Below are 60948 nucleotides of genomic sequence, written 5' to 3' on the forward strand. Positions count from 1 at the left end.
AACAAACAAAATGAGAAAGAAAGCCTCCCTAGGTCTTAAGGAGATGGGAAGGGTGATGGCTGTTAATCTGTCAGAGGGACCTCAGAGTCAAGCCTACAGAATATGCAGCCTTGGTGCTGCTGTCTGACTTGCTAATCTGTCACAGAGTAACCACAGCTTTATCCTCTGATAGCCACTCTGTAAAAGACAAATCCATAATGACAAATAAAAATAACACATACATGCAGGATGATGCTGAAGGTGAACTGTGCATGGTTGTTAATCAGGGGTAGTGGCACTTTGCCACAAGATGGATTAATGAGCCTGTCACTGCTATAAAGATCTTGCTTCCTTTTCATCCTCTTCCTTTCCCTGTGGGAATGAAGGTCTCACATTGCATTCCCACATTTCCCTAGACCCAGACTCTGTCAGACAATTCTATCCTCTTCTCTGTATTAGCTTTAGTACTCCTCAGCACATTCATGCTTTAAGCCAACTCCATATGTTATCACAAATGATTCACCTTTTTTCCAGTTAAATATTCTTCTTGATTCCAGAAAAATTGAATTGGCTTGGTACAGGGTCAGAAAACACAAGCCAGTGCATGTGAGGGGAGGAGGTGCAAGGCAGGAGAGCAGGGAGAAGGGCACAGAGCCTCTTCCTTTATGTGGAAATGAGCTGTTAGACCATCTCAAGCTCAAACACGTAACTTCACCTGTGGCAGCTTCACTGTAGACACTTTAATTCTTTGTAGACTTGTCTTAACATCCATCTGTAGTCTGTCAGTAATGATGGAGCCTGGCTCAGAGGATCAAGCAATACAGTGTACCTGGTGAACATGAACTCCAAGAGAAAACCGGCTTAGAGCCTAGACAATAAATGTGTTTAGAGACCTAAAATGTAAAGTAGCATCTACTGAGGTTATCCCTTAATAGCCGTGTCTGTCTTCCTAGTTGTAGCATCTTTGTCTTCAAGACACCTCCACACAGTCTGCTTGCTGATTTAGAACCATATCTTGCTTTCTACATACAACACAGTCTGAGAAACAAGTGTGGTAATGCTATCAAAGACCCTGTAGCTCAGAGCCCATGGCTACTTCTTCCACAAGCACTGTTTATGGAGTGTATGGAAGCAGCGTCATAAGACAGCAGCTGGCAAAGTTTTTTCCCTTACACAACGTGGTTTCTCACAGGGAGCAAGGCAGAGCTCAAATTCTACCCATTCATCATAGCCTGCAGATCTACTTAGAAATGCAAAGGAAAATGGGATATAAAATTGAGTACCTGAATTACTCAATGGAAGGCCACCATTTCCTTTTTTGACACAGTCTATCTGCAAGCTGGAATTTCAGCCTCAGGAATATTTGCTGAGCTAGCTAGAAGTGTGTTTTCAGATGCATCAAGCATGTTTAGGCTTATTAGTAAATTTAATCTTCTATTACATGTACTAATAAACAGGTTTCTACTTGGGATTTTGAACAATTACTTCATGATTTAGGCAAAGCCTTTACCTTGGTGGAGTGCCACAGAATTATACAACTCTCACAAAAAGGAAGATTAAACTGGTGGAACTGGAGTAATGGGAAATTTGAGAAGAACAAAGCCTTCTCATCAGATGATCCACATGACCAAAAGTTACACATATGCTTGCATTAAAGGGAGCTTATAAGATACCACAATCATGTACCAGAACCCAAGAAATAAATAACGAGCATTACAGTGAATTATTTGGAGCATGGAGTCTTTTGGCTGTATCTGCTCTTCTGCCTTCTAGCTCTACTGCTACAGGATTAGAAGACCCTGTGCTAAGTGAACCCTGCAGCCTTCTCTGACTTTTTGCACATGCATGGACCAGTGCAGGGCACAAACCCTGTCAGCAATCTTGCCTTGGCAGAGCTGCTCTACGACCCCAGTTTTGGAAAGAATCAGGTGGCAGCAGCTAAGCTGTAGGCAAATCCTGGGAATCTTGGTGTCAGTGCCATGAAGCGTGGGAGCACTGTGGGTTTGGCAAGCAGACAGTTGGTTTTTTACACAACTGTGCAAAGTACAGCTCTTGTGATAAAACATTACAGTAGATTACAGGTTATATGGGACAAGGGTTGTGTTTCCTCTAGTCTTATCTTAGCACCTGATACATTCTTTGGCAGAAGTGAGGATTTGGACAAAGATTAAAGACATGCATGTGAGCAACTGAGTTACCACATGGAGGCTGTATTACTGTTACTGGCAGTATTAGCAAGGGTTAGAAATGTAAGGCATATAATCATTTACAGGCATAGGAAAGAAATCAGGCAGTTCTTTTCTGTAAACCTCGAATACCAGAACAATGGAGCCTTGGGGGATTTGGTAATGGGAAACATAGTTCAGGCTCCAACTTTTACCTCACCTGCTCAGCTTAAACCATTACTTCATACTTTAAGTAAAAGCCTCCCGTAATGCCCCCTGAAAGGCATAGTAAAGAGCCTGAGATGAAACAGGGAACATAAACAACTGGAACAGGTACCTTGCACAAAGCAGAGTTACAAACCCTGACTCAGTTACAGAGAGATGTAGCACTGTAGCACTCTTTCAAAAGCTTTTTGCCTAACTTTTATTGGTTTATGACCAAGGTCTTAGTACCAGCTGTTGAATGCCCAGGAGAATATGGCCTGTCAACCCTCCCGAAGGAACCAGTCTGAGAAAGGGTAAGGATGCAGCACACACTTCACCCACTTGCCCCTCTGACTTTCTGCATAGGGAGATCAGCAGGTCACCAGCCCTCTCCAAGCTCCAGGTCCAAGGCCTTGCCAGGGACTATAAAACTTTGAGCAATGGTCACTCAGTGACTGGTTAGCTATGCACATGCAAGCAGAACCGACAGAATAGAACAGAGTGAGAAACTCTGTCTGCCCAACTGCTGCCCGCTTCATTGCCTGGGAGTCTGCTGGAAAAGAGGCATAGTGGCAGGACAGTGTGGAGGGAAGAGGACATCCCACAAGCTGCCTCTCCTCACAGGAAGGCTTGTCACACTTCCCTGTCGGTGCCCCTGGCAAGCTGTCACTTTCTTACAGTTATTTCATGGTATACTTCATGGGAAACTGAGGCTCTTACTTGACAATAACCAGATCAGACCCTAGAGCTGGGGAGTTACACTTCAAGTAAGCAATCACGATTCTAGGTACTTAAACACTATTGATGGCATCCAAAACAGCTTGTCATCTCTGCTCCTCAGCTTATCTACCTGTACAATAAACCACTTTCCAGTTCCTCAGATGTGCTAAACAATAACAACATATTTAAAAGTATGACAGTATCACAGTATCATCAGGGTTGGAAGAGACCTCACAGATCATCAAGTCCAACCCTTTACCACAGAGCTCAAGGCTAGACCATGGCACCAAGTGCCACGTCCAATCCTGCCTTGAACAGCTCCAGGGATGGCGACTCCACCACCTCCCCGGGCAGCCCATTCCAGTGTCCAATGACTCTCTCAGGGAAGAACTTTCTCCTCACCTCAAGCCTAAATTTCCCCTGGCGTAGCTTGAGGCTGTGTCCTCTTGTTCTGGCGCTGGCCACCTGAGAGAAGAGAGAAACCTCCTCCTGGCCACAACCACCCCTCAGGTAGTTGTAGACAGCAATAAGTGCTATAAATTCAACTACTAGGCCACATTTTAAAACAGTATCAATTAGTCCACTCAGGGAAATTCCACAGGAGATATTTTCAGTCTCTTCTGTTTGACTTCTCATGGAAGCAGAGCCTCCAAAACATTTCTAACATCCCTCTGGAAGAAAAACCCTAAGAGGTACTTGTCTGGTGGAAACAACTGGGAGCTAGGTATGGTGAGTGCAGTTACCTACAAGCAGAACACTCTGGCAAATACTGATTTTCTCTTTCAATCTTCTCCTTTTTCAAAGTTTCTTCTTACTGTTTTGATTTGGCACTCATCTCTGTCCTCACTTCCCTTTAGAAAATCACCAAACAACAAATCTAATCAAAGGGACAAGTAGAAAGTATTTCCAATAATTTTCAAGTTTGCAGCAGAGCTCTATACTCCATAGAAAGCAGATTATATTCAGCATGAAGTAGATGAGATGAAAAGACTTCATCATTTAATATTTTGAGATAAACATGTAACTGAGAATGGCAAAATTGATCTCTGGAGACTATTCACTGTGGGAGGTTAATTTCTCCATTCCTGCTACTTAATGTACCCTGTTTTTTTCCCACTATATTCCTGGGGAGAAGAAGATGTAGTATATTTGGTGTAATATTTTGTCTGCAATTATCAGTCTCCACTAGCTATCAAAACCCAGAGAAGCTAAGGTATGACAATAGAAGTTTGAGATTGTTTTTCCATAGTTCTATAATAGCCATTGCTAAGTGGGGCTGTTCTATAGAAGTCTGTAAGTGTGCCATGTGAAGAGTGGGCCAGTCTTTAAAGAAAATCATGTCCTGTCTACTAGAAAAACACCAAAGAATATTTGCTGCCCACCTTGGCAAATACCTCTTACTAACTAAATGCAGTTCTTGAAACTAAGCTATTGTCTGGAAATCAGTACTTCAGACAAAAATCAATAGAAGAAAACTTGTAGGTAATCTTTTTTTTGTGACCATCTCTGCTTCAAATTGACAAGATTAATCTTCAAATTGACAAGACTTACTTAAGAGTCATCATACTAGACTACTTTGAGACCTAGCAGGTCAGCAGGCTGCACACAAGAGTAACTCATATCCTACAACCATTGCTATTACTACCAGCAGAATTCATGACATGCTTAGATGTGCCAGAGTTGATCAAGGCACCATAATCATGTGTTGTGCACAGTCTCAATGAGAGAGTATGTGAGCTACTAAGAAACTAGAAAATGAAGCTCTCTGCAAAAGGAATATGATGATACAGAGCAAAGTGATGACAAAAATGCAATGATTTTGACTTTTGACATAAGCACACAAAACTTCACAGACTAAAATGCACAATTCATCCTCAATGAAGTAAGTAAAAAACTTCAATCCTCAAAACCAATCACATGAATAAGAAATCCCACAAACACCCCAAAACACCCCACTCAGACTCATGACAGAACCCCATCCTACCACAGCCATTTCCACACATCAGGTGACAGCAAGAAATTGTAAAGCAATACTGAGAAGTCAAACAGTGCCCTCAATACACAAATTGAGAAGTTAGCCTGGAGAGGAATGAACACTGCAACTTTGGCTGGAATAAATCTCTGGTAGTCATCTTCCTCACTGCAGACCAGTGAGACTTTTACTTGAAAATCCTTCAGAAGATCCATCACTTAAATCTTTTCAGAGTTGTGACTCCTGTCTCCCCCCAAACAGATGATTTAATCCAGCTTGCTAATCAGCAAGACTTTCTGCATCAAGAAATAACTGTCTGAGCATCAATCTCTCAGTGCCTCAGGAAATACCTGGAGGGCTCCTCACTCAAAACAAAGCAGTTATTACATCTGCTGCTCACCTGAGTGAATGTTACTGGATACAGGTACACATCATAAATTACAGAACTGAAAGCATATAAATTTCATTTTTTTTAAACAGCAATGATTTTTTTTTAACCACCATACCACTCCAAAACCTTGAAAGTAGATTGTTGCATTTGAAGCCTTTTTATTCTATCCAAAGAATAACACAACATTCAGCAGTCACTGTGAACAATGCTCTTTCAAAAAAGTTCACAGATGATTCATGAAGAAAAACAAACCTTTCTTAATTCCATATAATAACAATTTCACCACAAGACATCTACCTTCTACTTATTACTTCTTCTGACAGCCAGGAAAAGAAAAGATTCTGTAGGAGTGGCCTCACCCCTGAGTCTACACATCTTTCATCTTTCCCAGCAGGTATCTCTCAAAGTGCTAAGCTACACTTATTTTGATTTAGTGGCAGATGATTTGAATAGCTTTGCTGATACACAAAAGACAAAGCAAGTTATCCTCTGTGGACAAAGGCAGGAACATGTGAACCTTCAGGGCAGCACCTAGCTATTGCAGGTGCTATGTCATACATTCTCCTCTCACCAACTTACTGTCTCCAACTAAGAAGTACATGGGCCTTTTCTCTTGACTGTTCCAACTCTAAAACATTTCCAGATCCCTATCAATCTTTGTATAAATTCTACTAGCTGATGACTTTCAAATGGTTTTCAAAGCAAGGATTAGTGAGATTCCCTAAGACTTTGTAACCCCAGTGCATTTTTATTTCATAAAATATGCTTGCTTCCTAGCACAAACATTTCTGGTGTCATCATGCTGCATCAACACTATTGTAAACAAATAGCTGAATCTCACCTGGAAACAGTTTTGCCATCTCTGTAAAAAAATAAATGCTTCCTGTAGACAACTTGATGCAGAAATTTCTTTTTTGTACTAGGCAAGGCTTCTTCAGTAAGTTTCTGTTTTAAAAAAAGCAAGAAGGAGAATAAAAATGAATAGTTGGTATTTGGTTAAGTGGGCATACAATTTAATTAGAGTCATCAATCATTGCAACTGAACACAGTTTTGAAAAAGAAAGGGAAGAAAAAGGAAAAGAGGAAAGGAGAAAGAAAACACAAACACACAAAATAGAAGCCAAATCAAACACAAAAAAACCCCAAACCAACCAAACAAAAGCCAAAGCAAAACCAAACCCCCCCAATAAACACCCCCCCCCAAAAAAAAAAAAAAAAAAAAAACCACCACAACCCTCCTAAGCCAACAGATTGAAAATGTACTACAATCACACTTCCCAAATAGATACTCATTTGTTCTATGACTTCAGGAGTGGGGAACAGTCTCTTCCTGCAACTGAAAAGCAGCTACTCAAGAGATAAGGAAATAATAAAGCAGCCTAGTTATAAAACAGATCTGGTTTTAAGAGAAGGGAGAGTTTCAAGAGGATTTTGGGCTGAGTTTACTCTTACAAAATTTCCATGCTGCTAGTTTTAGGCAGAGAATGCTTTTCAGGAGGAGATATTTCTTCTTCACAAAATGCACTTCTAGCAAACTCCTTTCCTTTCCTTTCCTTTCCTTTCCTTTCCTTTCCTTTCCTTTCCTTTCCTTTCCTTTCCCTTTCCCTTTCCCTTTCCCTTTCCCTTTCCCTTTCCCTTTCCCTTTCCCTTTCCCTTTCTTTCCCTTTCTTTTTCCCTTTCCTTTCCTTTCCTTTCTCAAGCTGAATCCAGGAGGTTTTACTTTGGAATGCCCGGAGAAACTAGTGAAGTCTTGGGGCTGCAGACATTTGTATAGAGCTAAACTAGCAACATTGTTCAAAGAACTGCCTGCATGTTTTGAGAAGTTTCCTTTCATATTAAGTTTACTGGATGTAATTATATGTTATATTAAGTGTACTGTAGGCAGATACTATACAATGGTGATTTCTTTTGAAGTCATGTTTTATGTGATGTACAAATGAATGCTTCTGCATGCAACGCTGTCAGCCTTAGAATGGCTTATACTCTGCCTCCCTGCTAGTCTCCTGTGAAGGAAAAGACATTATAGATAGCCTCACACTGCCAGAGCACATCCATCAGAAAGCTGAAGGGAAAAATGCTTCATCTGAAGACAGCAAACACTTCATAAATGGAGCTGACTTGTCACAGTGTTATGCTAAAGATTACACTGTAGGTAAAACGAGTTTACAATCGAATCAGTTTTACCAGTGCAGAAGAAAAACATCTTGGTTTTGTTATAAACAATGGACTATCTCTAGAGTTGATAAAACTAAGCACACTGAACTGAAAATAGAGCACGTAATGGCACTGAATAGCACAAAAATGAGCTGAGTTTAAGCATGCAGGAAGACAGCCCCTGCAAAGGCACTCCTGAATTTCACGTCAAAGAGTAACACTAGCGGTCAGCTGCAGACTACTGACTGCTTATTAGCAGCCTGCATTATCATAAACCTGATCTTAGGTTGGAAATTTTGTGCATGCTGCTGGAAATGTTTGCAGTTCATTATACACAGCAGCACACTGAAAGCAGCTGGGATCATACCAAACATCCAATTCTTTCAAAAACATCTCTCAGCAATACAGTGTTCCCACTACAAGACAAATGAACTGGGAGCATGGATCCTAAGTAACTCAGACAGGTCTGCCCAGATTCATAAGCCAACAATGTTAAGTTTGATCTGATATAATGTTTGCTCCAAACTCAGGCCAAACTGCTCCAAGAGAAGGAAAAGAGCTAACATAGTTGGCAAAAAAAAACCCCAAAACCCTTTAGGTGCTACTTTGTCACATTTGTCATTGCTGGGAGACCTCAGGTGCTCCAGCTGTAACTAAAAGATATGGAAAACCTGAGGCTGGGTAGCAGCATGGTGCCACCAGTGTTGACTCCTGATCTTTTGAGACAACTGTCCTCAAATATGTAGGGCAATGCACTTAGTCTGTGTAGTGGTTTAGGTGTTCCCTGCCCCCCCCCCCCCCCCCCCCCCCACACACACACTTTGGAAATCACCCAGACTAGACTCAGCCAGCTCTGGAAATTGAATGAAGCTTATATTTACAGCTTAGCACAACATACAAGCAGATATTTACAGTATATACAGTTATAGACAGAAATAGACAAGGGAAAAGGGAATACAGAAACACAACAGCCCTCCCAGAAACCTGAGTCCCCAGGAGGGGCTCCCAACTGCCCTTCAACCTTTTCCCACCCCTCTCAACCTTACCCCAGTCCCAAGGAAGAATGGAGGTTCAGCCACGGGGGTTAGGAAGCAAAGTGGATTAATTGGAGAGATGGCAGAGAGGCTAGAGAGAAATGCAGCTCAGGCAATGCCCCAAGAAGAAGTGTGATTCCCTTATCTATGTTTGGATTCTTGTTCTTATGCCTCTCAGCAAGCCTATGAGTGAAGTAGCCATCACCCTTGTTTTCCTTTCACAGCCTGTAATCTAATCCTTCTCACCACAACATTCTAGCTAGCTTCAAACTAGCACAGTCTACCTGTCTTCTAAGATCTGAAAGAAAGCCCAACTTTGCTGCTGCATGAGGGATATGCCCCATCAGAATTTTGTTGCTGAGATTTTGTGACCTTCTGATTTTTCACAAGTGAAAAAGGATGTGGGTTTTTTTTTTTAACCTTAAAGATTATTTTCTTCTCCCTCAAACTAACCCAACAGGCCTTCCCCAGATCTCCAACAGTAGCAACAATAACCTTGCTTTCAGTGAGATCAGCCATTCCAATTTCAGCCTTGAACCTCTAAACCCAGTACATTCTAAATTAAATGTTTGTAATTTTAATTATAATGATCACTTCTCGTTCAGTCAATACTGCCCTTTCTGGCGGAACTTAGGTCATTAAAGAACTAATCTAGATATAAAATATTTTGCTGTTGAGCAGCTTTAATATTTGATATTTTCCATTAATGCATTTTAGATTTATTATTCTGAATGTGTTGGGAGCTTGTCCTAACCTTGAGGCCCCTCATATCCTGGAAGACAGACAATTAGGCAGTTCTTGTCAGCACAGTCACTGAGTTAATGAAACATCTAAAAATACAATTCATCCATTAGTGGGCTACACTACAATTTAAATGTTCTACTAATTCTCAAAGCCTTAGCTATGCAATCCCACTGCAAACCAGATGTGCTTGTCCCTGAAAGAGCTCTATGAATGTAATGAAAACAAGGGCCTAGCCATAAGGAATTCCAGCTTCTGAGGTGAAAGCCTTTCTCTTTATGATAATCATAGAATCAACCAGTTTGGAAGAGACCTCCAACATCATCCAGTCCAACCTAGCACCCAGCCCTAGCCAGTCAACTAGACCATGGCACTCAGTGCCTCAGCCAGGCTTTGCTTGAACACCTCCAGGGATGGCAACTCCACCACCTCCCTGGGCAGCCCATTCCAATGCCAATCACTCTCTCTGCCAACAACTTCCTCCTAACATCCAGCCTAGACCTCTCCCAGCACAACCAGAGACTGTGTCCTCCTGTTCTATCGCTGGTTGTCTGGGAGAATAGACCAACCCCACCTGGCTATCAAATGCTGCTGAGGTAAATGCTGCTCCCATTCCCTCAAGGGCAGTTTCCAGGTAACTAACTCAGTATAACATCGTCTTTAGTTAGGCTTTTTCTTCGCACACCAGGATGTGTGGTCTCCAGCCTGCATCGATGTGCATCTACTTTAAGATATGCATGTACTTTAAATGTTTAATGCTAAAACTTACAGAACCTTTTCTTTGAGACTGCTGGAGCACTGGAACAGGCTGCCAAGAGAAGGTGTGGAGTCCCCTCCTCAGGAGACTTTCAAAAGGCACCCAGAGGAGTGTCTGCGGGAGCTGTTCAGTCCAAAGGGGAGGCTGAGAGGAGATCTTATCGCCCTCTACAGCTACGAAGGCAGGCTGGAGCGAGTTGGCAGCCAGCCTCTTCTCCTTGGTATCAAGCAACAGGACTAGAGGAGATGGTCACAAGCTGCACCAGGGGAGGTGAGGGTTAGGGTTAGGGTTATCAAACGTTGGAATGCTCTGCCCAGTGCAGTCACCGTCCCTGGAGGCATTCGAGCGCTGTGTGCACCTGGCGCTTAGGGTTTAGTGCTGACCCTTCCGTGCTACGTTGAGGGCCAGACTGGATCATCCTTGAAGTCTCTTCCAAACAGATGTATCCTGTGATCTTGTGAAATTTGATCTAGGCAAAGCTCCTCTAGCAGGTGAGGTGGACTGGATGATCTCTAGGGTCCCTTCCAGCCCCTAGGGGTCTGTGATTCTGTGCTTCTCTGAGGAAGGTGAGCTCTATCTCTCTGGAGTCACTCTTCACCCACTCTTAAGCATCTGTAGGCACCTAATTCCTTTGCTTGCTCTGATCTATAATAAATACACAACTTCCAGTGCACCATCCACATTCTTGCACCTTTCGATTCTGCACTTAATTTAGGTGCTGTTAGCCACACCTTTGTCACAGGCCCCTTTCCACCAGCGACGCCAACTCGGCCAGATCAGCGAACGGAATGCCAGCGGACGCCCCCTCCTGTGCTGGCCAGCCCCTCTGCGCCCACACCGAGGGGAGCGACGAGGCCTGGACGGGCCGTTTCCCCGCCGCCATTTCAGCAGCAGGAAGGGGCTGCCTCCTGGCCGCCCTGCAGGCCCTGTTCCGGCAACGGGGCAGCGGCGCCCGCTCACACAGGCGCTGACAGAACAGCGGGCTCTCTGGCGTTGGCTTTCCCAGAGCCGCTTCTTTCCCTGCCAGCTCCTAGAAGCTCTAGAAGCTCCAGCCGCACTGAAGCAACCCCTCGGCAGCCGCCGCCGCCTCCGCGGCCGCCCAAGCTCCCCGCTTCCTGCCCGGGCGGAGGGCCGCCCCGCCGCTAGGGGGCGCTTCAGCTGGCCGGCGGCGGCGCGGGGCGGGGCCTGCCAGCGGAAAGTGCTGAGTCACGGCCTGACGCGGGGCTGACGTCAGAGGGGAACCGGTCTCGGCGCTGTGGCCGTCTCGGTGGCACTGCTCAGCAGAGTAGAGCGGAACAGAGCGGGACAGAGCAGTGCGCACAGCACACCGCCGCACCGCACCGCACCGCAGCGTACCCCGCGTCGCGCAGGCTTCGCGCTCCTCTTCCTCCCGTCGGCGCCGCTTTCCTCCGCTCAGCCGCGGGCCGGCATGGGTCTGCTGTCGCAGGGCTCGCCGCTGAGCTGGGAGGAGACGCGGCGGTACGCGGAGCACGTGCGGAAGCACGGCATCATCCAGTTCCTTCACATCTACCGTGCCCTGCGCGACCGCCACAAGGACGTCCTCAAGTGGGGCGACGAGGTGAGACCTTAGGGTAGGGCGGACCGGTACGGCCTGCCGCGGCCTCCGCGACCCGGGCGCAGGTGCCACGGCAGTGGCAGGTCGGGCGCTGTGTTGTTCCGCTCCGGTCCGGCACGGGCCTAGCCCGCCGTGGTGCCCGGAGCGGGTACGGCCGCTCCACCGCCGTTCATCGGCGAGAGGAGAAAGTTCATGCTGCCCGGCAGGGCTTTGTTTGCCTCAGACACGCTTTCGCTCTCTCCCCGCCTCCGGTTGCGCAGCACGGCTGGCCTGGTGTTAGCGTGTGATTTTCGCGTCCTGCAACAACTTCCAGTGCTTCCATCAGTCATCTGTGAATTGGCTTGAGCGGCCCCTCGGGAGGTGTATTCTCTGGAGCGGTGATGCCTGGCACCCCTTCCCTTCGTGTGTTTGTTTGCTCTGGAAGGTCTGAGCACAGCATGTGTGTGTCTGACCCGCAAAGTAATGGCAGCTCAGCCTCAGGATCCGTTTCTGAGGCCGGAGCGTGGAAAGCAGGGACTGGATGTGGGCAGGTGGGCTTAGCAGTGTCAGCTCTCTAATCGTGCGCCAGATCCCTCCATGACCCTGGCTTGCCCCTGTGAAAAATGGACCAAGTCCTGCTTCACTGTGGAGTATTTGAGGTGTCCAGCATATGCCAGCCCACCTTCTGAGCAAGGGTGAGGATGAGCTCTTGGGTCATGACTTGAATTTTTCTTACACTTGTTTCATGCCTGAGGACAGCAACTTTATCTGCAGGTCTTAACACATGTTACCATGCAAACCCATACCAATTTGTGTTCTAGCCTGGCAGCGCTCTGAGGAGCAGAGCCTCCCTCCTGTATTGATCAGTAGAATTTTGCAAGTGGCTTAGCTTTCCACGGAGGCAACTTAACATGTGCTGCACTAGAAGCCAGCCTTGATCATGGAGGTGTCTGTGGTGTGACTGCAGAGAAGTTGGAAGACCAGTGTGGGAGTTGGCCATCACATCTCTGTCTCAGGCTTCTTTTGCTTCTGAAAGGCAAAGGCACTTGTGAGGAAACTTTATCAGGGTGATAATAGTAGCTGTTTACAGGTGCTCTTTGCCAGATAAAAATGGTGTTTCAATTGTGCACTGTGAGAGACCTCATCTCTTAAAGTCTGTTCTTCTTTCAAGGAATTGCTGCCATACTTCATCTTGCTGAGCAAGTTAAGCATCGGAGCACAGGAGCTGCTTTCAAGAGGAGTGAGGGCTTGGCTACTAAACTCTGCCTAGTGAAGGGAATGATGTTGCCAGCATGTCTGGTTTACACCACAGAGTTTTGCAGCTGAAGTGATAAGCACTCAGGAAATTTAAATACACCTGTGACTGTGAGGTGTCTTTCTGTTCCTGCATCTCTTGTATGAATGAAGTATGCTAGCAGAAGAGCCTCACAAACAGTCTTAAGTTCAGAAACACAGACAGAGCAAAGTCTCTCTGTTCTGAGACTTGGGTTGTGGATTTTCTCATTCATCTTTAAGATGTACTCATTTTTCAATGGGTGTTACATTGTCGTGCTTGCCTTGTCAAGGGTGAGATTTCACAAGATAGCTAAGCTTGATCTACTAGAGAGCTGGCTCACCTTCCCTCCCCTTGCTCCAGGCTTGTGTTTCTTCTGCCTTCTTTGGATTGTTACTGGCTGTGAAAATTCAGGGTGTTAACCCAGTGGAAAAGTCTTCTCCCATGCAGTTTTCTACAGTGGTTCGTTTTCTTAGCAAAGCTTCTGTTGTTCCACTGCAAGAGCAACAAATTCTGCTCAATAGGAGTAACACTCTGCATGTGGAGGGAAGGGGCAAGCAAAACCTGCCTCTGCAGCACCTGCTGCTGCTCACTTGGCAAGCTTAGCTGTACTGTGAGACTGCACCCCAGGAGTCTCTTTCTTCCTTTGACATGGGGACTGTATTGAAGAAAGTAAATTCATAGACTCATAGAATTGTTTTAGATGGAAAGGACAGAGGTTATTCTTCCCCTGTGCTCAACACTGGTCAGGCCACACCTTAAGTACTGTGTCCAGTTCTGGGCTCCTCAGTTCAAGAGAGATGTTGAGGTGCTGGAATATGTCCAGAGAAGGGCAACAAGGCTGGTGAAGGGCCTGGAACACAAACCCTATGAGGAGAGGCTGAGGGAGCTGGGGGTGTGCAGCCTGGAGAAGTGGAGGCTCAGGGCAGACCTCATTGCTGTCTACAACTACCTGAAGGGAGGTTGTAGCCGGATGGGGATTGGTCTCTTCTCCCAGGCAACCAGCAACAGAACAAGGGGACACAGTCTCAAGTTGTGCCAGGGGAAGTCTAGGCTGGATGTTAGGAGGAAGTTGTTGGCAGAGAGAGTGATTGGCATTGGAATGGGCTGCCCAGGGAGGTGGTGGAGTCACCGTCCCTTGAGATCTTCAAGCAAAGCCTGGCTGAGGCACTTAGTGCCATGGTCTGGTTGACTGGCTAGGGGTGGGTGCTAGGTTGGCCTGGCTGATCTTGGAGGTCTCTTCCAACCTGTTTGATTCTATGATTCTACGATTGAGTCCAACTGTCAACTTAAAGCCACCATGGCCATTAAACCATGTCTCAACATGTCATGTCCTCATGTTTCTTTAACATCTCCAGAGACAGTGATTCCACCACCTCCCTGGGCAGCCTATTGCAATGCCTGACCACAGCTGTGATAAGGAGGTAAATGCTGTATTTGAAATGCCTGTGAACATTCAGGGAAGGTCTGGTAAATTGGTTCATCACCTACCTTCAATTTTAGCAAATGGTAATAAACTTGAGTATGGCAGCTTATCTTTATTCTACTGTGTTATGCAATTCTACTTTTTTTTCCATGTAGCACAGCATTTAGAGGTGTGTTAATATACCAGATACTCGTTGCCAGTCTGCTCTTGTTGTGCAAACACTCTAACATATCCACCTCCATGACTTACTTCAGCTGTGCTGTAGGTAGGCTAATGGCTAAAGCAGTACATTTGGTGGGGGTTTTAATTGCTTTTTTTCTTTCAAATATCTAGCTGTTAGAAAGAGGCACCACATTTACATGCAGCTTGGATGAATCAACTGGCTAATTGGACAGTTTGCATAAAAAGACATTTGTGCACTTTGCCCTTCATGTATAAAGTCATAGCTGGAGGGTGTTTTATTGTTTTGTAAACCTCATGAAGATACAAATCAAGAATGAGGATGGCAACCCTCACATGATGGTAGCGATGAAATCAGCTTCAACAAAATTACTTTGAAGATTGAGGGACGATGTTTAGCAGAAGATCTATTTTTTCTACTTCATTTTTGAGTGCCAGATGTGAATACTTTAAAGATTGTCCCATCTAGCTGATACCACTGTGAAAAATCTTTTGTTTGCTTGTGAGTATCAAACTAGATTTTTGCTTGGGATCTGTTTTCAACGTGACTCCCCTTTGCAGTGTTTATTGTAAGGCTCAAGAGTGCTGTGAAGGTCCTTTGAGGTGCCAGTAACCACCTACAGACTCCATTCCCCATTCTCCCAGGGAATGAAACTGAGGGGAAGTGTCATATGCTTTCTGTTTCTTGCGTGCCAGACAAAAGTGGTGAGACTAAATGCTAACAAACCAGGATGGAGGCATTTGTTTTAAGGGAGTGAGACAGCATTGCAGGGTTGTGTTTCATAGTGCTTCCGTCCTCTCCTGTGTGAAGAGCTGGAAAGATCAAAATGCTGGTTCTGCTTCCTCTTGCAGGGTTAGTAGAACCAAAGGGTTTCCCAAGCAACTGTTGTCTCTTTTGAGGGTGGTGGTGCTTTACTATGTCTTCCACAGCCATGAAATCTTTGCAATGGTAAAAAAAAACAAAAAGGATGTGAGTGGGATAGAGGATGGACATGGGCTACAAATGTGAGTGTACAGAGGAAGCCTTGCTTTAAAAAAAAAACCAACAAACAAAAAACCCCAAGCAACTTTCTGAAGTTTCTCTTTGACTCTGCAATCATGAGTAAAGGTCCTTTGCCTCTTAGTGCTCCTTCTGTCTCATTTGAAACTGCTGGTTGGCCTTCCTGTTTATGCTTGGCTTCTCCGGACTGTGGAGACTACTGAACTACCTCTTTATCCCTCATCAAACCCCTCCCTGTTATCCTTGTCATAATGCCTACAAAAGTTGGGCAACAATTAGATTGTTGGGCAGACCCAGTCATGCTAACTGGTATGATCATGTGGTCTCCTTGTGTTCTAATCTTCCTCTCCCATCCAGCAATGTAAGCTTATCTTTGGGTTTGCAGAGTAATAGTCATGAAGTTTATTTTGCAGCAGATGTGAGAAGCTAGAAGTTTTCAGTACTGTCTCTTAAAACTGCAGCAGAGTTAGCAAGCACTGTGCAAAGCTTGCAGATGCTAGTGGTACAGGGTTTTTGAGAGCAAGGCAAAGGCTATTCTGCTGCTTCCCAGCTTTTGCACCAAAAAGCTCTCTTCTGTGCCAGCATGTTATCAGCTATCCTGTGCTATTCAGTGCCTCATCTGCTGATTGCATTCCTCTAGTTGATGGATGTTGCTTAAATTTCACTTTGCAGCTTAATGTGGACACTGGGATCAGACAAGTGGAATGGTTGGCCCTTGGCTAGGCTCACTGCCATGGCATTGTGCTGGGTGTGCACATGAGTGTACAAGTCACAGCACTTTGCACATAACTGCATAGATGTAGGTATTCACTTGTCCATGTAATGCTTGTCCCCTGCAGCCTGCTCTGCTGCTAACTGGCACAGGTTGGTTGTTCTCCAGGCTGTCTGGACTGGTAAGAAAGATGAGTTGGGAAGAAGGAAAATTGACAGAAAGAAAGCAAGCTTCAAAAGTAAGGAGGAGCAGCTACAGCATATGAAAATGTTGAGAAAGGTATGCTGGAGGGAGTAGTGTAGAAAGCATGGGCAAAATATGCCAGCTTTACTTGAAAGCACATGTGAGCAAAATGGCAGTCTGACTTGCCAGCCTTGCTGAGTGAATTTGGACATAATGACCCTTTTGTTATGAATGTTGTGCTTGTCAGTATTGGGACATAGCACACAATAAGCATCTTCAGCTTTTAGAAGGTTGTTCTCTTGATGGAAACTTGGAAATGAAACTTGGCCTTAATTTAAAATAGGTTTGATAATGAGTTGCATGAGGCAGCCTGGAAAAATGTGCCTGTGCACTGTTTGTAAGTTGGAATTTTCCTGATGTGATTCTGGGAGGTTTTTTATGTTTTGGGTTTTTTTCCCTGCCTGTAATGTTTCTCACTCTTCTTCAGGGTTATTTTGGTCTTCCTCCTATACTTTTTTTATTCATTCCACTCCCTCTCCTCTTGTTTTCTAATTGTACTTCATAAATAAGTGATAATTAAAATCAACACTTGCCGTTCAGCACTTCTTTGTGCAAGAAGTGAAGCAGCCCTTCTCAGATGCTGCAAGATGAGAGGCCAGAGGTTTCCTCCCTGAAGAGTTACTTCTGATTAGAAGAGGCATGACTCTTTTTAGAGCCTTCTCTTTTTTCCTAGTGAAAGGCTGGACTATAAGGAGCTGCTTTTCATTTTGGACTGTTATTCCCAAGGACCTCGCTATTGCATTAATGTCTTGCAGGCTGAATATTTTCATTTGGTTTTTGTTTTCAAGAGAGTAGTAGTGTGTAAATGATTGTGATCAGTGATGTTACCTTAGAGTCTGCAGATCTCCAGACTGGTGAAGTGATTGCTACATCTTGAGGAAATGCATTTAGGCTCAGATGCGCACAGTTTGAGGCTCCCTTTTGTCTGTCACCCATGTGAAACCAAGGACAAAGTCTAGGGTGAATTTTGACAATGGTAAATCAAACTCATCAGCTGCATAAGCACAGCTACTATGCCTGAAATACACAGGTGACATTTTGGTCATCAGTGAAACACAACAGCGAGGCTGACTGGGAGGCCTGTGTGCATGGGAACATTCAAATAGACACAAGAAAGGATCGTGACTGATAAAAGCAGCAGTAGGTTCAGAGAGCATCATGGTGTACAGGAAAGGTGATGTTCTTTTCTCATTTTGCAAGGAGTTTGGCTAACCTAATGGAACAGAACAGCAGCAGATGTCCTTTTAAGAGAATTAATTAACAAAGCCTAGATGTGCTGTGGAACAAGATGCCATGTGATACCTTTGAAGCTGAGACAGACACTTGGGAAACGAGAATAGATACTTGATTATGGTTTGTTCCTCTGTCCAAAGCACTTGGATAATTGTTGACTGACTCCCAAGGTTTCGGTAGTGTTTGTCAGAAGCTTTTTATTTTATATGTTGTAAATAAAACAGAAACACAGAAAACAGTTGCTGTATTTTCTTGACTATTGTAGATGTTATTAAAAAAAGCAGCAAAGTCATGATACAGGCTTAGCCTCAGTATTATGATGATCCACATCTTCACTTTGTACAGTGAAGCTGTAACAGAAGTAGTTTTGTTTTGAAGCTTTTTTCTGGGAATCTTATGCTTTTGATAAAGCTAATATAGGCTGGAAGGCTTAGAAAATGTTGAGGGTTTTTTTTCTAAGTTTGAGCTCTTGTCCATTTTAAGGCAGTCACTTCGAGTCCCTCCCTCCCCCAGCAAAATTCCACAAACAGAATGCAGTCGTGAATTTCTTTCATGCAGAAATTCCTTATGATGGCCTCCTGCCAAATACCACATGTGTGGATGCCTCTGAATGGAAGCTGTCTTAATCGATGCACTTGCTCCCTTGCTGTGGAGGGGGAAGCAGCACTTGTGAATGATTTGGTTGTTTGTCAGGTGTCTGCTTGCTCAGCCCTTTTCGCTGCTGAGCTTTGTTTGGCCTAATAAAGGGGCAATGGCATTTTTTTGGTTACAGACAGATTTAGTGCTTCCTTTAATGTGTTTTGTAGCTGCATCTGCTCTTTGTCACAGTGGTGTTTCTAGGATGGGGTCTGAAGGTATGTTAATGCATCAACTCACCCACTTGACAGCCTTGAGTGCAGCCACGAAGATGAATGAATGCAATTGACTTGAGTAAGAGAGATACCCTCAAAGAATTGCCATGTTTATTCCTTGCCTGGATGCTTTGATTGCCAGTCATGGAACTACTTTTTCTGCATGGCTTCAGGCTTTCCTGGACATGAAGAGTTAAACTGAACTACAGCTAAACCATCTAGCTCTAAAAATATGCATGATGTGTTGACTTCCCCTGATAATTGATTATTTTTCTTCAGCTCCCTCCCATTTAGATCTTCCCTGGCTTGATAAGGCAGATGTAGGCCATAGTGCAGCACCATTGACCTCTCCGTGAGCTTTGCCACTGGATGCGTTGTGCATGTGACAGGGACTCTCCGGGGTTTGTAGTGAGATGCTTTTGCAAAAGATCATTTTTGACAAAGCTCACTAGTGGGAAACCAGCTTGGAGGGGGTTCAGTTTGCTTGGTTTGTTTTATTTTCACTGGAGTGAGGGTTTTTTTTCCTAAACAAGCTCTAATTTTCCAGCCTCCATTGATTTCCTCTGTTCCAATCTCATCATAATATCCAGTCTCAGATCTTAAGGTGCTTAAATTTTCCTCTGTTCATCTATTTCTGATAAAGAAATATTCTGTTCATTGTGAACTTCCCTTCTGTGACTATCAAATGAATTGCTGTTGTCTTGTCATGGGATTGTCTACTGTAATTCCTCTTCTTCTAGGACCTCCCTCTTGCTGTGCACGTGTTTCAGAACAGTAGGAGAAAGGCTAAGTTGGAAGGCTGAGTACAGGAAAGTTTTTGTTAGTGGTGTTTGGTATTGTTTTCTTCTTGATTCAACGGGCAACTTAGAGGCTTGTGTCATCTTGTTTCATGGTTGAATAAGTGGTCTTTTACTGCTCCGTAAAAACATTTAGCCTGTGTGGAACAGAAAACAGAGCTGTGCCAAAAATGCATTGTTATTTTCTGGTTTGCATCTAGGAAGTCACAAATGAGTGTGCTAAGGTTGCCTTTGCAGAAATCTGAGATTAACATTATGCTCCTCTTCCAGTTGTATTAACCTCAGGTGTTGCATAGTACAACACTTAAAGAAGAGATGCTTTGTTCTGTATTGTGCCATGTCTTGTTCTTTAGAAGGATGTAAAAGGTTATAACCTCTAGACTTTAGTTTTCAATAACCCAGCTTCCTAGTTTGTGATCTGTGCAGCACAAGATGTCCTCTGGTCACATCCTACCACAAGCAGAAGAAGAAAATCTGCAGCCCTGATGTTGCCAGTTGAGAGAGGGGACAAGCAGGAGCACTTAGCTGAAGCTGGCTGTGTTGACTGAGATGAGAGCCCCAGTATCCTCATTGTTTTCTTTAGCTATCTTCATCTGTAATGAGGCATAGAAGTTCTTCATTTCTTAATTTTTAATGTGATAAAGCATTAGTTTTGGGTTTAGAACATGGTTTCTCTGCATTGGTTTCATATAGAGCTAGAGATGGTGCTTCATGGAATTGGCCATTTCCAACCTGCTTGATCAGAACGAACTATTTTAGTAAATACATTTGAATCTTGATTCTGCTGTTCCTGGTGGAGTTTTGAAGTAACTCTCATCAGTGTGGAAATGCTCAGCCTTGTTCCAGTGCACAATCTGGGAGCTTGCTAGCTGGAAACAGGATAGCCAGCTTCTGTAGCATTGCCAGCCTTTTTTTTTTTTCCTCTGAAATTTGCTTCCTCAAGACTTAGACTCCTGTTTATGGGCCAGTAAACCTTTCACTAAAGGTATGTTACCAGCTGGTTATTACTGTGGCTCCATGTTTTATCACTGCAAGAAAATAACTGCATTGAAAAAAATTCTTGAGTAGTATGCTCCACATCCATCAGAAGCATGTGTACCTATGTTCAAAATCTGCTTTTTCCATCTTGACTCTGAGGTTCTTTAATGAGCAGTCAGATAATTGAAACTTTGTTCTTCCATAGACTGTCATTCTAATCACACTTGGTATTTTAATGATGCATTAACTCACCAGCACTTGTATGAGAACTACTTAACTACTTTTTTTCTTCTTCCCATAATGAAGCTTAATAACTAATGAAAAAGGGGTTTGTTTCTTTGCTTCTGGGAAGAAAGTTTACTTTGATTTTATCTTCTAATGTATACACAAATATATGAGGCATAGTATATGAAAATTCTTACATTAAGTGGTGTAGAGGCTTTTGGTAATGGTAAATAACTATTACACTTCCAATGATGAGGCATCTACAACAGAGACAGATGATCAGTACAAGGTGAAAGATGAATGCAGAGAGACATTTACTGACATGTAGAGAGCATACAAGACTTTCATTGCTTTCCTCTCAAAAAATCTTACCTTCTTAAACTATTTTCCTCTGTTCAACAGTCTTCTCAACACCTTCCTCTGAGCTTACCAAAGTCCAGCTTGTATGCTTACCTGTGTTTCCATGAGCAGGAATACCTTGTGTTAAATACTTGGAACATTGAAAAGATTTTGACATTTACTCTAGAGCAGAGGTGTTACTCAGAACTATTAGAAAGGTGTGGTTTTTTTCCCAGTGTAGTTATCATGGTGGTGCTATATTGAATGCACAAGGAGAGGTTTTGACATTGGAAAGCAGAGCATTGCTGAGGCTGGTATTTGGGCAGTGATACTACATGCATCAACTTCGGTTCTCCTTGTTCTTGAAATTCTTTTTCAAGAGTCAGTTGATTGATATTGCTTAATTTGAAAGTAGTGTGCTTAATGCAGAAATAATGTGTAATTATGGTCAAATAAATCAGGCACTCAAACGTGCTTAACCGTTCCCACAGAATGATCACCTTTCACTTTGCCACAAGGCAAGTCCAGCACAGCTGTTTGTATTAATTCACCAAGAGTGGTTTAGCTCCTTCCCAGCTGAGGGGCTCTGAGGTGACAGAGTTGTACAATGTCAGTTGCAGCTTTCTACAGAAGCAAGGTCAAAGAGTTGTCAAACCCCTGAACTTTCCTTGGTAGTTGACTGTGATGGGTAACTGTGGCAAGTGAGGAAATGCCATTCTGGGTGCTGTCCTTCCAGCAAGCCAATACTCCTTCCCTAGAAGATACAGCAAGGGAGTGGAGCTGACATGGAAGTACTCTGTAGATGCAGTGCATTCCAAGCCCTTCCTGATAGGAAGGAAGCCTGTAAAGAATAGGTTTTTTTTTTCCTTTGTGTTGGCTCGTGGAGATCTGTTATACTCAAGAATATTTGCTTTTAAAATGTATTTAACTTTAAACTCTTTTCTCTTTTTTTAAGGCTTGCTATGTCCGTGTGTGTAGGGGGGTTTAGAACCTTTGGTTTGCAGTCTTGCTGGCCAAACTTGCTGCTTTTTCTGGTAAGGTGTTGCTTCTGTAAGCCAGCCAGAGCTAGGCTGTTCAGTGAGTGTCTGTCTGCAGGGAGAAGCTGGGAGGTTGCCTCTTGGCCTTGACAGCCTTGCCTCATGGTCACTGGAGGACAGGTCTATCCTTGCTGCAGAGCGAGAGCCCAGCTAGGCAAATGAGTCACAATTGGCCAACTTCCTTTTCCTGTCAGGGTGCACTTTCCTACTCAGCTCTTAACAAGGTTGCTTGTCAGCCATCTGCATCAGTAGTTGACCTGACACTTACTTTGTTGCTTGCTAGAAAGACTAGTTAAACCTGAGGAGAAAAGGCACCCTGGAGAGCTTGGCAAAATGGTGAATTATGAATGCTGTGTGAAACCCTAGATATTTGGCTTTTGGACTCTTGAAGCTCTGCCAGGCATGCTGATGCTTGCAGCTTGGCTGCAATTCTCTCAACTTTATTGTGGATAGAAAACATGTGAGAAGTCTGCAAATGACAAGCTGAAATGAAATGTAAAGATGTATGAACTCTGAATTTGTTTCTCTCTTTCTAGCTGCAGGCCAAATCTTTTTATGGGCTTAAATTCTTTAAGGATGCCCATTCAGTCAGTCCTTCTGTTGGCAAGATGCTCTGTGGATTATTTGGAATTGTTGGCAGACATTTTCCCTTCTTTTCTCATTAAAATTAATTGCAGATCTTCTGTGTGTTAAGACAGCTTTGAAGGTTTAGTCAATGTTTCTGGAGGCAAGAGTAGTAGTTGTTTCTAAAGCTGAATGCATTCATTTCTGCACTTGGATTGTGAAGTAGTTTTGATTTCTTTGATTTTTGCCTTCTTAGCTTAACGTTTCTTTGTACTTTTGGCTTATTTTCTTTTGTGGGTTATAGACAACTTCAGTGTCCACATGACCAGCTCACTGCAGTTAAATTCATAGAGGAGCTTTTAAGATGTATTTGTGTAATAGTGGACCAGTTTTGGGGTCTCTTGGAAGCATGTGCAGTTTCTTTGCCCTCTTTTCTGCAACCTGGCCACATGAGTGGTGTGATGGGAGGCCAGGCATCTGTCATTATGACTTGGAGAGCTGTACTACTGTGTACCTTCTGCAGTAGCACAGTAGGCTGGCTCTGAGTGACTTTTCCAAAGTAGGGGGAGAGGATTTTGATTGTGGTAGGAAACTGGAAGATGTGGGAGAGGTCCCTCTTTATTGCCACTGATTGCAGGTTAAGTGCCTCTGGAGGTACTAGACAACAACTATATCAGTGCTGGAGTGAATTCTGGTTGGCTGTCATCTGTAATGTAACACTCTCAAACCACAGAGTATACCACATTAAGAAATTCTGTCTTAACAGAAACTAGATATCCTTTTTTTTCCCAGGGGATTAAAATTTGATCTTAAAGAAGACAGAGAATTTGTGTAATTGCTGATTGAGTCTCTTCCAGAGTTTGTGTCTAAGGAAATTCTGTGGAATTGCAGACTTACTTGGAATATGCCACTTGTGATCCCAACGTGATCCTGTGTTCATTGTCACAGTAGCTGGCACTGACTCTTCATAAGCACTGCAGCAACCAAAGAACACAAAGCCCTCAAGTCCACTTAGAGTGTGCTGGAAAACACTGCACAAGCTCAGTGTTTTGGCAAGCTGTTTTCCTCGGCACATCAGACTTTGGTACGGAATAGAAGTTACCAGGAGTTAATGTGCTGCATCTTTAATGTCAGCATATTTTATGTGAACCTAAAGTCCTGGAGCACACCTGGTGTTTGGGTGTAGTTCTAGGCAGTGTCAAAAACGATACTGAGTGGCACAGTACAAAACTTGGGGCGAGCTCTAGCTGTGGAACGGCAGCCTGACTTTTTAACTGCAGGTTGATGGAGTTGTGAAAGTCTCAGATACAGTGGTTTGAGAGCCTCCAACAAACACAGTATCACCAAGGTTGGAAGAGACCTCATCAATCATCAAGTCCAACCCTTTACCACAGAGCTCAAGGCTAGACCATGGCACCAAGTGCCACATCCAATCCTGCCTTGAACAGCTCCAGGGACAGCGACTCCACCACCTCCCCAGGCAGCCCATTCCAGTGTCCAATGACTCTCTGTGTCTCACCACTGGTCCAGATGAGGGTTTTCAGAGGCAGTAATCTTGTGATGCATTTCCATGTACTACTTCTACTTTTATGTGGCAGGTGACACATGGTGGCTGCTTTGTCTTTCACACTTCCTAAACACCGCAAAGTATGCCCTGACAAATAGATGTTGGGATGTAGATTGTATCAGTAAATGCCACAGGTCTGTAGTGTCTGGCAACTGTTGGGTTGCTGGAATTGGTGCTCTGAAAGACCTTACAGGAGATTTGATGGCGAGTATGCATGGAGATTAGTTTCACATGAGAGTGCTCCACCTTTGGCTGCTTTCAGGTAAATCCCCCCAAGGGTAGCATTCTCCATATGCAGTGTTGCGATGCTGCTGTTAGCTGCCCTGTTGGGTTGAGTTCTTCACTAGTGTGTCACCAGGAGTAGGTGTGGATTGCAGCCTGGGGCAGGGAACGGGGTAAGGAGGCAGAAGTCCTGGGGGCAAGGTATGCTCCTAGGCAGGAGGGGAAGAAAAGTTGGCAGCAAAGCTGAGTCAAGAAGGGATGGAAATCCCTGTGTTGTGCCAACAGCTGGAGTATGTTAATCTTGGGACTGATGCTGTCTGTGAAAACCTGGGGCTTTCTGTGATGTGAACGAGGTCCTGTCGTGCTAGGCTTAAACTGCCCCAGCAAGAGATGACTATAAATTAATCTTGTTTCTAGAATTACTTTTTTTTGTTGTTTTTGTCATCAGCAGAGACACTTAACACATGGGATGATGGACTTGTGATTAATAGCCTGCACTTGTTTTTTAGTCTGAAGAATACTGTGGAGGCAAATACAAATTCAGGAAAGTTTCTGTGACATATCCATAATTAGAAAGGGAGGGAAAACAATCTCAAGGCCAATTGCAAGGAATTTCACCTCTTTAAGATTAAGCGTGCCCCAGTCTTGTGGTATCTGCTGCATTTGTAGATAGTGATGTTTTTTTTAGCTTCTGTACAGATAAAATTCCTCCTGGCATCCTTTATATTTTTCCTTTCCATTTGATGCTTGACATTATGTACCGGTGTGTTTGTGTATGAACAAACCCTTACCATTATTTTGGGTTTATTATTTACTAGGTGGAGTATATGTTAGTGAAATTTGACCATGAGAATAAGAAAGTGCGCCTGGCACTCTGTGGTGAAGAAGTTCTTCAAACACTGCAAGACAAGGGTGAGAAGGTAAACCCCAAGTGAGTAGTTGTTTCTTTTTTGTGGGGGTGGTGGTGCTTGGCTTTTCTACTCCTGTTATGATCCTCTGCAGTATTTTGTAGACCTGTCCTAATTCTCAAGTCTGCATTTGGTAAAAGAATAAGCCACAGATGCTGATATTTTCAGATAAACCTGTGGTGCAGGAAGTGAAATATTGTTGTGCACATTTGCAGGCAGCTCATGAACCTGTTGTGTTAATGGCTTAAAAAAAGGAGGGTGTAACAGTGAGCTCACAGAATTTGCAGCTTGGGTGTTTGTTTTGTCTTGCCCTGGCTTTGTGTCTGTGTGTTACACACTTCACCTGCCCCATAAATCCTAGGGATGTGTGTGCTCACCCCTGTGTCCCTGTATACAGTGAGGGCTGTCTGTAGGAGTGCTCTCCCATTTTTGGCAGCACTAGGAATGTAGGTGTAAGGATGGCAGGGCAGTTCTTCCCCATCCTCTCGCATGGAGTTGTCAGGAATAACTGGATTATATCCCTGCTTCAGCTAGCCAGAGAAGTGTGAATTGCTTTTTACTTGGTGGCTGAGAAATTATACTGGAACACAACAAAATGCTTTGCTGAAGAGAGCCAAAAGTGGGTTGCAGCTTGCGGGATGGTGGAGAAGCCCTGGTGCCATGAGGAAAGGCTTTTGTGCCCTGGGCATGTCCACTTATTTCTAGATACCTTAACCTTGTCTTCCAATAAGGCTTCCCTGTTGGTCTTCCTCAGTAGTGGGACTAATGAAAGCCTGCCAGAGACCTTTGCTTTCAGGCTCAAAACTGCTGCTGCCAGAACAGTTGGGGAGATGTGACTCTGCCTCTGGTGGAGCGTGCTCCATAGAGATGGCATGGCTTCAGAAGGACGTGGGAAGCTATTGCTTCTCAGGGTGTGCTCAAACTGCATTTTGTTTCTTAATATAATCAATCTGTGACTTGGTTGGGAAGTACTTAAGTGTTCTCATTTTCCAGTTACAGTTAAAAGAAACAATAAGGATGATTACATTTTGATGCAGGCCAGTCTGACTTGCTGGACTGTACAGCAACACCTGCTGCCAAACCGTGACTTGACTTCTTTTCACTGCCCCCTGGCGGTCAGGTACAGGTTATACTACCAAACAAAGCGAACTTTGGCAGGCTTTTTTCCTTCAAGTTGCATTCTCTCCTGAAATCCTTGCAAATGATCCATCATTCTCCAAGTTGTACAAGTACCTCAACAAGGTTGTTCTTGTGTCGTAGCCACCCAACACTCTGGCGACCAGAATATGGAAGCTACATGATTGAAGGGACACCTGGGCAGCCATATGGGGGAACCATGTCTGAATTCAACACTGTGCAAGACAACATGAGGAAAAGACGGCAAGAGGCTGCTTCTGTGCTCAAAGAAAACGAGGCTCTTTGCACTGTGACATCGTTTCCAAGGTGAGATGAGTGCCAAAGTACAACACTTTGGTGTTTTTCTGTAGATACTTTTTCTTCTTATTACACATAGCTAAACTATACTACTAAACCAAGTAAAATAATGATTCGGTTGAAGTATTGTGGCCTAATGTTCTGGTAATATATCCTAAAACTAATATTTCAGGGAGGCAAAAGAGCAAACCTTTTAGGATACTTCTTATCTGTAATGATTTTGTATTTGAAAATATGTGACTATATGTTAGAAAGTGTTGCATGTAGAACAGTGTGCCATCTCAAACTGATAGGGCAAATCAAATAGAAAGGGTTTTTCTTTGTCTGTTTTGTAACCTTTGATCTTTATAAGTAGTAAATTTATAAGACATGGCTAAGTTGATCTGGGTTTCAATGCTATTTTTATCACTTAAAGCACATGCAAACTTATTTTGGTGTCTTGGAGCACACAGAATAGGAATCTGATGATACTGAAAAAATACAGGCTTGAAACTTCTATAATACTGTACTTAGTGAATCTGGAAAGGAGTCTCCTGGGTTCACAAGGCTTAGTGAATCTGGAAAGGAGTCTCCTGGGTTCACAAAGCCTTTACAAAAGGTAGATTTTCTCCATTTTATTATTGTAATGAGACTTTTGAATAAATTAAATTCAAGATGTACTTTGTGACCTTCCTTTCAAACATGATTCTAAGTAGCATTTGTTACTTTTGTTCTAACTAGCCTGATCACTGAAGTGAATTAATATAGTTGTGCTGAAAATAGTGAAAAAATTACTCTGTAGTGGAAGAGAAACAGTTGACCCTTACCGGATGGCTTCTTGTATAGTACAGAATGCGGTGGCCTTAAATTCTTTCTGAAAGCAGGAACAGTACAAAATGTGACTGAGCAAAGTTCAGGTACAAAAACGCCTGCTTTATGCCCCATGAATGCTATTTCAAGAACAGTCCTTGGCGAAATATGCTTCCTCCTTATTATGGGAGCTATACTAGTTATTTTCAGAGTAGTTATTTGTAGTCCAATGGTGAATTTGCTCTCAGCATGTTTACAGAATTGGTGAGTTTTTTCATCCTGCAACATTACAGATTGTCATTTCATAAACTTGATATAGGGACATTTCAGACCCAGTCCTGCAATGAATAGAGAGGTGAGTGTTGTGTCACTTTATAAATGCGGATGAATTCTTCTTACATCACTGTAGGAGCAATATCTTTGACTTAGTAAAAGCCAGTAAACAATAAAATGTTGTTTGTTACTTACGGATCATCCCAAACATAGGTTCATCTTTCGTAGATTGCTATCCATAGGCTATTTAGCTTCTTATTTCCACCTTTTGCTGTCTTGCCATTTAATCATTCCTGGTTTGACTGGAGTGATGCTAGCACATTTCTGAGGTAATGTACATATGTCTGTGCTCATCTCTCCTTATACATGTGTGACAAAACAATCTGTGCATCTGCAGAGACAAAATCAATAAGAGTGCTGACAAAAGAAAGATAAAGAATAAGCTTATTCAGATTAAAACTAACTTGGTTAAAATTGAACAAACCTTAAAAAACACAATCTTAGCAACATAAATAATCTTTCCAGAAACATTTGGTGGTAATTTGAATAGTTTGCTTGTTGTATCAGTGTAGCTAACTCGTCTTTATACATCCACATACCAGAGACCTCATTGTTGTCTACAGCTACCTGAAGGGACATTTTAGCCAGGTGGAGGGTGGCCTCTTCTCCCAGGCAAGCAGCAATAGAGCAAGGGGACACAGTCTCAAGTTGTGCCGGGGAGGTCTAGGCTAGATGTTAGGAGGAAGTTGTTGGCAGAGAGAGTGATTGGCATTGGAATGGGCTGCCCAGGGAGGTGGTGGAGTCATCATCCCTGGGGGTGTGCAAGAGAAGACTGGATGAGGCACTCGGTGCCATGGTCTAGCTGATTGGGTAGGACTGGGTGCTAGGTTGGCCTGGATGATCTTGGAGGTCTCTTCCAACCTGGTTGATTCTATGATTCTTGGGATAACACAATATTTTCCTTTATACTGTGCAGCGTGAGGAAATTTAATCTTCTGTGACTTTACCAGCAAGTTCCTAAACGTTCATTTGTGTCAGTTGTAGTGAAAATCAACTTAGTATTATTTCACATTCCTCTTAAACTTGCAGTGGAGGTTCCAAAGGGGAGGGTTGTATTTCAGCCTACTTGCCTATCTCTCAGCACTGTACACATTCTTTGCTTACTCCTTTTCTCTTATTTATGGGGCTTTCCAGAATTCTGAAATCACACAAACTGCTGTGAGACCTGGAACATGTGTATCACTTGACACTACCTCCAATTCTTAGACAATTGGTTGGGTAGATTGTTGGGAGCATAGTTGCATAAATTACATTGTCAGTCACTATTAAGCTGTACCTTCTAGAGAGGCTGTTGAAAGCACAGAGTGCAACTGCATGTCAGTCCATGTCAGACACTAACACATTAAAACATAGATGTACTGTGCATAATACTGTGAAATTTCCTGCTCCAGCCACTGGAAAGGTCCATATTTGCTGTCCACTTCCAGGATAAGAGTTTTTTAAAAACCAGAAGTCAGTTGGTCTGTTTTAACAGCCGTGGAAGCCAGCTCTTGGCAAGTGCCTACCTTGAAACAGCAGCTGTTTTAATATATCTTTTTGACACTTCCACATTCAAGTTTTAAAAATCTCTTTGTTCTTTTGTCTGCTGGAATCCTAATCTCTGATTATCTGACCTTGTTACAATCACAGCCTGTTTTCACTGCACCTTGTGTCCCATTGTTGTCTTACACAGGTTAGGCTGTCCGGGCTTTACGCTGCCAGAGTATAAACCAACGCCAGTAGAAGGAGGAGCTTCAAAATCCCTCTTTTTTCCAGATGAAGCCATCAATAAACATCCCAGATTTAGGTGAGAGTACTTGGATTGTGAATGAGAAGATGAATATTGTTCTGTACCTAAATAGCATAGGTATACTGACAGCTTCTTTGCATTAGTGAAATAGAGAACTGTGTGGCTAGTCATTGCAGGTGTCACAAGGGCAGATGTGGCTTGCAGTGACATGCAGTTTCTGTCAAGTGACAGAACTGTTAAGTTCAAGTAGCTTCATAGAGTAGTTCACTCCATTATGGGGCAAAAGGTGTTGACTATACTGCTGCAAAGTTGTTTCCAATCTGAAACCCCATAACTAACCACTTCCATCACAGTTAATCCAGCTCTTACTCAAGTGTGTCGCCACAGTTCTCAGTGTACTCAGTAGCTTGCCTTTAGATGCTCTGAAATGGAGCGTGGTGTCAAACCACTTACACAGTCTGAGAGGGGTTTCCTTTGTAAGGTGAGACTTAAAAAGAATTCATTTTAAAAACTAAGTGTGGCTTTCCACTTGCCTTTGCATTCTTCAGGTCAGTGGCCTTTAAATTCTCTCTACAGCATAGTACTGTGAAGTTAATCAAAATAGGGCTGGCTTTGCTGAAGAAAAATTAAGTGTTGTATCTGTTATAGTCAATCTTAAACTTGGAAAAGAAGTGTCCTGAAGGAAAATGCTCAAAGTAAATAGAGCTGACTTTCTGAAACCCTGAGAATTGCTGAGAAGCTTAAGTTGCCTAAAAAGAAGATTTCAGATGTTTCAGCAAACTCTTTTTTTGTTGCAGTACTCTGACCAGAAACATTCGGCACCGAAGAGGAGAGAAGGTTGTGATAAATGTACCCAGTGAGTAAAGTCAATCAATCTTTCTTCATTTTTCAAAGTAATTCTTCAATGTAATGCTCTGGGTTACTGAGTCCCTGCATTTTCCACACAGTATTTAAAGACAAGAACACACCATCACCATTTACTGAGACATTTCCTGATGATGATGGCGAAGCAGCAAAGGCAGCTAAACCGGACTATATATACATGGACGCCATGGGTTTTGGAATGGGAAACTGTTGTCTTCAGGTAAAATGCATCTACTTTCAATATGCTACAAAGATTGTCTTCCTTAAATGCTTCCCTTTTTAACGTTTGCCTTGTCTAATTTCCCCAGCTTCGTTCAACTGATGTATCTTTAGTGGCAGCAGGAGGAATGAAACAGTCTTGTACTTACTGTTACAGTTTTTAAATCCAGATTTTCTTGCTTGTGTTCCTGTTTATTTTCTACTAATATTCCAATGTAATTGGATGCCTTGCTAAAAGTGTTTCTTAAACTATTCAAGCCCCATTTGATCAAGCAGCTACTCCTGGAACTTCAGCACTTCTGAAGTGTGAAGTATCATCTGCTGTTGTGGTCATCTTTCAGACGTGACTGAAGGATACTGTGGGAATGAAAACTGAGCTGTCTTATAGGAATGTGTAGTGCTTTCTGATGGTTCATTTTGGGCTTTTTTCCACCATCTTCCCCACTTTTGGAACAGCAAAATCAGGGAGTGACAAGTAGTCACCAGAGTATCTTTAAGAAGCTTTCTCCTGCATAATCCTGTTTTATTTACAAACAGCATGAACTCTTCTATAAAATTTTTCATTCCTAAACATAATCAACTATCTGCTAAGAAGTCTTCTTACTACTTGTACCAGGAAGCTATAAAGTCCATGTGGTTGGCTGTCTCCTGTTACTGCATGCTGGGACACATTCTTGGTTCTCTTTTCTCCCAATAGAACAAGCTTGCATTTTCTCATTTTCCTGAATTGCTGCTATCTTAGAGTATCCTCTGTTTAAACCCAGTACCTTGTGAGTGCTTTAATCCTTCCATTATCTGCTTGTTCTGCGTGTTTCTTCATCATAGTGACCTGCTGCTAGGGACTGATACCTTAGGTAGTGTCAATGTATTTGACTGTCATTAAAAGCTGCTCATTGTCACTGCTGTCCTGGAAGCAGAGCTAGGAAGTGACTATTGTTAAGTCTCCAGGGGATTAAAGGAAATTCTCCAAGCTGCTCTTGTTCCACAGCAGAAAGCATTTCCCTTTGAGATGGAGAAACTACAAAAGCTGACTAAATAAAATGCTCTTGTTTGGTTGCTTGGGGTTTTTGTTCCTGATAGCCACTTGAAGGATATACACAGGAAAAAAGATCTTATTGCACACGCTTCTTCTTGGGATGTATGCATGACTGTTGGCTGCTGACTTAAGAAGATAAATGAAACACAAATCCCATATTTCTACTACTCTTCCTGCACCTGCTTAATAATAAAAGAAATCCCCTGCTGACCCCAGAGCCCACTAGAGAACTTAGGAAAATTTGGGGGCTTGTGGGTTTGTAGTATTTGGGGATATTTTTTTTTGGCTTTTTTTTTCAGGGCTTGCTTGGGTTTGGTTCAGTAGCAGACTGAGAAGAACTTGTATGTTTGTACATCTTGTGAGACTCTCCAATTGTAACTTGCAGAGGAGGAAAAACTGTATTTGGCTGGCATCCTTCAGGGCAGCAAGCAGCAGTGTTGATTTAGAGCTGAAGCCTGGTATACAGTGTTATGATAGGGACACACTGGTACGCTTCCTTCTGAGCTGTCCTCACATCTTTTAATATGTAAACTGCAGGGAAGGAGAGAGAGTTCAAAGCCACAGTACACTCAGATATTTATTTTTCATGATTTTGCAGGATCAAACAAAGGTGTCTTGAAATGTTCTTTCAAACAGGGTTAGCCACCACGTAAAACAAATACTGCATCTATAGGCCTTTCTGACTGTTGTTCCAAGTAGGTAGGTTCCTGGCATATTTCCTGAGGATGCATTACTGCCCCATGTGTATTGATGTTAACTCAGTTTTCTTTTGCTTCTGGCAAGTGTTTGTGTATATAACCTCACAGCTGCAGTGTTGTGGTTTGAAATCTTTTAGTACACATGGAAATTGTGGAAAGAAGCTTGTGATACAAATGCTGCTGATAGGTGGGGCAAAAGTTTGTTCAAGAACTGAGCAGGAGCAGAACCCACATTAAAAAAAAACCTCACCCAAAACCAAACAAATGAGAAGGAAAAAAAGCCCACAAAAAGAACAGCACTGAAATTCTTGGTAGTTTAAATTGTTTTATCATATGATTGATTCTCAATCTTGGAAGGCTGTTCTTGCTCTATGATGTAGAAATTCCAGCAACTGTACTTCTTCCAACAGGTAACATTCCAGGCTTGCAGCATTTCTGAAGCAAGGTATCTTTATGATCAGCTGGCCACCATCTGCCCCATTGTGGTAAGTGAGGCACTTCTATCACATCAGCTCTTCATTGTCTGAAAGCTGCTCTTAAGTTAAAAAAAGAAATTAAGCTGAAAAAAAAAGCCCCACTTGAACACTACTCACAGTTTTAGTTCTCTGGAGGAAGTTCTCTGTGGGTCTAGGCTGTCACATGAGCAATGTGATTCACTCAAAGTTCAAATGACCACAGCACCGATGTTTGTTTCTTTTCCTCTGCTGTCCTTCCCACAAGCACAAGACTCTAGTTGAGTAGTTCTAGAAATACACTTGGGGCAGTTTGGAATGAAAACAAGGTAAATTCACTCCTTTAAAATTGTTTCAAGTTTTCAACTCTGATGTTATGGAGAATTTCAGCTTAAGTTACTTAAATCTGTCTTTCATGTAAGCTTGTGGTCATAAACAAGTGTTTATAATAAGTGTTACAAAAACAAAGTATTGGCCTGCTCTGAGTTGAGGTATGTTCCACCTGCGTTGCCAATGTGCTTAGCCAAACAAAAATGAATACAGTGCTTGCCAGGGTTGGAGGGTCAGTTTAGAGAGATGAGTTAAATAGGCTTAATATCCACGAGTCCATGGGTCCTGATGTTTTGCACCTGTGAGTGCAGAGGGAGCTGGCAGAGGTCATTGCTGGGCTGCTCTCCCATCATCTTGAAAAGGTCCTGGAGAACAGGCAAGCTGCCTGGGGACTGGAGGAATGCCCATGTCACTCCAGTTTTTGTAAAAGGGCAAAAAGGAAGACCCAGGAAACTGCAGGCCTGTCTGCTTCATCTCCATCTCTGGAAAGGTGAGGAAACAACTCTTTGTGGGCATCATCTCAAAGCACGTGGAGGAAATGAGGATTATCAGAAGTAGCCAACATGGATTCACCAGGGGAAGTCAAGCCTGACTAATCTAATAGCCATCTACAAGGGCATGAGTGGGTGGATAGATGAGGGAAGGGCAATGGACATTGCCTACCTTGACTTCAGCAAGGCTTTTTGACACTGTCTCCCACAGCATCCTAATAGGCAAACTTAGGAAGTATGTGTTAGATGAATGGACAGTGTGTTGGTGTGAAAACGGGCTGAAAAGGTAAGAGTTCAGAGGGTTGTGGTCAGTGGCACAGAGTCTAGCTGGAGGTCCATAACAAGTGGTGTTCCCCAGGCATCATTACTGGCTCCAATCCTGTACAGTGTATTTGGCAGTGACCAGGAGGGAAGAGATTAGAGTGTAACTTCAGCAAGTTTGCTGATGATGCAAAACTGAGAGGGGTGGCTGACACACCAGAAAATTGCTGCCATCCAGCATGACCTGGACAGGCTGGAGGGCTGGGCAGAGCATAGCCTTACGAAACTCAACAAGGGCAAATGTAGGGTACTTCACCTAGAAAGGAATAACCCCAGGCATCAGTGCAGGTTAGGGGCTGACCTGCTGGAAAACAGCTTTGTAGAAAAGGACCTGGGAGTCCCTGTGGACCACAGGTTGTCGACAAGCCAGCAGTGTGCCCTTTTGACATTCTGGGGTGCATCAAGAAGTGTGTGGCAGTCAGGTTGAAGGAGGTTCTATACCTCTACTCTGCCCTGATGAGGCCTCATCTGGAGTATTGTGGCCACTTCTGGGCTCCCCAGTTGAAAAAGGACAGGTTACTGCTTGAGAGAGTGCAGCAAAGGGCTGCAAAGATGATTAGGGAACTAGAACATCTCACTTAGGAAGGCTGTGAGGGACTTGGGGCTTTTTATCCTACAGAAGATAAAACTGAGGGATCAGATCAATGCTAATAAATACTTTAGGGAGGGGTATCAGAACAGGGCCAGTCTTCTTGCAGTAGTGCCCTGCAAAAGAGCTAACAAGCACAAACTTGAACATAGGATGCTCCATCTAAACATGAGGGAACACTTTAGTCTGAGAATGGTGGAGCACTGGAACAAGCTTCCCAGAGAAAAGCCTCCATCTTCAGTAATTCAGAACCTGCCTGGACACAGTTCTGTGCAAGCTGCTCTGGGTTTCTTGCTGCAGCAGTGGGGTTGGACTAGATGATCTCCAGAGGTCCCTTTCAACCTCTGTTGTTCTGTGATTCTTGGAACATTTGGAAGTCATAAAATTGCTTCTACAACTATCATTGTGTTCCTTAAATGCTGATCTGCAGAGATAATAAACGTGGGAAGAGTCAGATGCCACTTCAGTAGTATTAACCCTTCATCTAGGCATTTTCTGGAGGCAATGATTGAGAGATTTTCTGGTTGTGTGGGCTTCAGCTGTATGGCAAAATGGAGTATTTATTTCAGTTACTTTTGAGCCAGCAAGTTTCCCTTTCCAGTGGGGTTGCATTTTGCTTTTGGTTCATTGGCTTGTCCCTTCTTTTCATATCAGGCTCTTTTATTTTAGATGGCCTTGAGTGCAGCATCTCCATTCTACAGAGGCTATGTGTCTGATATTGACTGTCGCTGGGGAGTAATCTCAGCATCTGTAGATGATCGAACGCGAGAGGAGAGGGGACTAGAGGTAAGTAATGTTAGGTGGTAGTTTGCTGAGTTTGCTTGAAGCAAAATAGTTAAACCTCCTTTAGCATCAAATTCTGTGTCTGCTCATCAGAATCCCTAAAAAAAGGAATGTGGTGGTCTTTGTGTTAAATACAAGGGAGATGGTATAAATGTTCACCTTAGCTGTGCACTTTCCTTTAGCAAAAATATGTGATTAGTTAGGGGTGGAACCCCAACAGAACTCTGCTCACTTCTTCATAGCTTGCTGACAAGGTCCCCCACTATGATGAAACTTCCAGTCAGTGCTTGAGCCAAAAAGAGTGAATTAAGTAGCAGGTGCTATTGGCTAATCCAGTAGTATAAACCAGAACTATGTGAAAAGAACCAGTTCTTAAAACCTGAATGTAGTTTCTCTGAGCAGGAATTGCCATTCAAGGTGCTTCCAAAATTACAGAAAAGAAAATTAAACTACCTGAAATACTTAGCTACCTATTTGAAGAGCATTTCTAACAGTGTGTGCATAGTGAAACTACTGATGTGTTGCAATAGGTATAACAATGCTTTCTAGGTACTTGGGGTAATGGTGTATTACATTAGGAAAATCTTTCCACTTTTAGAGAGTTGTAGTTGATGTGGTGACTTTTTTTCTGCTCAGATACATACATCTGCTAACAGTCATAGTTCCTGGCTCACTTTCTATTAAGCCCATTTAAAACAGGATAGTAATTCTCACATAAGTGTCATTAGTGAGCAGAACTTAGGTAACGTTGTTAACAAGCTGTTAAAATATTGTATTCTTAAATTAATAGCCACTGAAGAACAACCATTATAGAATCAGTAAATCCAGATATGATTCCATAGACAGTTATCTATCTGAATGTGGTGAGAAATACAATGACATTGATTTGACAATAGACAAAGATATCTACGAGCACCTGATAAAGGAAGGTAAGTGTTTGCTTCCTTATGAGCAGGTTAAGAGTTATGCTTGCAGTGTGTGGGGATATTTTACCCTTTCTGTTCTTGTTTGTTTCAACCATTGTGCATTCCTCAGTGACAGCTACTGAGGAAGTAACTGCATAGTGTGGTTTTGAGTTCTTTCTTTAGAAGTACTGATCTGTAATGGAAACTGACCCTAACTGCAGTGTGAGCAGCTCAGTGCTTGAGGCATTTAATGTTTTATCTTGGTGGAGAGAATTCTGCTTTAGGAAACATGGCACAGAGGGGCATCAGAAAACAGGGAGAATGGCAGCCACACCAATATTCAGCTGCCATTTCCAAACAAGAACTTGTTCATTGCTTTGGTTTTTTTCCCTCTTTAATGATTTCCTTCCTTCCTGAAGTCATTGTTTAAACTTTTGACAGGATGTGGTGGGTTGAGGTAGCATTGCAGAGTTGGATGCTTTCAGTTTTGTAAAACAAGGTATTTCCTAGAGGCAGCTTTGCTATATAAATTGTTTGACTTTTCATTTTGTAGGTATTGACCACCTTTTGGCACAGCATATTGCACACTTGTTCATTCGAGACCCATTGACGTTGTTTGAGGAGAAAATACATCTAGATGATGCAAATGAATCTGACCATTTTGAGGTGGTGTCTGATTTGAAGAAATATAATCTATATATATATATATATGCATAAAATTACTTTACAGTGTTGCTTAATTGAAGAATGGCTATATTAGCTAAGGTGGTTTTTTTCCTGTCTTTTTCACTTGAACCTAGTTCTTTATCATACGACTTTGCAGTCATAAACACATTTATTACTTTATAATTTATTTAGGAGGTGGTGATGGCTTCTGCTTTGAACTCAATAAAATATGAAGAGCCCAAATTGTAGTTATGAATATAAGTGTTATGGCTTCCTTCAAACATTCAACACTTCCATGTAAACATATCTCTTGTACAGTTTTATGAAATAACTGTGTGAATGGTAAAATTAGATCTTTTTAGTTTGGGATGCATCAGCCCCTCATTTGAAAAACAAAAAGTCAGCTCCTTAGTATCTTATACATAATCCTCAAATGAAATAACATAAAGTGTAACATACTTGCTCCAGATGACTAGTTACACTTCACAGAGAGAGTGATTTCCCATTGGAATGGGCTGCCCGGGGAGGTGGTGGAGGCACCGTCCCTGGAGGTGTTGAAGCAAAGCCTGGCTGAGGCACTTGGTGCCATGGTCTGGTTGACTGGCTAGGGCTGGGTGCTAGGTTGGCCTGGATGATCTTGGAGGTCTCTTCCAACCTGCTTGATTCTATGCTTTTTTAGGAAATTGTGCCACTTAGTTTGCAAGCCATTCTCTTAACTTCATGAGCTCTTCCAGGGAAAGTACTAGGGCTTAGCTGTCTACTTACTTTTCTTTGCTTATATTATAGAATGATGCATGTCTTGATTATAACAGACTATTTCCTGTGCTTTACAGAACATTCAGTCTACAAACTGGCAGACAATGAGGTTTAAGCCACCTCCTCCAAATTCAGATATTGGATGGAGAGTGGAATTCAGACCTATGGAGGTAAGGAAGGTGCCACTATGCACAAAAGCACATTTTAAGTGGAAAAGTACCAGGCATTCTGCCATTCAGTATCAGACCCTTATTACTTATGCTGTGTTTTCTGCCCTCTGAATTGCTAGATGAAGTGATGTGGACAGCAGTATTTAATCAGACATGGGCTGTGGGAATGTAACTGACAGGAGAATCCACTGCAGCACAGCAAAGCATGCTAATCGATTTGGAGTGATGGGGAAAGGAATTAGGCTTGCATTAAAGCAACAGTAAACAAAGACCCATTTAGTTTCTAGGAACTGCATTAATCCAGTACTTTTTCTGGTACTGAATGATTCCACTGTCATTGTTTTGATTTTGCCAAGTACTTTTATACCTGTCTCTTTCTGTATTCCTGAGCTTTCTGAATTTAATCTCTTTAAAGTGGAAAAGCTGTTAAACGTTTGTAATTGCACAGAGAACCTCAAGGTGCAGGTTATTAGATGGTCTTCTGAGAACACAAGCGTGCTTTTGCATTGGATTCAAAAGTTGAATTTGTTAAAGTGTGTGCATGCATTGTGCATTGGAAGCCACTGCTAATTGTTTTAGCCCATCATCACCATCTCTGTGTGTGAATACAAGTACCAACAGGAACGTTTGTGTCAAATGATCTCAAACTCCACCAGATGTTTATCTACTTCCATAAGTATTCCCACTAAAGAAATTTATTCTCTTATGCTGTCACGTCTAGGTCCAGTTAACAGACTTTGAAAACTCTGCATATGTTACGTTTGTGGTATTGCTAACCAGAGTGATTCTGTCATATAAACTGGATTTTCTCATTCCTTTGTCCAAGGTAGGTGTGAAAGATCAGGTCTGTTAGAGCTAAATGCTTCCATCAAATCTGTTCTTGATCCTCTGCCAGTTAGAAGTTAATATTTCTGCACTTAAAGAATAGTTATTTGCAACTTCCAGTCTTTCTTTTTTTTTGTGCACCAGTACTTTGAATTAGTTTCAACTGTACAGTATTAAACAAATATTTTACTGCTGTCTCATGGAATTTAAGCTTATACACAAATACTGTGGGAATTTCTGTGGTGCCTAAGAGAGTCTTGACTACTTCAGAAATGTTGAGAAACACCATGGTCACAAGACTGTTTTGACCATTTTGCATGTGGAGAAGATAACCAGTGGAAGTTAAAATAAAAGCTTTAGATACTTATTTTAACTTAGCTGCTGCCTATGTCTCCTGTTCTCTTCTCTGTTTGGTTTGTATCAGGTGGATAGGGAAGGGAGGAGTTCAACTTGCCTAGCATTACAGCCTCTTTGAGTGAAAACAGACACTGCTGATTCTGGTCACAACTGTGACTTGTGTTTAGACAGACAGCCATGCAAAATAGGGTTTTCAGTAATCTTGTCCTCACAGTTTTTGGAGCTGTTTTGGTTGAAACTGTCCTTGCACATCTTTCTTCTGGTCAAATGCTCAGAAAATGCCTTTCTAAATGGATAGTCCTGCAAAGTTACAGGTAACTTTGAAAAAGGTCTTGAAGTGCAGAAGGCTTTGACAGTACTAGAAAAGGTTGCCAGTGCCAGTTATCACACAACAGTATTATCCTCTGGCTTTTCTTAGTGTTTTTCATTAAAGTGGAGGAAAATATTGAAGATGTAAATTGATTGTGATCATACCACACAGTTTTCATGATTTCTAAAAGGATAAATTCTTTCAGGGATTTCAAATGTCATAAAACATTGAAGCAGTTTAGCACTTAGAGTGTACAATGACGTTGCTATTTTGAATGTATGAAAAGCACAAAGCTTTTACCTAGTGAATACCAGTTAAGACTGAAAAAGAGATCAGGTGCTTAAAGAGTTGGGGAACCTGGGGGAAGCATTAAATTGCTTGAGCTTGCCAAGCAGTTTGGCAGGTAATGCACCAGAGAGTTGCACAACCATTGGTAAGCCTGCCTCTTTTAAGTAAAATAATAGGGGTTTATGGGCCTAATCTCACACTAATCTTTGCTGTCTCATTGAGTGTAGTTGTATTCCCATCAGCTAGGGCTGGAGTTCTTTCAAACTTTCAAAACAGCCTATTGTGTTAATGGGGTTTCATAATATAGAAAGAATGAAAACAGAGATTTGAAAACAGCTTTAAAAGGTACAAAGTGAAGATTTTTTGCATGGCCCAAAGAATTCAGCAAATCCTATCCCTTCTTCTGAAGACAATACAGTAAAGCTAATGTCCAGAGGCTGTGTGATGTGAATTCCCTGAAAACATAAAGACCAAAGAACTTGGGATAAAGTCTTCTGGACAGAAACATGGAGCAGTGCTTATGTCATTTGCAGAGACCATATGAGCAGTGCTTTGTAGTTTGAAGACTTGAGGAGGCTGTAATTTAGAACTAACTTCCTATCAGACTGAGTTTCTCTAAGATATTTGGGTATAGAATAGACAAGATTCCCATTAAAAGTTACTGGAGATCTTCCTTTGGAAGTTTAATACAGCGGTAGCTCTTCTAAAGACTTCAGTGAGTTTGTTAATAAAAGCAGCAAGCTACAGCTAGAGAAATGGCAATTTTCATCTTCTGTACTCATTGAAACTGCATCTAAGTAAGTAAAGGAGTCTGCCAGATGGGATGCAACCTGTTAGCCACAGCTGTTTCCATCCAAACTTGAAAGATTAATGTAGCCCCTTCTAACACAATACCATTACCTCTTTTGGAGACCTACTCTCACAGAGTTTTGTCTGGGACCTCTGAAGAATGAAATAATAGTAGATGATGTTTCAACTAAGACCAAAATGTGAGGGTCTGGAAGAATCTTAATTTTCTGAAATATCACAGTTTCTGAAACACTTCTTTTCTAGGTGGATGAAAACATGAAGGTGGCCCAGAAAAGAGATGCTGTCCGACAGGGAATGTTTTACTTCAGAAAAGATATTTGCAAAGGTATCAGAACAAGCAACCTGAGTAACACTGTCATGGATGTTAAGTGTGTCTCTTGCTTTCTAACTGTTTTCTCCTTTCCCTTTGTCACACTTTAAGGTGGAAATGCTGTTGTGGATGGATGTGGCTCTGCACAGAATGGGACTTGCACCAAGATGGAGGAATACACCTTAATGAGCATTGATACAATTATCAATGGGAAGGTCATACCCTCTTCTACATGAAATGCTTAACTTTCCTCTCCATTCCAACCAGATCAAGCATGTTTTATGCTGACTCTGTTCTCTTATACAGGAAGGAGTCTTTCCTGGTTTGATCCCTATTTTGAATTCCTATCTTGAAAACATGGAAGTGGATGTGGACACAAGGTGCACCATCCTAAACTACCTGAAGCTAATTAAAAAGAGAGCATCTGGTATGTTTGACACTTGACACTGGTTTTCCTGGCACTTTTGTACTTAATAATTGAGCTGTTCTCTTGGTTTTAGTAGGCTAAAACTGGTGGCAGGTGTGGATGATTAAGTGTTGAATCATAGGAGGAAAGGACTAGAGTGTGTTCTCCAGCTTAACTGGTTCTGTCTGAATCTAACTATAAATGTTTCATGATCCACTTTAGAACCTAAATGAGGAATAATTGATACAATTAGAGCTTATAAATTGGTGTAACTCTATCTCAAATCAGCATCACTCCATTTGCCAGAGTATTGTCCACATGTAGTAGTCTGCACATATACCACATATACTAATCCCCTTTGCCTGTCACTTGATTGTTGTGAGATGTGAGGCAGGGTCTGATAGCCTGGTGGTGTTGGTTTGACTCCAAAGCCTTCCTAAGCTTAAATTCCTGTATGCTAGAGTGTGGGACTTTGTCTTTAGCTCCCTGATAAGAAAGCCCTTCTGTAAGGAGGAAAATTACTTTAAAGGAGGGCAAACCAAGTGTTTCCTGTGCCAATTGTAAACTGAAATGTTGCACTGTGTTTTAATTCTTGAAAATGGCTGTAGAAACTTCTAGGTAAAGCCTTTTTTAAAGCTGAGGTGGAAATCAGGTCATTCTCTCACCTAATAATTCAGTACTTTAGCAGCAATAGTAATGAGTTTTAACTGATGACAGCTTTGACTATAAACCTTCTTTCCTAAGGCTGCTTGCCTGTCAAGAAACACAGACCGGGCTTTGATGCTTAACTTAATTGAGGGAGAGAAGAGAAACTGCCAGGAAGAAAAAGTCTGGGGCATATTAGCCTTCAAAAGTACAATGCTTTCAAAATATTCCACTGTTATCAGGGGAAAAACAAAACAAAAACCTGTTGAAAAGTCCAAGGAGTGTATAAGTTTTATTGACCCTTTTTCCCAAGAACAAATGATCTGGGATCAACCCCTCTGGCACATGTCCCCCTTTCAATGAACAGCTTTGCTTCCTGGTGTGGAGTTGCAGGCATTGCAACAGTTGGCTTGTGTATGTACAGACTTAAAAGGTATGACAGTGAGGTAGAGAGTCTGAGGTTTATATCTCAGATATGATCAAATAATTAAGTGATGTTTCTTAAGACCCAGAATTGGCAGTAATACCGAGCCATGAGGTTTCTCAGTTGTTTTAAGCTTTGGATTATTCCAATGCACTCAAGATCAAATCCAGTGTTACTGGGCACTTCAAGGCAAGGTTGGACGTGGCACTTGGTGCCATGGTCTGGCCTTGAGCTCTGTGGTAAAGGGTTGGACTTGGTGATCTGTGAGGTCTCTTGCAACCCTGATGATACTGTGTGATACTGTGTGTGTGTGACTTGCAGCCAGTTACAAGAGTTGCCATTTTTCAGATTTCTCAAGTGATGAACACAGAGCACTCATAAGAGTTAACCACTGGCACCTTAGCTGTTGTGCCTTCAGCTTTGCCCTTGTGTAGTTCATCTGTGTTTGAGCTGCACCTTCTCCTGCAGCACATCTAGATGTTGCCCTCCTGATCTCCATCTAGCTGGTGTGTGACTGCCACCACTCAGTAAGACTACAGATTTGCCAGGCAGGCCACAGCTGGTGACCAATGCCAAATATTAATGAAAGCAGCATTAAGACAGCAGCATCAAGTGATCTTTTCCCTGGCATCCTCTTCTGGTTCCTGGCTGTCTGCAGTGTAGGCACTTTTTCGCCCAAAAGAGGTGCGCAGTAACCATGGAGCTTGATGGCCACTCAAAAACATGTTTTCCATGATCATTGCCTTACCTTCATGAAGCAGTTACACAGTTTTTCCCCTGTGAAGTCATACAGTAAGAAATGCCACAGGTCTATTTGATGCTCTTTGAAAAGTGTAATTCCTGTAGTTACTCATTTCCTGGTGTGCCTTCCTAGTTCCTGTGCTGTAGGTCAGTAGTTCTTTACTTGCTTCTCCTCAACAAATGATCCATAACTTTCAGATTTCTTAAGTATATTGTTGCTTCCAAACCTGTGGTTCCCGTTGTCTTGCCCATCCTTGCACCTTTTGTCACTCTGTAGTCCTTTTCCCAGTGCGTGATTCCAGAGCCCCATGCGGTGCAGCATTGACGTGGAGGTGCTGGCTGCACCTGTACAAAGGGTTGGGAGCGGCTGGGCTGCCTGACCACCAGGTGTCCGTGATGCTGTGAGCTGGGCTGGTAGGCAGTTTCCTGGTGGCCTGCAGATGCTTTTAATCCAACCCCGTGTCTCTCTATGCCCTGCTCATCTCTTGGCCCAGCTGATTCTTTTGCAGGCCCCCTGCTTTTCATTGGCTTGAGAACTGGTTTGTGTGAGTTTTTAGTGTCCTCAACAAATAGTGCTTCTCAGGTGGGTTTTTTCTGCCCTCTTTTAAAATAGAAGTGTAAATTCTGGCCTCGTTTCTTTAAAAGGTGACTTCAGTTTTTTGATGGACACAGTAGTAACCTTTTTTATTGTGGTTTGTTTCTAATATTTTCCTGTACTATCACAGTTCTTCTAACTTGTGTTCATGTACATCTGTTCCAAACCACTGACAGGCTGTCTTTGAACAGTCTTGGATGCTTTCTTCTCTTTGTCTGTGTTCTTCCTTGCTTTCCCTAACTTGGCTCCTCTTTTTGGTTTAAGGAGGTTTTAAACAGAGATTTCTGTAGTTAGCACTCATTTTCTTCTGAGGAAGCTGAAGCTGCAGTAGCAAGAAACTTTTTCTTGGCTCCGAGCATCCTATCAGCTTGTGCTAGTCAAGGTTTACTCGCATTTGGGAGCCTAAACGCTGGCATCCAGCAGCCCTCTGTCTGCTTCTTCACAAGGATGCAGGACTCCTGCAATTGGCTGGTGTCATTTGCTGACCCTTTATAGAAGTGTCAAGGATCCTTAGGCACCTGCTGACTGCCCCATGATTAGCAATGCCTTGCACAGTGAAATGGAGGCAACATGTGCAAGTCAGGAACTGGTTAAATTGGGAATTTTCCTTTCTGCTAGGGAAAGAAAGAATAAGTCAAGCAACTTGAGTTGAATGGATCAGCTGCAGAAGTACTATTACATACATAGTTGTTGTAGAGGTGCCTTGGTTGGTCTCAACCAGATTCTGTTCAATGGCATATTGAAGACTTCTGTTGGTAACATCTGTTCCATTAGCTACTTCTGTCTGTCCTGCCACATAACATCTCAAAGTTAGAATACTGTGCAGGGAAGGTGGATTTTAGGCTCAGTGACACAGTCTCAAGTTGTGCCAGGGTAGGTATAGGCTGGATATTAGGAAGAAGTTCTTCACAGAGAGAGTGATTTCCCATTGGAATGGGCTGCCCAGGGAGGTGGTGGAGGCACCGTCCCTGGGGGTCTTCAAGAAAAGCCTGGATGAGGCACTTAGTGCCATGGTCTGGTTGATTGGTTAGGGCTGGGTGATAGGTTGGACTGGATGATCTTGGAGGTCTCTTCCAACCTGGTTGATTCTATGATTCCCTAAGCCTGCAGTTCAACCATATGTAACAAAAAAGCCCACCACAAAGGAACGTGTTTCTCATGAAAGTATGGACTATTCATTGTTTATAATGCATAAAACTCTAAGCGCCATACTGCTGAATTAGATGTATAGGCTGTGACCTCTGACTTCCCATTGCCCACAGGCGAACTCATGACAGTGGCTCGCTGGATGAGGGAATTCATTGCACAGCATCCAGACTACAAGCAGGACAGTGTGATCACCGATGAGATGAACTACAGCCTCATTTGGAAGTGCAACCAAATCGCACAAGGCCAGGCAGAGTGCCCTGAACTACTAGGGGTAGGGTTTAATAAGAAACAAAGTGGAAACAAAACTGGCTCTTTGTAATCAATCAATGTTTCTTCAGTTATAGAAAGTGGAAGCCTTTTAGCTAAGATACTGTGAATCTGGTACAGTTTCATGGTGTGAAGACCAAAACAGGGATACTGCACTATCAAATGGGCCAATCTGCCTAAACACTCATTTAAGGCATCATAAAATGGGCATATTCTTCTTGTCAAGGTTTATACAATGTATATGTAAATAGTAAACTATTTTTATGATTAACATCAATGTATTTTAATAACACTGTATCTAAAGTTAATTGTGAATTAGCTTCTAACTTTTTTATGCTTATTCTAGAAAGACAAAGTTGTCCTGAACGGCCTTGTACATTTAACAGTACTTGTATATTATTCCAGGCATTCCAGTTGCTGAATGTTTACTGCAGTTTTCTAACCTGGAATGTGCTAAGTAATCTACATTATTATTTAAGAAAAAGACAACAAACTACAAACAAAACCCCCAACAAGTCTGCTGGATGTACCTGAATCACAGATACTTTTTCTTTCCATAGGGGTTTTGACAGTATTTAAGACCAGACAAATGTTAAGATTTGTTAATCTGTCAGTTGCCATGAGACCTGCATCCATGCACTCTCAAACTGCAAAACTTGGAGGAGCAGGTCTGTCCTATTCAGATAACCTGCCTGTCTCCTGGTAACTACTTAGGAAAGGTCTGCCATATTCATATGTAAAATGCATTTCCTGGGAAAGAAGGACATCTTGACCTGGATACATCATTATCTTTTCCCCTCTGAAGTAAATTTATACACTATCACAGTTCAGAAATTTTTCCAATGAGTTGACAAAAAAAGCAGTAACAAGGAAGAGGTGAAAGAGGAGGAAATGAGAACTGAACATAAAACTCTTTACAAAGGAACTAGAGAGAGCTGGACTGCAGCATTCCTTAACCACTATTTCTTCCATGTTGCTGCTGGTCCCAGTCAACAATGCCTGCAGCACAAAGCCCTGTTGCTTCTTCCTCTAGATTGAGTTTCTCATTTGCCATTCATGTTTTTTGTCAGCATGTTTATTTCCTATAAACTGCTTTTATGTCAATAGCTGAGGTACCTACGCAGCTGTAGATGTGGACAACTTAATCCCCTCTAGCAAATAGCTACAAAGAAATCGTGAGATACACTAATCCTTCAAATTGGGAGGCAGTGCTGGGAGTGACTGTAAAGTATTTAAAATTTAGCCATTGCAACTGTAAATAAACTTAAAAGGCCTTTTTTTGATTCAGCTTCTTAACTGACTTCTGGAAGCGAGTTGTGTTCTAGGTAGATAACGTAAAGCTCAATGCAAGCATCTATAAATACCTGAGGTGTAATGATTTTTTTAAAGAACTAATGGAGAAACTGCAACAAAGAGGTGCAGAAGAAGTGTTTATGTGCTGACATTAGGCTTTGTTCTGTGTTCACAGGTGTGCTTTAGAGAATAAAAGGAATGCTTTTTTCTGCGGTGCTGAATTTCTTTTAATCAAGATGTAGAGATGATAATTTAGTTTCTGTAATAAGGCAATAAAAATAAAATGTGCAGTGTGTGTTGCTCACTTGCATGACTTGAACCCACATTTTCAGATGCAAAATCAGGAAGGCTTGCATACATCTGGTGAGTACAGCTCATCTTTACCCAGACTCACTTTGCTAAAAGCCAGAATGCTTTCCTGATGGTTCTGCATCAGTGCTGTTTCTTTTCTCTTTAGAACTGACATCAAATCATTCTTCTGGACTGGTAGGTAGCTACTGTCCTCTATGCCTAATGCTGTGGCTAGATGTTTCCCTCATGAGTTCATGTGTGCATGCTTCCAGAAAAGACAGAGCTGATCAAACACAGAGCTGCTGCTTGTTTGAGGTGTCCACGGTTGCAGTATCTAAGCAGCTTGAATACAATTAAGGTATGTGCTCCAGCCTGTTCCTGATGATGTAGCTTAGTGAAGGCTCTCACAGATGGCAAACCAGAGAAGCCATCAGCAAGGAAGAGCTTTGCCACTAGTTCTGAATATACCTTAGAGGTGGCTGTGTAGTACCTGCAGCCACTCTGAGGTGGGTTCTCTGTGCATTCCCTCTCAGGGAGGAGGATTTGCTCTGCAGTGGAGAATTGAATGCAAGTTTCTACAGCTTGCTCAGCTGTAGGTCTGAGACATGAGTTTTGCCTGCTGCTCAATTTAAAAAGGTGGCTGCAGTGCAGCTGATGGTGCTGCACAGGCAGGAGTGCCTTCTGGGTCATTTTATGTCCACACAGAAGCCTACCTGGTTTCTGGCAGGACTTTGAAGTTGACATGCAGTGTTTATTCTGACTGTATTGGTAAACTATAATGGAAGTTAGTTCCTGAAAATACCTGTGATTTGTTTTATTTACAGGCTCCTAAATTGGCCAGGGCAGTGCAAGGGGGATAGCCCTGAAGTTGAACCTTGCAGAGCTGCAGGTACTACTGCTGAGTGACACTTGATTTCTGGGTGTTTGAGTCGTCCTCTCAGATATGCCACCAGCCTGAAGAATAAAAACAGGGTCTCGACTAGCATCGTGCTTTGCTCAAGAGTGCCAAGCAGGTTACAGGCATTGGCAGCAAGCCAGTGGCTGAAGAGGGTTCTCATCTCCCTCTAAACTCTGCAATGTCTTTCCAGAAGAAAAGTGTAGCTGTGCATAATGCTGGCTGTGAATTGAACTGGGTGACACCTTGTGGCTTATATCAAGGCAGAGATGCCTGTGCAGCCTTTCCTAAGTCTGACTGATGAAACAATCTAACAGTCTGTTAATTTAGTCCTTGAATTTAGTCACGTACCTCAGAGATATCCAAGAAACTCTTATATCATTGAAAAGTATCATGGTAGTCGTGCTGTCAGTGAGAAGGTAAGCATGACCCTAGTGAAGCAAGGTGAGGGTAAATACCTAGAGCCACATTGTGCTTAAAAACGACATGGCAATGTTGGTGCATGCTGGCTCCTCAACCCTGACTTTGAAGAGTTTGTGTTCTGGTTGAAAAATGCTAGTTTATAAAATCCTTCAGCAACACTAACAGTTCTTAAGTTCCTGCTAAATGCCACTGCATCAAAGGAAAGCATTTTTTAAGTGAGGATGAGGGTGCAGATTTTGATGAAGGCATCTTAAAGAGCTTGGCATCTGACTACAGCCAGTCTGTGTGAAAGCCAGGAGCCTCTTTAAGATTGTTGCTCTTGCAAGTCACGTTCAGAAAAGATTTGGGGCAGCAGTAAAGAGTATTAAAAGAGTAAAGTGTCAGAAGCTATCAAGTCCCTGAAATATCCCACTTTCTCATCACTCTTTGATTTGCACTGTGGAAACAGTTGTGCCAAAATGACCTCAAGTTCTCCCACATGTTTTAGTTAGGTTTTAATTCTTTCCCTTTGAATGTTTGGGTAGGTTTGACTACAGCCATTCCCATCTGTGCATGCACAGGCAGTGCTGGATGTGTAATGCCTGCCAGCCTACTCACAACATGGGTATTCAGAGTCCAAGAACTTGCCGTGTTTTTCTTGGCTGTGTAAGGAACTGGGGCTACTTGCCCAGAGCCCATCACACAGTTGTCTAAAAGTCTTCAGAAAAGAAACCTTTCCACCTCGGGGAAGCAAAGCTTGGCATCACCCACACTTCATAGACTTCACCCTCCCCTGAAGTGTTCCTGCACATTACTCATCCCTCTGGCATCAGTTACAGCAATGGGATTCTAAACAGCAATGAGACAGAAGTTTGCCAGGGATGTTACTGGGGGGAGGTCAAGCTGGCAGCCAGCTGTCCAGAGCCCCCCAGTATTTCAATGAGCAGGGGATGCAGGTGTGTAGTACTTTGTCTCAGACATGAATTGGACTACAAAGAACAAACCACTTCTGCCTGTACGTTCTTACCCTGTCCGGGTGAGGCAGAGCAATGCAATATCAACTCTGATGTGATCTCTGAGCTATGACACTTAGCATCACCGGCAAAATAGTGAGAGTGGAAAACCAGACAGAACCCTCACTGAGGTGTGCTCGTGGTGCAGGCAGGGATGAGGTCGGTAGAAGCTCGTTGCTAAACCCAACACCAGCCCTAGGTGTCCTCCTAAGTCAAGAGGCAGCCGTGAGCTGGAGGGAGAAAACAACTGTTCTCTGGGGAATAAGGAGAAGAAGGAGCCAGAGTGGTATTTCAAATATGAATCCTCTGTGGATTTTGGCCCAAGTTTCTAGTCATGGGCTTAGCCTGAGCCTGCACAGCTAGTACAGACCTCTTCTCGTCCTGGTGTCCCACTGAGGTTGCTCAGGAGAGAACCTGCAGCGGTTTTGCAGCCCTGGCCTGCCGCTTTCCCCCCAAGGGCAATGCAGAGGGGAGCTGCTGGGCTGCCTGGGGGCCACCCTGGGCAGAAGCCCTCCATGCAGATGTGCTGTGTAAATGTCCTACAGGCAGGGCAGAGCCAGTGTGTGTTTTTAGAGGGTATGCCATAGCACAGGCTGGAAAATAGTCCAGCCTGCCCCTTTCAGGTAGGCAGTTCAGCTACACAATTGCACTGCTAGTAGCAAAACTGGCCCTGAATTGGAATATGTAATATCCCAAGGGCTTCTTAAACAGTCACAGGGGATGAAGAGGAGAATTCTCCTTTCAAGTGCAGTTAGATCTTGCTCTTAAAATAATCACTTACAGGCAACAAACTTCACACTGTTAAAAAAAAACATCTGCCTGGGACTCCTCAGAGAATGACACAAAATGACAGAGTTCAGATTGTTACTTACAGTTCATCCTGACTGACACTGCTGCTGCTGCTGAGGGAGGGATAGGGCCACTTTCCAGAGGTGCTTGTGAAGAGCAGAGCTACACCTATTCCTGGGAACTCATTCCAACTTCTCAGTCACCCCAGTGCATGTGATGTGATTGCTGTTTCCATTTCCCATCTAGACAGGAGGGTTTGAAGAGGTGGAGTGGCTACACGGGGAAGAGGGCAGCCCTACATCTTGCTTCGGTGTCTGTGCCTGGCTGTGACTTAGCTTCCAGCAATGTGGTGGGTGTGCCTTTGCCATGACCTGAGAAAAAACGGCACTGTCCTGTGTCCAAACCTAGCACTAGGACAAGATGGTTTTTCTCATCCTACCTTGGGAAGTGAAATCTACACGTACACACAAAAAGGAAACCCTGAAGATTCAAAATGTGCAACAGGGGGGAAAGCTCTCATCTGCTGTGTTTCTCACTGGCTGCCTTCTGTGCTCATGTGTTTGTTCAAAGCTCTAAAATGGTTTTCAGGGTACATGAGGGCAAGATGTTCTCTAGGGGAGAGAAATGTTTTCTCCACAACCACTGCCCAGAAGGGACAATCTGCTATGTGCATCACCAGTCAGGCCATCGGTAGAGCTGGATTCTATTGCCAGCTCTGCTTCCATCCAGGAAGGGAGGTTTTATCCTCCTTTTGTCCTAATGCAAGAGTTTGTTAAACTTTGCTGTAAAAAACATTTGCTGTTGCAGTGACAGGATGAGATCCTTCTGTTGCCATACGGCAACCAGAGGCATGATTCTGGTCTAGAAGAGCTGCAGGATGATGTGGTATGGTGAGCCTGACACTCTCACTGCAATCAAAGTGAAAAGCATTGTGACTGATCTGATCAAACTGCTTTGTCTTTCAACATTTTCTTGACTGTGCCCAGAATTTGAGAGATGCCATAGTGGCAGCCTTGTACACTCACTTCCTATCTTTGATCTTTAAGAAATACAGAGCATGTATAAACTTGGTCTGTACTACCTATGTCCTTATAAGCAACTTTTTTTACTGGTGGAGCCCACTGGCAGTAAGGACTCAAAATCAGCCAGATTTGTGTTTAGCTGATGCCTACCATGAAAAGACTTTTGTAGGCTATGTCCTGGGGCACCACAGGTGGAATATGCCTCCCAGGGGACATTACAGATGGTGCTGAAATCACTAAATACTAGCACTGTGTCTTCATGGCATACTTCCAGCTGGAGATGGGCTGCTATGACAGCCCCTACAACAGGAGCTGGTGATTTAGCAGCTACTTTCAAAAGCTCTTTTGATGGGGCAAGAAACACTGACATAACACCAAGCTCTTGGTTTTGTGACCTGCCTGATGATTTCTGTGGGGATAGGAACGGGGGGAAAAAAAACTGAATTCACATGTACACAGAAAATCCCAGCTGCTCTGTCCTAGTGCTGCCATGACTCTGCTCCAAGAAGCAAAGCTGAACCTAGCTGAGAAGAACTGCAACAATAGTTTTCAGGGAAAAAAGGCTAGTTTCATCATTCCTTCCCTCTTTGCCAGCCTTACCTTCTCCTTCAGAAACCAACTCCCAGTCTTCCTCTTTCTCCCCAGATAGGACATCTCCATGGTTGAGTCTCGTGTCCAGGACTTCTTTTGCTCCTGTTCTTGCTCCTGATTCTGCCCTGCCTGCCTCAGAGGAAGGCAGCTGCCTGCCCCTCCGTAGTTGCATGCCAGCAGCCCTGCAACCTAAGGATGAAAAAGGGGAAGCTGTGTCTGTTTCCCACTGTCCAAGTGATAGAAGAGACAGAAATACCTGTGGAGGCAGATACAGACATAAGCCACATAGCAGTCCACCTTTCAATGACTCATTACTTGTCATCATGAAGGAAGACCCTGCAAGGCTTAGACAGCCTGGACACAGGGATTGAGTGGCTAGGCTACAAGCTTCTGTGTGGCTTTTTTGACTGCAGTTAACAGAAAACTAAAAGGAAGAAGGCAAAGAGAGAGATGTGGAAGAGCTCTGTTCAGGCTGAGCTCAGCTTCTCTAGCAGCTAACCTCAATGAAATGAGCTGAGATTTCAGTGTGGGCAGAAGGCAGCAGGCCTGGCATAGGGAGTGAGATGTAAATTGTCTGCAAGGAGACAGGCAAATAAAATTCTGCCTCTTATCCAGAGACAGGAGAAGAGACAGCAAAAATGGAGACCTGAAGGCCACATAGGAGAGGTGAGAAGATAAGGAGAACCCATCCAGGGCAACCTGATTAAGCAAGGGGATTGTCAAGTGGGAACCCAAGGGTGGGCCAGGGAAGATTAGATAGTGGGGAGAGGTCAGCAGTGCCTGTGAAGCCTGATGGCCCTGGAGAATAAGGCTGGTGTATAATCTGAGGTGGAAGGCCTTCTTGTTTGCAAAATTTTATCTGTGAAAGAAAATTCTAAGAGAAAAAAAGACAAGAAAATCTCTTCTGGTTTTGAGCCACTCCTTCCAACTTAGACATCCTTAAATGATTGCCAAGGAATGCTTTCATGCTCTTACCTCGTTAGCTTTGGCATGCAGCAAGGCAGGCAGGAACTCTTCTCTATCTGGCTACTGTGGAACCGGTTTTGGACACGCAGCTGGCAACTCTTCTCCAGAAATCACAATTGTTTGTTCCTGGGAAGGTTGGAGGTTCCCTCCTCCCTCTGCTTCTTTCTGTGTGGCAAATAGAAAAGTGAAAAGGAATGAAGGATTTCTGGGGTAAAACAGTACCTCTACAGGGAGAGAGTGCTGCTGACTTCAATCATACATCAGGGCTTGGTGTTGAGGAGAGGGAGCTTCTTGCTGTCTACAACTACCTGAAGGGAGGTTGTAGCCAGGTGGGGTTGGTCTCTTCTCCCAGGCAATCAGCAACAGAACAAGGGGACACAGTCTCAAGTTGTGCCAGGGGAGGTCTAGGCTGGATGTTAGGAGGCAGCTCTTGCCAGAGAGAGTGATTGGCATTGGAATGGGCTGCCCAGGGAGGTGGTGGAGTCACCATCCCTGGAGGTGCTCAAGAAAAGCCTGGATGAGGCACTTAGTGCCATGGTCTGGTTGACTGGCTAGGACTGGGTGCTAGGTTGGACTGGATGATCTTGGAGGTCTCTTCCAACCTGCTTGATTCTATGATATTCTATGAGGCTGGAAAGCAGCTACCTCCAACACAACTGAGGCGGCACTGTGAGGACAGCTGCATCCTGCAGTCAAGGGATGGCAGCTGAAGCTTTATGTTGCTTATGGCAGTAACCCTAATATGAATGTAGGCTTTTGCAGACTTAAAGCAATGTTTGCATCTAGATCAGGAATGAGAAAAGTCCACTTATGCCAACTTTTTTTTCCAAGATGGGTTAAGACATCAGACCCTTGCTCATTTTTAGGTCTTCTACAAGGATCTGAGCTCCAGACTCCTCTCACATTTGACCTCTAAGTTTCTCCAGCATCTCAGCACACAATCTCCAAGCAGAGGGAAGCATGAAGAGACTTCTCTGGGTCCAGTCACTGCAAAGCCCAAGCTTCAGAGGGACTCAGTTTGGAAGCAACAGGCAATGGCAATCCACAAACTGCAATAGTGACGACTTTCTTTTTTCATCAAGAATGGCTTAGCAGAAAAATTGTTGTCTCAGAGTTTATATGATACTTCTGTGGTTAGGGTTCTTCTCAGAGAGTGGAAAATCAAAGGCTCTGCTGCAGAGGGTTCAGATGCATATCATCTCCACACAGAGTACCTAAACCAATTTCCAAAGATGGAAATTCTTCATCTTCCTTATTGGGCTTTGATGATACAGAGAACAAACCAGAAGATATTTTTAAGCCTCTGCATACATCTGCAATGTGCTGACATCTTCTGTCCTTCCTGCCTAACCTCAAAAAGCACAAAGCAGAGTGAGAGATGGCCCAAGCCAAAGGGAACTTTCAGAGAAATACAAGTTATTTCATAATCAGGCAAAGTAAGTTAGAATTTGTTCTCTTAGACATCAGAGGAAGTGAGGGAGTGTAACAGGGTAGAAGCACATAAAATTAAATCATCCAAGGACATTGTGGAACTGATCACTGCCAGACGTTCTAGGTGCCAAAATATGGAAGGGTTCAAAAGTTGGTTAACCAAATTAATGGAAAAGATGTAGCTATGGTAGGCAGATAGTGGCATCCTCATTACTCTCATAATTTGGTTTAATACTCAGCATCCTGGCTCCTGTGGTCTGGGTGCCAGCTCTGCCTGAGGAAGTCCCCAGACCACAGGCTACTGAAACATGGGAAATATGTCAGGGAAGGATCATTTTGTACCATCAGTTTCTCATGTTCTTTCCCTAAGCATCCACATCTGTCAGGGAGAAAACTCTGGTCTGACTGTGTTAATTCTTACATAATTCAATGTTAATTGAGAAGAGGCCATAGGAGAAAAAAGGACTGCAGCCTAGCAAGCAGGTGTTGGGTTAGAATCATAGAATCATAGAATCAAGCAGGTTGGAAGAGACCTCCAAGATCATCCAGTCCAACCTAGCACCCAGCCCTAGCCAGTCATCTAGACCATGGCACTGAGTGCCTCAGCCAGGCTTTTACTGAACACCTCCGGGGATGGTGACTCCACCACCTCCCTGGGCAGCCCATTCCAATGGCAAATACTCTCTCTGCCAACAACTTCCTCCTAACATCCAGCCTAGACTTCCCCCAGCACAACTTGAGACTGTGTCCCCTTGTTCTGTTGCTGGTTGCCTCGGAGAAGAGGCCAACCCCACCTGGCTACAACCTCCCTTCAGACAGAAGGGACACAAAGTTTAATTTTGATAAAAGCTTCATCCATTACAAAATCCAGAAGGTATGGAAGGTGACTTTGCTTCACTTAGACCCTGTCTGTAATTGTCCTTTAGCAGGAGGTGTAAGAGAATGTCATACAATTATAAACTTCTGCAACAGAAGGCAGTGGTTATTGCACACTGACACATGTACTTCCATACACCTTTCTGGCAAGCTAAAAAAGCCTGTGGCAAATCCACATTTTAAAGCCCTTTCCCACTACTGGAGAACACAAAAGCATAATTAGGTCACAAGTGCTTTAAGTGGTTCATCTGAAATTTGTGGTTACTTAGCAACACCAAAATAATTTCTTTTGGCAAGCTAAATTTCTTGTGGATCCTAGAAGAAGGAGTAAGAAACCAAGCAAAGGAGGGTGCAGATACTGGAGCTCCTTCTGGTACTTTCAGTAAAGCCCTTCATAGACCACCAAAATACTTTTGTAGCTATCATGGTATGTTTGGCTTCTGCAGTTGCTGCATGGAAAAAAAAGTACTTCTTGGTAGTGTATCCTTGATGGTAGTGTAAAAAATCTCAAGATCAGCTCAGGAACATCTCAATGTTAATAATCACAGTATCACAGTATCACCAAGGTTGGAAGAGACCTTGTGCTTGTCTAGCAGGCTTATTTAGTGACCTCAGAGCAAACTCTGGAGTTGACAGCTGAGAAGGGAAAGGGGGAAACAGCTTTTGGGACAAGTCTGAGGGCCTGGCTGTTTGCCATGGCTGGAGAATGGCTCACTGACAATAGCAGGAAGCACTCATGCCATTTTCTCCCAGCAAGGCTAACAAAATTGTTCCTCCCTGCTATTGATGCCACCATTCTCAAATGTGCATTGAAAACAAAGGCTAAGTGTACTTAGGGGTTTAAAAACACAGTTTGCCTTATATACAGCAGGAATTATTTATTCACTTATTTACTTTCCTTACCTTTCTTCATTTTTGTTTCCCTTTCATTTTCTCTTTGGGCAAATGGCCACTCAGAGTCAAACCCCAATCATTTTCCTTTGTGTTTCCAGAGCTGTTTTGGTTTGCTTTTTTTTTTTAATTTATTTAATTTTATTTTGTTTTGCTTTTTGGTTTTGTTTGATTTTTTTTAAATCGGTTTTTCCTCTCTAACTAGGTGGCAGAAAAGTAAATCAGCTTCCACGTGTTTAGAAACAAAGGAACAATGAAACATTCAACTTGCCCCAAAAGATTTCCTTTTTTTTTAAATATACTTTCAGGGCAATTTGCAACAGGAAAACTGGCAGAGGATTTGAAAGGAGGTGCTGCAAGCAGCAACTGTGACTCTCCTGGGAGATTAGGGGCCAGATCATTCCCTCACTTTAGCTTCTAGTTGACTGGCTAGGGCTGGGGGATAAGTTGGACTGGATGATCTTGGAGGTCTCTTCCAACCTGCTTGATTCTATGATTCTATTATTCTGGAAGTCATGCAACCACCTGAGAGTGTCTGAGAGAAGAATTTGATCTATTTTCTTGCAGTGGTATGCTGAGGGTAAATTATTGTGATTAATGAGTTACTGTTTGTCAACAGAGCCTCAGTTAACTGGGCCATGACAGCCAACTCCAAGTTTCTCAGCAGTGTAAGCAAAATTCAGGTTTGTAGCCACTCTCTTATGGTCCTGGGAAGGAGTGAAAGAGCAAGGTGAGACCAAGCTGGTCAGGTTCCAGGATTCTGGGAGCAAGGGCAGCCCATAGCTCCCCTGGCTTTCTTCTGTGGGCAGCCATCTACCCTGCTTGTAGCATTGCAGAGTCTTGCCTTGTTTTCTTAGCCTCCAGTGGTTATGAATGGAAACTTGTTATTGAAATCCCTGCAGCTAACAGGTTTTACATGACCATTCTGCAGGCTGACAACAAACAGTTAGGTAAGGGAGGCCAACTGTCACCTGGGAAGCTGTCAAGGCACTTCTGTCCAACTGCCTGCACATGCAGTTCTTTAAATGCTGGGTGGCATTTATATGCAAGAGTCTCTTCTGACTGGAAGCACACAAACCCTAATAAGGCTGAGGCCACATTTTGGACCTTAAATGCAATTCACGGTTGTGTGAGCTGAAATCATTGCAAAATTATGAACTGCTTTGCTCTAAGAAATGAAAAAATGGCAAAGGCAGAGGGAGTAGAGCATCACACATACCCCACTGATGATGAGCTGCACTTGTGGCATGGCACGAACACCTAGCACCTAGAACACACCTCAGAGTGCTGAAGGTAATTGGCAAAGGCAGAGGGAGTAGAGCATCACACATACCCCACTGACCATGAGCTGCAGGTGTGGCATGGCACGAACACCTAGCACCTAGAACACACCTCAGAGTGCTGAAGGCAATTTCAGCAGGCACGATGCAATCATGTGCGCTGGAAAGCACCCAGGTTGCTGATTAGCAGCAACAAAAAAAAGCAAGCCACCAGCGATTAGCACTGATGAGAGCTCTTTGATAAACTGCTGCTGGGCTCTGAGTGCAGAGCCTTCTGGTCTTTCGCTTTTCTTTGGCAGGAGAAGGATTCAGGTGCTTGGTGAAGCTCGGGAGATGGTTTGCTTTCAGCTAATTGGAATGCTTATGCTAGCAAATGTTTCCAAGAAAGCTAAGCTTACAGCCTCTATGAATGTTCTAAAATAAGATATAGTTCTGGGTTCTGCCACTGTTATCTCAAAAAGAGAATGCTAAAATAGATTGATGTGAATGGCTGTATGCTTTACCATTTTACAGCTTAGTTAGCACCTTCAAAACATGACCTTCTTTCCCAAGCAGCATTTGCCATCTCTTCAAAACTGATCTGATTTCTTTCTGCTCCTCAGCTTTGTCCTCTTTGTTTTCTTTCTAATGCTCTGCAACATTTCCACCAGCTTTCAGGTTTACTTTCCGAGCCTCTTTTTTGATTCTTCATTCTAACTCATGAATCCTAAGCAGTACCATAAATATTTGTGAGCTTAGTGGTACTACATAATGTAAAAAGGAAGGAAGCATAAGAAGGAAGTACATAATTGCAGAAGAAAGAGAAAAGATATTGAAAGTACCTGCAGAGAGAGACCAGCAATGCTGGTAATGATGTTGGGAAAAAAATGTGTATGCAATGGATGAATGCATTTACAACCTGGATTTAGCTAAGGATGAATGCTGGCCCGATGGACAAACTTTGGCCCTGATCACAGGGATCAGTCTGTTCTTAATTTAAGATGACAACATGACCACACACATTTAGTGTGAAGAAAAAGACTTCTGTGCTCCTCTGGTGAATGATGCCCAGACATCCCCATGCTGGTGTGTAAGGCTGTACTCAACAGCCACGGTTAGAAGAATACAGACTGACAACCTGGAAGAGACATCAGTCAGTGAGACAGTCAGTGGAAGCTGACAACGCTGAGTGGAGGCTCATGTTACTAGCACAAAACTGCCTTACTAATGCTTGAGACCAGCAGCCTAGACACTAGGCAAGGGTGGAGGCAATTTGGGCCCCAAACTCCTGCATAGCTCATGTCCATTCAGCCTTAGCCCATTCCCAATGGGCAAGAGGAAGTCCCTATAATGAGGCAGGCTGTGATGCTGCACCAGATGTGGCATCAGGATAACCATGGCTGCTAGAATGAAAACAATTACATGTAAGTGCTAATCAAAACCTGTTTAAACACAAGAAGAGGCTTGTAGCTCTTTCACCAGCTAAAGCTTCTGCTAGTGACACCTACTGTACAAAAGGTGAGAGGGGCTCTGAATAATGCCAACTGATTTCCTTCCTCAAGGCCCACTGTTTGCAGCAGAAGCCTCATAAGGTACCTACTTTCCAATCCTTATTTTCCTTCACAAAATCACGTTCAGGACTTCACTCCTCTTGTTTGCTCTGGGAACCCTGTGCTGCCTTTACATCTCACTCATGCACCTCTGAGATGTGCTGGCTGTGGCCTGGTACCGCTTGCCCCAAGGCAAGGCAGGGCACAAACAGGTAAATCTGAAGCAATGGAACCAGGGCATGACACAAGTAATTAGTCCCTGCAGACTGCCCTCACCTGGGCATTCACTGGGACATTGCTGGCAGCTCAGGCTGCCTTTGGGCACCTCTCCAAGCACCTTTCCAGGCCCTCCCAGGAGAGAAAGGGCTTAAATCCAGCCAAGCTCAGCTCGCTCTTGGATTTAACCAGAACATCTCGGCGGCACCAGCAAAAAACGTGCCTTGGAGGACCTCAGGGAGTGGCTTGCAACAGCACATCCTGAGGCAGGAGGCCAAGTGGCAGCGCTGACTAAGGCCATGGAAAACAAAACATGAACTTCCTGGCAAGGGCTGGGCCAAACGTCTGCACCTGAGACATGGAAGCCATTGTCTGAGCAGGCACCGCAACAGGAGCACCATTCTCCACGCCAGGATTCAGCTGGAGAGTGCTCACCTACAAAGCCAGGGGGACTCTGCCCTCCAGCCAGCATACAATCACAGAATCATAGAATCAAGCAGGTTGGAAAAGACCTCCAAGCTCATCCAGTCCAACCTATCCCCCAGCCCTAGCCAGCCAACTAGACCATGGCACTAAGTGCCTCAGACAGGCTTTGCTTGAACACCTCCAGGGGTAATTCTACTACAGGAACCAGTTGCTCTTTACATACTAATGGCTGGTAAAATTTCATTCATTTGCCTTTAATCTCAGTAGAGGGAGTCAAATAGTGTGTTTGTTGAGTATAGTCCTGGCTGACTCCGCATTGCCATTACACATAGCCAATTTCAGCTCCTTTGCAGACTGGCTAGGGCTGGGTGCTAGGTTGGCCTGGATGAGCTTGGAGGTCTCTTCCAACCTGGTTGATTCTATGATTCTATGATTCTATATCATAGAATATCACAGAATCAACCAGCTTGGAAGAGACCTCCAAGCTCATCCAGTCCAACCTAGCACCCAGCCCTAGCCAGTCATCTAGACCATGGCACTAAGTGCCTCATCCAGGCTTTGCTTGAACACCTCCAGGGACGGTGCCTCCACCACCTCCCTGGGCAGCCCATTCCAATGCCAATCACTCTCTCTGTGAAGAACTTCCTCCTATCATCTCTGGCATCTGTTATTTCCCTCCTCTGCTTACAGCTTGTGCAGAAGTGTTGCCCCATAGATAAAACTGTACTGAATGCAGAGCTTGCTTTTTTTCCCTTCACAAGAGATGTTTCTCAGATAAAATGGCATTTAAAAGGAGACCGTGTTAAATGCAAGGGGTTTTATTGGCTTTCACCCAAAGTGATGCAATTAGCCAATATCCAAATATGGTTTGCCAAGTGAAATCCAGTTTTTAGTTGTCTACAAAACCAGTGTGAGGCTCATCCCTTCTGCTGTTGAAATCAATAGCAATTTATATTGAAGGAGAAGCTGGGCCTTGGTTCTGGGGAAATGTAGAACAGATCTTTCCCTCTTGGCTTTGCCCTTTCTCAAGAGAGAAACCCATCAAATCTACACCACGTTGTGTTTCCCTCTCTTCTAAGGAGATGTTTCTGAAGAGGTTTCAAAAAATACTTCACTCTTGACCAAGATGTTTCTATCATATTACCTGTAGAGCTGGATCTGTGGCATTTCAGCCACTCTAGCTGGATTTCTCAAGGTACATAGGAGCAGACAGTTTTCGTGTGTGCGATAGCATTTCACAGCTGGGTGACTTGGGCACCCTTACACTGTGCATCTTAACTCTCCTCAAAGACATTCCTGAAACCCTGAGGAAATGGAGCCATTGCTCCCTCCACCTGTGGACGTGCTGCAATTTTCAGGAGTGAGGTCCCAGCACAAGTCTGTCTGTCCTGACAAACAGAAAACCCAATTGAGCTGAGGGAGGCTTAGTCAATGCATGTTACTGCAGAGCTGCTTGCTTTCAGTTCTAGCTGTGCAAGGTCTGACAGCATGGTTTTCTTCCTCCCTACAAATTCAGCCCAAAAAAGAGGAGCTAATATTGAGAGACAAATATTTGAGGGAGGAGAAGGAATATGAAGTTATAAAATCAGAAAATGCATTAAATGTCTGGTTTTGAGAAGTTGCAAGCAATTTAAGCAGACAGAAAGCCAAATGTCTATTTGAAATGAGAGGTTGGAATGAAATGCCTTATCCTGGGTACCTACTAGGAAAGGAAACCATCCCCAGGAGCAAACTGCAGTCATAGAATCATAGAATCAGACAGGTTGGAGGAGACGTCCAAGATCATTCAGTCCAACCTAGCACCCAGCCCTAGCCAATCAACCAGATCATGGAAAGCAAAAAAGAAACCCAGAGAGATGAGACAGGCCAAGGCATTGCAGGGAGCTATTCCACAGCTATGAGCCTACAGCTGCTTATTCCAGCCCTCCCAGTTTTTCAGTTGCTGGGATGTCCATGTAAGTTGTTTGTTCTCAAGAGAAGGGACCCATCTTACTGACCTGTGCTCTGCTGAGTGCATTCTGGGGTTTACCAGGAATGCTGACTGTACACATACCCTCCATCAGGGGAAAAATGAGTTTCAATAGCCAAGCTTCATTTCCTTAGAAGCTAAAACAGGAT

General features: G+C 43.3%; 1 protein-coding gene and 1 long non-coding RNA gene across 3 annotated transcripts; both read left to right on the forward strand.

Moving 5' to 3' along the window:
- Positions 1-11339: 11339 nt before the first annotated feature.
- GCLC (glutamate-cysteine ligase catalytic subunit) lies at positions 11340-46502 on the forward strand. 2 transcript variants are annotated; one of them, XM_064145819.1, is made up of 16 exons: positions 11340-11696; positions 25138-25250; positions 26488-26670; positions 29456-29569; positions 30310-30368; positions 30460-30596; positions 32740-32814; positions 35182-35298; positions 36086-36224; positions 36754-36866; positions 37700-37792; positions 38514-38618; positions 40626-40707; positions 40804-40907; positions 40999-41119; positions 44766-46502. In XM_064145819.1, the coding sequence occupies exons 1-16, from the start codon at positions 11547-11549 to the stop codon at positions 44969-44971; spliced, it is 1911 nt and encodes a 636-aa protein (XP_064001889.1). In that variant the 5' UTR covers positions 11340-11546; the 3' UTR covers positions 44972-46502. The 2 variants fall into 2 exon arrangements, with proteins under 2 accessions (XP_064001889.1, XP_064001890.1); XM_064145820.1 differs by having other exon boundaries at positions 11609-11696; positions 25138-25239.
- Positions 11958-12798, forward strand: LOC135176660 (uncharacterized). The gene is made up of 2 exons (XR_010302757.1): positions 11958-12367; positions 12494-12798. It is a non-coding gene; the product is annotated as an uncharacterized LOC135176660 (long non-coding RNA).
- Positions 46503-60948: the final 14446 nt, after the last annotated feature.

The sequence above is a fragment of the Pogoniulus pusillus genome, chromosome 7 (genome assembly GCF_015220805.1).
Source record: "Pogoniulus pusillus isolate bPogPus1 chromosome 7, bPogPus1.pri, whole genome shotgun sequence".
NCBI lineage: Eukaryota > Metazoa > Chordata > Aves > Piciformes > Lybiidae > Pogoniulus > Pogoniulus pusillus.

Excerpts from the sequence above, each read along its gene's own strand:
- GCLC (XM_064145819.1), top strand. The coding sequence starts at position 11,547 with ATGGGTCTGCTGTCGCAGGGCTCGCCGCTGAGCTGGGAGGAGACGCGG. Across the intron at positions 35,299-36,085 it reads GAGAGGAGAGGGGACTAGAG|CCACTGAAGAACAACCATTA; the intron begins GTAAGTAATGTT and ends TTAAATTAATAG. Across the intron at positions 40,708-40,803 it reads CAGAAAAGATATTTGCAAAG|GTGGAAATGCTGTTGTGGAT; the intron begins GTATCAGAACAA and ends TCACACTTTAAG.